This window comes from Jatropha curcas, chromosome 1, assembly GCF_041381405.1.
Source record: "Jatropha curcas cultivar XTBG-Jc1 chromosome 1, XTBG_Jcur_1.0, whole genome shotgun sequence".
NCBI classification, from domain to species: domain Eukaryota; kingdom Viridiplantae; phylum Streptophyta; class Magnoliopsida; order Malpighiales; family Euphorbiaceae; genus Jatropha; species Jatropha curcas.
This window is the reverse complement of record NC_143151.1, coordinates 7,989,940-8,062,028: the sequence shown is the minus strand read 5'-3', so window position 1 is coordinate 8,062,028 and position 72,089 is coordinate 7,989,940. Positions and strand designations below refer to the sequence as shown.

General features: G+C 34.5%; 1 protein-coding gene and 1 pseudogene across 1 annotated transcript; one reads left to right on the top strand and one right to left on the bottom strand.

The window, feature by feature from the left end:
• Window positions 1-44,406: 44,406 nt before the first annotated feature.
• On the bottom strand, window positions 44,407-50,259 carry LOC149498931 (uncharacterized; annotated as a pseudogene).
• A 14,656-nt stretch (window positions 50,260-64,915) lies between these two features.
• Window positions 64,916-71,564, top strand: LOC105629793 (fatty acyl-CoA reductase 3). The gene is made up of 10 exons (XM_089724562.1): window positions 64,916-65,136; window positions 65,222-65,325; window positions 65,536-65,741; window positions 65,826-65,926; window positions 66,259-66,451; window positions 68,990-69,151; window positions 69,279-69,360; window positions 70,607-70,876; window positions 71,025-71,152; window positions 71,243-71,564. Exons 1-10 carry the CDS (start codon window positions 65,058-65,060, stop codon window positions 71,394-71,396), a joined length of 1,479 nt encoding a protein of 492 aa, XP_089580688.1. The 5' UTR covers window positions 64,916-65,057; the 3' UTR covers window positions 71,397-71,564.
• Window positions 71,565-72,089: the final 525 nt, after the last annotated feature.

Below are 72,089 nucleotides of genomic sequence, written 5' to 3'. Positions count from 1 at the left end.
ATGTATAAGATTATTTGCTTGAATGACATATTTTCCAAAAATTGCATTAAAATTGTTTTACATCTCAAATAAGAGTTAATCTTATTATTAATCATTATGAATTAATGGACAACGAAGACGGTTTAACCGAGCAAAATGGGTGCCTAATACCTTCCCATTTTGTACCTAACTCCCGGACCCTATCTTTAGTTTAAAATAGGATTAGCCGATTTCAGAGAATCGACTAATTGGAGTATTTTTCCCTGGTCACTCTAAAAATAAAACTCTTATCAAGTAAGAGAACCTTTTTCTAAGGATTAAATGGGTTTAATAAAGAAAACCATTTTTACTAAATAAAATTAATCAAGCCCGTTCGATTTGGTTCTTTCCAAAAATCTAAAACTTTTTGGGAAAAATCGCGTATCCTCAGCCTAGTGACTCTGTTGGGGATTGAACCAAGAATCTTTGGTTTTCAGTTTTGGATTCGAATAAGTGAGTTGACTCTAAAGTTGTCCAATTATTCATAATCTAGTTCTTGATGAATCATACGGATGTTGTTTTGGTGATGAGGCAGAGGATTAGTGTTTATGTTCAGTAGGGGTCGAACTGGAAGTATTTGGCCGCTTTCTACTAGGTCCTGGATTTTGTGTCTTAAAGTTTTGCACTCATCAGTCTTGTGTCTAGGCCCCTAGTGGAAAGAGCAAATGGAATTCAGGTTAAAGTTCTTTAGGATAGGGTTATGACGCGGAGCCCTATGGAAATAAATTCCATGAACTCTATGACAAGATTTGGAAGAGATCAAAGATCTAAATAAACTCCCCCTCTATGGCACCCAAAGCTTAAAGAAGCAAGAACACCAATAATAGAGTAAAAAATAAGATAAACACCACAAAAATTGATAAGTTTACCTTGATTCTTGATGCAATTAGAAGAATGCAATCTCACACCCTCTAAAGCAAGAACACGCATAAGCATGAAAGAAGAAACTCTCTTTGATTAATTGATTGAATAATGTGTCCAATAATTATAAAATAACAAGCTATTTATACTAATCTAAGAGGTCCAGATCCTTAAAGGATTTAGAGTTAGCTAAGGATTAGGATTTAGCAAATCTAAACCAACTAAGGATATGACTAACAAAATCATAACAACTTAAGGATTTGGATATCTAATCCAAATCTACTAAAGATTAGCTAAATCTAAACAAATCTAGGATAAGGATTAACTAATCCAAACAAACTAAGGATAAGGAATAATTAATCCAAACCAACTAAGGATAAGGAGTAATTAATCCAAACCAACTAAGGATAAGGAATAATTAATCCAAACCAACTAAGGATAAGGACTAACTAATCCAAACAAACTAAGGATAAGGAATAATTAATCCAAACCAACTAAGGATAAGGAATAATTAATCCAAACCAACTAAGGATAAAAATTAAAAGGGTGGCCCAATTTATTGGTGGCCCAACCCATTAACAACATTACAACTCAAAACTAACAAAAATGGGCTAACTTATTACGCCAAAGTTAGGCTCTAGTATGGCCAGGGCATGCCATATGCTGGAATTTTAGATTCCAAGAAACTTAGGTGTTCTCCATGCTTCCTTTAGATCTATGGTTGAGTGGTAGCGATTCCGTATCATTTCCCCTTTCCTCGAAAAGATTCATCCTCGAATCTTAATTAGAAGTTGAGGTATCCATGCTTTCTTGATCTCCATGGTTGCTCCATATTTCTTTGCATGACTTCTTGTAATTAATCCACTAGGTTGCACTAATGGATTTTTCATATTGTTCTCCTTGCTCCCTTGAGTTCCATGAATGAGTGATGGCAGATTCGTATTTGGTTAGGCAGCGGTCTTAGTTCTAAAGGCTGTATCAACTTATCATCCATAGCTTTTAGAAAGATAAAGGAAGAGGGGCCCCCAGATATGTGAAGTTGCATCTGTTTGCTGGAGCAACTGGTCTTGGAGGTAGAGAAGCAGCAAGTTGTCTTTGGCCGATAAGGTTAGCCACCTCACCGCCTTTCTGGGTGACAGGAAACTGCATGATAGTTGACTTAGGGCTTCTTATATCAGGAGGAAGAAGCTTGACCTTCTTTAATCTGGCCTGACTGGATCAAGTCCTCAATCTTTGTGGTAGTAGCAATGAGGGCTCAGAAATTCAGGAGGTACTGTGTCCTCAAGTGGTTCTGGTAGCGGGGAGTAGATTCTTAATGATGATGGCAATCTGTTCTTGCTCAGAGGGTCGGTTAAGCATCTGAGCTACCTTGCCTCTCCACCTCGTAAGGAACGAGGAGAAGCATTCTCTGGCTCACTACTTGGTAGTCTCCAGATTCCTCCTAGTAATGTCAACCTCCACATTGTAATGGTACTGTTGGTTGAAGGCATTACAGATCTCATCCTAGGTTCTCTTCTTGGCATTGTCTAAGGCGACAAACCAGTGGAGAGCAGCTCCAGTGAGAGACTGCTGGAACAACTGAGCAAGAGCTCATTGTTTACATTGATAGGAGTGAGGGCACCCACATAGATCTTTAGATGAGTCTTAGGGCATATGGTGTCGTCAAATTTGTCCATGGCAAGCATCTTAAACTTAGCTGGCAGCCTTGCCTCTAGAAAGAGTGGGAGAGAGTCAACATCGATAAGATCCTTATATTTCTTAATGCTTTTAAGGAACTTTTCTAAGGACTCCATCATTTTTTTTTCCTCAGGAGAGGCAGAGTCATCCCCCAATCTAGCTTGGGGTAGCAGTAGCATTGGAAGTGGTCCCTATCTCAAGAGCTGACCCTCGGCAGTCTAATCATTATTGGGTTGGGCAGTAAGTTGTTCATTTGATCCTCCAGTCTGATTCGGAGGAGCATTGCCATTCTGGCTAGTAGTTATCAAAGTCCTTACTTCCCCCAAACTGGTTTCTGGATAAGTGGTGATAGTATCTGGAGGAAGTAATTTTGTTCAGTGAGCATGTGACGAAAGCAAGTTTCTTCGTCCCAGAGCATTTCTTCCATCATAGCCTTGAGATCAGTAGGTGAAGCCATCGTTGTAGTTCTTCTTTGGAAGAAGCAAACAAAAGGAGGTATCAGTATAGACCATCAAGGTTTCATAACTCAATTCTGTGTTTTGAGGTTTTTTTGTGTTATAGGTGCTTAGATCGGTGTTTTGAGGCTTTTTAGGAAATTGAGGTGCTTAGGTATTTGAGGCTTACGTAAGGGGAAAGCAATGCAAGAATCAAGATTTGAGGGCATGATTTAGGTATTGTTCCCAGTTTGGGACTGACGGGGTGCTCAGGTCGGTGTCTGAGATTTTTAAGGGTGTTTGAGCTGCTCAGGTCATTGTTTGAGGCTAACGGAGAGCAATGTTTGAGTCAATATTTGAGGGCATGATTTTGAGTGCTTAGATCTGATTTAAGGCTTTGGGCAATTTGAGTAGTGTTCAGGTCAATGTTTGACGCTTTAAGGATGCTTAAGGCGCTCAGATCAGTTCTTGAAGCCTTTGGTAATTTGAGTAGTGCTCAAGTCAGTGTTTGAGGCTTTTGGTAATAGGAAGAAGTAATGCATGAGCCAAGATTTGAGGGCATGACTCGGGCATTGCCCCCAGTTTAGGGATTGTGAGTGCTTATGTCTGGTTTAAGGCTTTTTGGTAAATAAGGGTGCTTAGGTCGGTGTTTGAGGCTTTTGGTAATTTGAGTAATGCTTAGGTCAATGTTTGAGGCTTTTGGATAGGAAAAAGCAATGCACGAGCCAAAATTTGAGGGCATGACTCGAGCATTTCTTCGATTTAGAGATTGTGAGCGCTTAGGTCTGATTAAAGGCTTTTTGGTAAATAAAGGTGGACAAGTCGGTGTTTGAGGCTTTTGGGATAAGAAGAAGCAATGCACGAGCCAAGATTTGAGGGTATGACTTGGGCATTGCCCCCAGTTTAGGGATTATGTGCTTAGGTCTGGTTTAAGGCTTTTTGGTAAATAAAGGTGCTCAGCTCGGTGTTTGAGGCTTTAGGATTGGGTGAAATTTTAGTCGGGCATATTTCCTTAGGTCCTTACTGGTGTTTGGTATTCAGACCACTGGTAGTTTTTAGATTGACCACTGTTTCGTGTTTAGGTTGACCACTGGTTTGCTGTTTAGGTTGAAAGATTGCTCTTGGTCCATAAAATGCTCGAATGTATGGATGTTACGCCAAAATGGTTTCACGATGTTTTGGGTGCATATAATCCTAGGGATCGGATCTAGGGTCATTACATGCTTTCAGTGGATTGGTTTAAGAGTCCCATCCACTAGAGTTTGAAGATACCTCGTCATTTGACCATGTCGTATCAAATGGAACGATTGGTATGCCAACCCCTTTACCCTACCGTAAGGAACGGAGGTTTCTCGACCTGGGGCAGCTCTAAGGAAGATTGCCCCTAAGTGATAATAGCAACTCAGTTTGCTTAATTCTAATGACGAAAAGGATCCCAAATGATGTATCTGAATGTATGTAAAGGTGATTTCTTAATTAGACCCAAACTAGAGATTTGAAGCCTACTCGGTAGTCCTCTTACTATATTTTTTAGTTTGTAACAGCACTTTTCGCAAGTGTACGAAATCGCAACAAGTAATATAGAGTAAGAGAGTATCGTATCCACAGGGATTGTTTATCAATTACCAAAATTATGTTAACCTATTATTATTTAGACGATGGTAAGAGAGAATTGCTATAAGGTAAATAAACTTTAAAGTAAAAACAGAAGATATCAAACCAAAATTCAGGTGAAAAGAAACCAGGGAATTAAGCTACTAGGGAATTTGATTTCACTTAATTCTATCCAGCTTATTCTATTAGTTCATTAATCAACTTTAATTGTTAAAGTAGGAGAAACAACCCTAAAGTTACTAACAAGCTCTCCTGATTTATTGTTAGCTATTCTAATCCAGTTTAATTACCTATCATTTAATAGTGAAATTAAACATAAATCAGATCATTAGGTTTTATGGTTGTTTTGTGAGTTCACAACTTAATACTTTATTAACTTATGAAAACCCCCCTTGAGTCAAACCATATAGCTTCCGCATCAAGTTATTATTCTCAAGTAAATTATTATCTTTTTCATATCAATAACCCTTCTCCCGAATGTGATTATTGAAATAACTCAATCCAGGGAAATTTTCTGCCTGGAAGCATTAAGCACAATAATAATTTATAACGAGAACAAAGAAAAACAAATCTAATATTATAAACTGGAATCGAATTAAATTACATCAAATCCCTAGTAAGAGTTTAGCTGGACATAGTAATTAAATTAAACTCAATCATACTTGAATCATTCATCATATTTAAAGACAATAATAAAAGAAAGAAATAAGATGAAGAGTTTAGAATAAAAACTGTATCACAACTATGTGGATGGCTTCCTTGATTCTTGGCACAATTATTTGATGCTTGAAGTCTTTTAGAGAGAGAGAATTATGTAAAGAATTGCACAAAAACGAGATCCCTAGCAATGAGAAGTTTCCCTCTTTATATAGAGCTCCTGGAGGTGAGTCTGATTCCTTTTAGGAAATAGAATCCTTATTTAGTGCAAAATCCTTTATAGGAGATCATGACTGTTTAGGCTTTTGATTTCCTATTGATTAGGACTCCTTTTTCTCCCAAAATAGGTCTAGGTCTTGTTTAGTCTTATCTAGTTCACGCTGGTTCCGCCTGCGCAGTACGGGCTGCTTCATGGCACGGGCTGCGTGTGCTTTAGTCTAGAAGTCTGGCTAGTGAGGCACGGGTGTGCTAGGCAGCACGGGCTAATGATTCCCTGAGGCACGGGTGTGCTACCAAGCACAGGCAGGGCGTGCTTTCTTCTGGAAGTCTGCCTAGAATTGCCATGGGCGTGCTAGGCTTGACACGCCCTGGTCCCATTGTGGCACGGCCGTGCCTTTTGACACCACCCTGGCCGTGCTCTCTTCTGTCTCTCCTTTGGTTTCCTTAGCTTCTAGCACGGTTGTGCCTTCTAGCATGGCTGTGCCTTCTAGCATGGCCTGGGCGTGCTAGAAGCTAAGTGTCTTGCATTGTAAAGCTCTTTTCTGCGCCAAATTCCTACAATTTTCTCTTAGATCAAGCGGTTTAAGAATCAAGGAAGCTTTGAACACAATTATTCTAGAAGTGAATTAAAATCAAATTAAAGTAATAAAAACTTACTGAAATTCTAATAAGAACTATATTAAAAATACTATGAAATTAACACCTATTAAAATTTCCCAAACTTAAACCATTGCTTGTCCTCAAGCAACAAAACTAAAAGAAAATAATTTGACAACACTAGCTTACCATGGTTGGAGATGATCTCAATAAACTTTTAAGATATCATGATTAGTAAACAAGTGAATAAACTCAATCGTTTTCCATGCTATTCATACTTAAGCTTGACTTTTACTCTTGATAAAGCACGTTCATTGAGTAAAATATAAGTTTTAAAGAGATTGTCAACACTAATACTTTATTCAATTTATGATAAATAGGACATGAATCATCTAAAGCATTTTCAACCTTTTAAAAATAAGACAATTGATAGTGCAACAGTGGCATTCCCATATGCAGAATTAGTCATCCTTTCTCCACGATTTAAATGCATATGATTAAAAGATCAAAAGGTCTTTATTTGGGTTGTAATGGGGCTTTCTTGGTGCAAATTTTGCTTAATCAAAGAAAGGGATAAAAGGTAGTCAAAGAGTACAAAAGAATGTATAATATTCAAGATTCTATTTTAATTAAACTTTTACTAGTTCTAGGGAGTGTCTGTTTTGAAACTTTCTTACTAGCTAGAGGCATCTTGGGCAAGGTCTTTTCTTAATATTTTGGCACTTTTCTTCCTTGCTTTTTTTTTCATTCTCCTTGAATTCTTTTGATTGCTTTTCATGTGCCTCTTTCTTGATTCTTTCTTCTTTTCTTCATTTGCTAGTATTAATTGATAAATTCGCCCTCTTTTGTTGCTATATTCTTATTAAAAGTCGAATCTTTCAATCATACAATCCTTTGTACTTAAGGTAGGAAATTTGAATTTCGCTTTGAGGGCTCGGTTTATTTAGGGTGAAGAAGAAAATTTTACGGTTTAAGGCTTCAAAGTTGGTTTCGAGGGTCATATTTTTACTTAGGTGGTCTAGGCTAAATATAGGTTTCAACAAAAATTGCCTAAATCATCTCTTTCAAAATGTAAACATTTTAAATTTTTCGCCTCGAAAGGAGTTTTAATTTTTGTTCTAGGAATGCCAAGGTTTAAATAACTTTAGAGTAAAATATACCTATACATCATAACTTTCATAAAAATCAGTGTTTTAAAAATCTAGAAACAAATAGTTTAGATCAATGAACATGATTGAGTCAAAATTTCAAATTCAGAGCTTAAATATGCTAGAATTGAGAATCAACTATTTTTAACACCTTATTGCTAGACATGAGAACCTTCAAGCGTACTTGTAATCATTCCAAACATGTTAAGCAAAAACAAAATTTTTAGCTAAAATTCCCTTCCCCCAATTCAATCAATCACATTGTCCCCAATGTGTATAAATTCCCCAAACTTATGCATTACTAGAAGGAAAGCAGTAAGAGAGAAGAAGAAACCTTACCAACATTGTATTGAACAATACAATAGAATGGTTGTGGAATGTGTCTTAGCTAAAGAGCAACTAAACATTAAGAACAAAAACTACTAAGAAGTAAAAAAAAAAAAAAAAAAAAAAATTCAAATAACAAACAAATTAAATGAAAGTAACCAAGACAATGTATTAGAACAAAAATAAACATAAACAAACACAAAAGATAAGTGAGAAATCCGTCAATTCTCCGGTGGTGGGGGTGGCTGCAAGAAGCTGGAGAATGGTCTGGAGTTGGCCTTGCATGGTATCCATCCTAGAATCAAGACTGCCATTCATGATTTCGATGGACTGGAAACGGTCTGCAATCATCGTTTCCATCCCGTTAAGGCGCGTGTCAAAAAGGGTCCATTCGAGACATCATCCTTGCAAGGACTTCATCATTTGACATGTTGGATGTGGCTTGGAATGATGGACCAGCGCCGAATGTACCTACACCAAAAGAAGAGGTAAAGGTGGAGGGTTATCCTCCTCCATGTTAGCACCACCTGCTGCCTCTGCTCTTGCATCATCAGGATTGACCTCTGGAGCACCCACTATTCGATATGCATCCCCGACTTTTTCGATCAATTTCATGTGGATCATAACATCCAATCTAGTCGGGTGCCCTTTCCACCTCCAACACTCTCATGTACTGATCGAGGTGGTTGCCAAACCTGTAAATATCTAGCGATGCGGGTCACAAAACACCCCACCATTATAGCGCCTTTGTCGGCTCTAGCCACCTTTGTAAATTTTTGGCATAACCAATACCCAACATTGAGTAAAATTCCTCTTTCAATGGCCCATAAGAAGTATACTCATTTAAACTCAGAACGCCATCACTTTCACTCCTTCCAAAGATAGTATTAGATAAGAATTTATGTACATATCTTAGGGCAGGATTTTTCAGTTTAGAGGCTTTCGAATATCTAGGATTATAACTTACTTCAGCAGTAAAATCGTTCCACACATTCTTGCATTAAAATCGCTAGGTATTTGTATCTGAGCATTTTCGGTTGGAAATCCAAAAATATGGCTAACTTCATTCACAGACAGCTCAAAATCCTGGCTAGAAAGCCTAAATCTAATCTTGCTCGGGGGAGATGTAGGTAAAAACCGAATAAAGAGGAATAGGAACTCAAAAATTCCAGAGTAAGCGGTGCATAGACTAGATCCTTCATAGTAAGAAATTCCCCCCATCCTATTCTCTTAAGTGGTTCTAATACAATATCTCTGAGACCCACTTGTGCTAAAGCAACTTCATCAATAAATCTATTCGGTAAAATAGGCCGAAGAGATAGTTTTGTGTACCTTTCTTGTTGCTCGGATGAGGCAAACTCGAATGGAAGTCCAGGAGGTGAAGGAGGTTGAGGAGCCGTGGAGGATCGCGTAGTTGAACGCTTTCGAGCAGCAACAGAGGATGCAGGTCTGCTGCGTTTGTAATCTAGGAGGTGACGCGGAACCCAATGAAAATAAATTTCATGAACTCAATGACAAGTTTTGGAATAGATCAAAGATCTAGAATAAACTCCCCTCTATGGCACCCAAATGCTTAAAGAAGCAAGAACACCAATAATAGAGTAAAAGAATAAGATAAACGCCACAAAGAATTGATAAGTTTACCTTGATTCTTGATGCAATTAGAAGAATGCAATCTCACACTCTCTAAAAACATGAACACGCCTAAGCATGAAGAAGTAGTCTTTAATTCATTAATTGATTGATTCTTGAAAATTACAAAATAACAAGCTATTTATACTAATCTAAGAGGTCCAGATCCTTAGAGGATTTAGAGTTAGCTAAGGAGTAGGATTTAGCAAATCTAAACCAACTAAGGAGTTGACTAACAAAATCATAACAACTTAAGGATTTGGATATCTATTCCAAATCTACTAAAGATTGACTAAATCTAAACAAAATAAGGCTAATTAATCAAGGGTGGCCGAAATATTGGAGGCCCAACCCATTACAAAGCAAAAAAAAACACAAAATAAGCTAACTAGCTTCCTTCGCGAGAGCGAGCTTCACATACACGAGCGCGACCACACCTCGCGAGCGCGATTCTACCGTGCGCGAGCGCGAGAAGCGCAAAGGAGAGGCAGTGAGTTAGGCAGCGCAAATCGCGAGCGCGATTCCAACATGCGCGAGCGCGAGCGACACTTCGCGAGCGCGAACCTTCACTGCGCGAGCGCGAGAAGCGCAAAGGAGAGGCAGAGAGTTAGGCAGCGCAAGTCGCGAGCGCGATTCCAACATGTGCGAGCGTGAGCGACACTTCGCGAGCGCGAACCTTCACTGCGCGAGCGCGAGAAGCGCAAAGGAGAGGCAGAGAGTTAGGCAGCGCAAGTTGCGAGCGCGATTCCAACATGCGCGAGCGCGAGCGACACTTCGCGAGCGCGAACCTTCACTGCGCGAGCGCGAGAAGCGCAAAGGAGAGGCAGTGAGTTAGGCAGCGCAAATCGCGAGCGCGAGCGACACTCGCGAGCGCGAACCTTCACTGCGCGAGCGCGAGAAGCGCAAAGGAGATGCAGTGAGCTTGCATGGCCTGGGGTGTGCCACCTTGCATGGGCGTGCTATCCAAACATGGTTCCCACTCAACTTGTGCTTCTATTAATGTGAGAAACTTAGGTGTTCCTTCAAGTTCTTCATAGCACTTGTTGAAAGCAAGGTCATGGAGCTCTTGTGTGATTTGTTCTTGAATATATAAGGACATGGTTGCTCCATACTTCTTTGCACGGCTCCTTGTAATTGGTCCATTAGGAAGTGCTAATGGATTGCCATTGTTGTGGTCCTTGTTTCCTTGAGCTCCATAGGTGGTTGGTGGTAGTGGATCCGTATCATCCCCCCCTTCTTTAAAAAGATTTGTCCTCAAATCTGCATCCATGTCAAAGGGAGACAAATCACTAATATTAAAAGTTGCAGAAACATTATACTCACCTGGTAAGTCTATTTTGTAGGCATTGTCATTGATGCGTTCTAAGACTTGGAATGGCCCATCTCCACGTGCATCTAGCTTATTCTTCCTTTGGTTGGGAAATCTTTCCTTGCGAAAGTGTACCCAAACCCAATCACCTGGCATAAGTACTAACTTCTTCCTGCCCTTGTTGGCTTGATTAGCATATTGCTTGTTCCTCTTTTCTATGTTGGCTCTAGCCTTCTCATGTAAAGACTTCACCAATTCTGCCTTTTTCTCACCATCTAGATTAGAAAGTTCATTCAAAGGTAAAGGAATAAGATCTAATACAGTTAGTGGGCTAGCTAAAACCTGAGGTAGAATGTATGCTACGATTATATGCAAACTCAATGAATGGCAAACAATCTTCCCAAGTTTTCAAGTTCTTACCCACAATAGCACGAAGCAATGTTCCTAAAGTTCTATTCACAACTTCAGTTTGTCCATCTGTTTGTGGATGACAAGTTGTAGAATAAAGTAATTTAGTTCCAAGTTTACCCCACAAAACCCTCCAAAAGTGTGAAAGAAACTTTGCATCCCTATCAGAAACTATTGTTCTTGGTACCCCATGCAATCTTACCACTTCTTTAAAGAATAATTCAGCAACATTATTGGCATCATCAGTTTTATGACAAGGAATAAAATGAGCCATCTTGCTAAATCTATCAACAACAACAAATATGCTATCTCTACCACGTTTAGTCCTAGGTAATCCAAGTACAAAGTCCATAGATATATCAATCCAAGGAGAACTAGGAACAGGTAAAGGCATGTATAATCCATGAGGCATAGACTTAGATTTGGCCTGTTTACAAGTAATACAAGAGTTACAAACCCTCTCTACATCTTTAATCATATGAGGCCAATAGAAGTGTTCATTCAACATATCATAAGTCTTATGTACCCCAAAGTGTCCCATCAATCCCCCACTATGAGATTCAATCACAAGCAATTCACGCATAGAACATTTAGGCACACAAAGTTTGTTGTTCTTAAACAAATATCCATCATGTCTATAGAACTTATCAAATGCTCCATGCTCACATGCTACATATATGTTGCCAAAATCAGAATCATTCACATACAAGTCTTTAACATACTCAAATCCAAGCAATTTAGAACTAAGAGCAGTAATTAGAGTACATCTTCTTGATAATGCATCAGCAACAACATTGTCTTTTCCATGCTTGTATTTAATCACATATGGAAATTGTTCAATAAATTCAACCCACTTACCATGTCTTTTATTGAGCTTACCTTGACCCTTCAAGTGTTTTAGGGCCTCATGGTCAGTATGGATGACAAACTCTTTAGGTAATAAGTAGTGTTGCCAAACATGTAAGTTCTTACCAAGGCATAAAGCTCTTTGTCATAGGTTGAATAGTTGAGTTGTGCTCCATTCAACTTCTCACTAAAGTAGGCAATTGGCTTCTTTTCTTGCATTAGGACAGCCCCAATTCCCACTCCAGAAGCATCACACTCAATCTCAAAAGTATTATCAAAATTAGGCAAAGAAAGTATAGGTGTAGAAGTTAACTTCCCTTTTAGTGTTTCGAATGCCCTTTGTTGTTCTTCTCCCCACTTAAATCCAACTTCCTTTTTGATAATTTCTGTTAGTGGTGCTGCAATTGAAGAGAAATCTTTAACAAACCTTCTATAGAAGCTTGCCAACCCATGAAAACTCCTAACTTCAGAAACCGATTTGGGAGTTGGCCATTCTTTGATAGCTTTCACTTTCTCCTCATCTACTTCAATACCCTGTGCACTCACAATAAAACCAAGAAATACAAGTCTATCTATACAAAATGTGCATTTGTTAAGTTTAGCATACAACTTTTCTGTCCTCAAAGTTTGTAACACTATCCTAACATGCTCAATATGATCATTAAGAGACTTGCTATAGATGAGTATATCATCAAAGTATACAACCACAAACTTTCCTAAGAAGGCACGCAATACATGGTTCATAAGCCTCATAAAAGTACTAGGTGCATTAGATAGTCCAAAAGGCATAACTAACCATTCATACAAACCATACTTAGTTTTAAAAGCAGTTTTCCATTCATCACCTGGTTGCATTCTAATTTGATGGTAACCACTCATTAAATCAATTTTAGTAAAGTAAGTTGCCCCATGCAATTCATCTAACATATCATCAAGTCTAGGGATAGGGTGTCTATACTTTACTGTGATTTTGTTGACTGCTCTACAATCAACACACATGCGCCATGTTCCATCCTTTTTAGGTACTAGAAGCACGGGAACGGCACACGGGCTCATACTTTCTCTCACCAAACCTTTCTCCATAAGTTCATCCACTTGCCTTTGCAACTCCTTTGTTTCCATTGGATTGCTTCTATAGGCAGGCCTATTTGGAATGGTGGATCCAGGAATGAAGTCAATTTGATGTTCTATTCCTCTTAAAGGTGGTAAACCACTTGGTAATTCACTAGGAAAGACATCATCAAATTCCTGCAACATAGAAACAAACATAGAAGGCAAATTGTCAAGGTTAGTGTTAGATTCAGTAAACAAAACTTCCTTGTACCTAAGAAGCAATATGGGCTTCTCTAAGGCAATGGCACACTTAACCTCTCTAGTTCTTGCATAAAAAGTCTGTTTCTTTTTCTCCTCTCTTTGTTTTTCACTCACAATTGGGCCATTAATTTGTTTTGTTATTTTTGTGGCCTCTTTTCCCTCATCCTTACTTTTTTCTCTCTTTTGTTCTCTCAATCTCAGATTCTCACTCTCTTTTTTTCTCAAGGCCGAAACCTCTCTCTCTCTCTCAATTATCTTTCTTTGGTCTTCATAAACCTCTTGAGGTGATAAAGGTACAAGAACCACCTTTTTCCCTTTATGAATCAAAGAATATCGATTGTGGAATCCATCATGAAGTGCTCTTCTATCATATTGCCATGGTCTTCCCAACAATAGATGTCCAGCTTGCATAGGTACTATATCACACAAAATCTCATCTTCATACCATCCAATAGAAAATGGCACAAGTACCTGTTTAGTTACTTTCACCTCCCCACAATCATTTAACCATTGCAACCTATAAGGCTTAGGATGCTTGAGACAAGTTAAGTTCAGTTTGTTTACCATGTTTACACTAGCAACATTAGTGCAACTACCCCCATCAACAATAAGAGTACACACTTTTCCACTAATCAAACATCTAGTGTGAAATATATTCTCACGTTGCTCAAGGCTTTCTTCTTTTACATGCATGTTCAAAGCACGTCTAGCAACCAAAGCTTCTCCATGTTCAGGAAGTATTAAATTTTCTGAATCATCATTATCATCATCTAAATTAGGCATATCATCATAATCACTACATTCAGATTCAAAACTAATATTCCCATCATCTTTAGCAATCATAACTCTTTTATTAGGACATTGAGATGCATAATGCCCTTTCCCCAAACATTTAAAGCATTTAATTTCTCTAGAAGGGGTTGTAGAGTTAGAAGTACCTTTGTTGCTTTTAAATGGAGTTTGGACAGTTTCTTTACCCTTTGAAGTTGAATCTGTCCTTTGAGAATTTGAACCTCTAAATTCCTTCTTCTCACCTTCTTTAGACCATTTAGATCCCCATGTGTTGTTGGAATACTTGTTGGTGTTGGATCTCCCCTTTTTCTGTCTTTCAAGTTTCATGGCCATATCTACCATCTCCTCTAAGCTTTCATACCTATACATCTCTAAAGCATCAGCAATATCTTTATTGAGACCCCCTAGGAAACGTGACATGGTGATTTGCTCCTCCTCTTCAATCTTGGCTCTTGCCATGCAAATCTCCATCTCCTTGTAGTATTCTTCAACACTCCTTCCTCCTTGCACCATTCTAGCTAATTTGTTATGTAAATCCCTAAAGTAATGAGTAGGGACAAATTTTTGGTGCATTAGCTCTTTCATGATCTCCCATGGTGGTACGGGTCGTAATCCTTTCCTTCTTCTTTTCAACAGCAATTGTTCCCACCAAAACATGGCATAACCTTTGAATTCAACAGCAGCAAGATGGGATTTCTTTTCTTGAGAATAGCTATGGCATTCAAAGATTTGTTCTACCTTTCTCTCCCATTCAAGGAATTCTTCAGCATTATTGTTGCCTTTGAATTCTGGAATCCTCATCTTAATTGATCCCAAGTCCCCATCAAGTTTATTAGGATTGGTCTCTTCACTCTCTTCATCATCATGGTCCTGAAATCTAGCTTGTGGACGAGTTTTAGTTGTATTAGAGCTTTGTGAAGCCTTTATCTCTTGCAATTCCTCCCTCATGTCTTGGACAAGATTATTGAAGGTTCTAAACTGTCCTTGAATTGCTTCCATGAAGAGTTTTAATTGAGGATCTTTAATTGGAATTCCATCATTACCATCTCCAGATTTGCCTGTGCTCATGGTTAGTATTCAAAAGAAAACACAAGAAGATTTGAGTTAATGGTAATTCACTCCCTCACGTGTTTACACTCTTGAATCACTCCTTGCAATTCTTCCAATTGAACTTCAGAATCTTAGTTCAACCAACCAACTCAAAGATCACGTTTAGAGTCAAGGAATAAAACTTAACAATGAAAAGCAAGCACAAAATCTAGAAAGAAGACAAAAAAAAATGATATGGACAGTAGCACAAGAACATAAACAATGCACTACTTTAATGATCAATTAGAGTGTAGTGAACAAGCAAACACACCCTAACAATGTAATAGAAGCAATAGAAAGTTCACACAAAAACAAGAAACTAGAATTTAAAAGACAATTTTAGGATATAATGTATGAATTTAGCTTACTACAAAGCAAACCAAATATGGACCTAATTAATTCTACCCAAAACAAAGCAAGCAAACAAAGAAAAATCAAAAGAACACAATTTTAAGATAGAGCTAGAACAGAGCACGGGCGTGTGTAATTAGGCCTAGTCCAACAAGTGGTAGGCAAGATCTAGCACGGGTGTGCTTGAGGTGTAGCACGGACGTGCTGCCTTGTTCCCTTTTTAATGCAACCCAATTTAAGTAGGATTCTTAGATTTGACAAGGATTGTAGTAGATTTTCTCAATCTCAAAGATATGGTCAACTAATCTTTGTTATCTTATCCACAAGTAGTTAAGATTGGATTTTACCACAAGATTATAGTGGATAAACTAAATCCCACAAAATATGGTCAAATCCCTTAGGATTAGGCACAATCCCACTAGATATGGTCAAATCTCTTAAGGATTAGGAATAATCCCACAAATTATGGCAAAAATCCCACAAAATAAGGTAAAATCCCTTTGAATTAGGATCAAATCTCTTGGTTGCAGGAACAAAATCAAGATCCACACAAGCAATTTTCTTTCTATACTCTTTTTTTTTTTTTTTTTTTTTTTTTAGCAACAAGATCTAAGATCTAAACTTCCAGAATTGAAACAAGCACGAAATTACTAAATTTAATTGAAACAAAACGAATTGAAACAATCAAACAAGAAAACAAACATAAGAGAATAAGATGAAGAAGAAAACAAACACAAGAACAATAAGAATAAGAAAACAAATAAACACAGACCCTAGAGCTAAGATAAATAAGAATTTACCTTAATCTTTGGCTCTGATACCAAACTGACGCGGAAGCCAATGAAAATAAATTTCATGAACTCAATGACAAGTTTTGGAAGAGATCAAAGATCTAGAATAAACTCCCCTCTATGGCACCCAATGCTTAAAGAAGCAAGAACACCAATAATAGAGTAAAAGAATAAGATAAACGCCACAAAGAATTGATAAGTTTACCTTGATTCTTGATGCAATTAGAAGAATGCAATCTCACACTCTCTAAAAACATGAACACGCCTAAGCATGAAGAAGTAGTCCTTAATTCATTGAATAATTGTTGATTCTTGAAAATTACAAAATAACAAGCTATTTATACTAATCTAAGAGGTCCAGATCCTTAGAGGATTTAGAGTTAGCTAAGGAGTAGGATTTAGCAAATCTAAACCAACTAAGGAGTTGACTAACAAAATCATAACAACTTAAGGATTTGGATATCTATTCCAAATCTACTAAAGATTGACTAAATCTAAACAAAATAAGGCTAATTAATCAAGGGTGGCCGAAATATTGGAGGCCTAACCCATTACAAAGCAAAAAAAAACACAAAATAAGCTAACTAGCTTCCTTCGCGAGCGCGAGCTTCACATACGCGAGCGCGACCACACCTCGCGAGCGCGATTCTACCGTGCGCGAGCGCGAGAAGCGCAAAGGAGAGGCAGTGAGTTAGGCAGCGCAAATCGCGAGCGCGATTCCAACATGCGCGAGCGCGAGCGACACTTCGCGAGCGCGAACCTTCACTGCGCGAGCGCGAGAAGCGCAAAGGAGAGGCAGAGAGTTAGGCAGCGCAAGTCGCGAGCGCGATTCCAACATGCGCGAGCGCGAGCGACACTTCGCGAGCGCGAACCTTCACTGCGCGAGCGCGAGAAGCGCAAAGGAGAGGCAGAGAGTTAGGCAGCGCAAGTCGCGAGCGCGATTCCAACATGCGCGAGCGCGATTCCAACATGCGCGAGCGCGAGCGACACTTCGCGAGCGCGAACCTTCACTGCGCGAGCGCGAGAAGCGCAAAGGAGAGGCAGTGAGTTAGACAGCGCAAATCGCGAGCGTGATTCCAATATGCGCGAGCGCGAGCGACACTCGCGAGTGCGAACCTTCACTGCGCGAGCGCGAGAAGCGCAAAGGAGATGCAGTGAGCTTGCATGGCCTGGGGTGTGCCACCTTGCATGGGCGTGCTATCCAAACATGGTTCCCACTCAACTTGTGCTTCTATTAATGTGAGAAACTTAGGTGTTCCTTCAAGTTCTTCATAGCACTTGTTGAAAGCAAGGTCATGGAGCTCTTGTGTGATTTGTTCTTGAATATATAAGGACATGGTTGCTCCATACTTCTTTGCACGGCTCCTTGTAATTGGTCCATTAGGAAGTGCTAATGGATTGCCATTGTTGTGGTCCTTGTTTCCTTGAGCTCCATAGGTGGTTGGTGGTAGTGGATCCGTATCACTTCCCAACCTCACTCTTTACACTCTTTTGTTCTCTCGAACTCGAAGCCTCACTCCCATTTTCCCTCAAATCTGAAGCCTCTCTCTCTCTCTTAAGCATTTTCTTCTGATCGGCATACGCTTCTTGAGGTGATAATGGAACAAAAGTCACCTTCTTCCCCTTATGAACCAAAGAGTATTGGTTGTAGAACCCATCATGCAGTGCCCTTCTATCATATTGCCATGGTCTTCCTAACAACAGATGGCCTGCCTACATTGGTACTACATCGCACAAAATCTCATCTTTGTACCATCCAATAGAGAATGGCACAAGCACCTGGCGTGTCACCTTCACCTCCCCACCATCATTCAACCATTGCAATCTATAAGGCTTAGGATGTTAAAGACATGCCAAATTCAACTTACTCACCATACTCACACTAACAACGTTAGTGCAACTACCTCCATCAATAATAAGCAGGCACACTTTCCCATGTATCAAGCATCTAGTGTGAAATATGTTCTCATGTTGTTCAAGGCTCTCCTCCTTAACATGCATATTTAAAACTCGCCTAACAAGTAGAGATTCTCCATGTTCAGCAAATAACAAGTTATGTTCATCCACATCCGATTTATCATTATCAACATCATGTAAATGAGGCATATCATCACAATCACTACACTCGGATTCAGAACTAACATTTCCATCTTCCCTAACAATCATAACCCTTTTATTAGGACATTGAGATGCAATATGCCCTTTTCCCAAACACTTAAAGCATTTAATCTCTCTAGAATGGGTTATAGAGTTAGAAGTACCTTTGTTACCCTTGAATGTAGAAACTGACTCCGTTCTTTGGAAATTAGGGCCTTTGAAGTCTTTGGACCATTTCGATCCCCCAGTATTGCTGGAATACTTGTTGGTGAACTTTCCCTTTTTTTGTCTTTCAAGTTTCATTGCCATATCTACCATTTCCTCTATTGTGTCATAGTGATACATCTCTAACGCATTGGCAATCTCACTGTTCAAACCTCCAAGGAATCTAGACATGGTAATTTCTTCAGCCTCCTCAATCTTGGCTCTAGTTATGTACATCTCCATCTCCTTATAGTAGACCTCTACACTTCTTCCCCCTTGCACCAATCTGGCTAATTTGTTGTGTAAATCCTTAAAGTAATGGGCTGGGACAAATTTCTGGTGCATCAACTCCTTCATGGTCTCCCATTGTGGCACAGATCGCATTCCCTTCTTTCTTCTCTTTAACAATAATTGTTCCCACCAGAACATAGCATACCCCTGTTGACGCGTGTCTTTATGCCCCCGCCTGATCCGATGAGGATACGAGGATACAAAATGAAAGGTTAATGCTATCTAGAAGTCTTTCAATCCAAGGATTTAAATTAAATCGATTTTAAGTGTCTGGTTGCGTCAGACTTGCGTTACGCAGCTATCAGTTGCGTGACAGCACCGTCAGCTGCATCACGCTGCTCCTATTTGTATGACGTCACCAATATGACGACATGCCACACGTGGCTGTGGTCCAGAAAGACAGTTGCGTCACGCAGCTATCGGGTCCGTCACGTGGCCGAGAGTTGCGTGACGCAGCTATCCTCTGTTGCCCTACTTCTATAAATTCATCTTTTTCTCAGTTGCGAAAAAAAAGAAAAAGGTTTTTAGGGCATCTAAAAAAACACATCTTCGGCTACGTTTTTCTCCAGAGACTCTTTTGAGTTCCTTTGAAGAAAAATAGCCATTAGATATCAATTAGGGTGGGAATAAAATCATAAAAAAAGAAAAAAAGCAAGAGAGAAAAGAGTGAGTGTTTAAATCCTTGTTAACAAAGCTTCTGGAGCGCCTTAACCATCATTTGTTAAGGCATTTAAGCCATTCACAATCCTCGATCTGAGGATTAGGTAATTTCTTTACACTTTTTGTATTTTTATTTATTTATTAGTTATTTTGTTATTGTTTTACTAGTTTAATCTTAGTTAAACTGCATTTTGTTCATCTGTGGTAATTTTCGATCCTTTTAAAGCATATTTAAATAAAAGAACGATCTAAACAAATCATTTAAAACAGAGCTCGGACCAGAGCAGCCGCGTCACGCAGCCAGTGGATCCGTAACGGATCTGGCAGATACATGACGGAGCTGTTCATGTCCAAAATGTTGATCAGTTGCGTCACGCAGCTACTGATCCATAACGGATCTGGCAGATGCGTGACGGACTGTCCATGTCCAAAATCTTATTTTCATGCTCAGTATTCTGTTTTCCAGATTATGAATAGTTAGGTCACGGAACTACTAGCTGCGTGACGCAACTGTTCTATTTTTAGTAGCTCCGTCACGTGACTAGTGGATCCGTCACGCGACTATTCTTCCAAAGAACGGCTGCGTGACGCGGTTGTTCTATGATTCCAGAAATAATTTTTATTTTTTTAAAAAATAATAAATTGTGTACAAAATAAAATTTAATTTTTTTTAATAAATCCGAAAATGACCAATTATGAACAGATTGCAATTTAATTAAGTTTAGAATATTAAAATGTAATTATGCATGATTTTGGTTTGTGGGTTTTTGGGTTTAAATTTTGAATCGGGTAGAATGTATTGTTAGGTTCGGTTTGTTGCCCGCCTTTAACCATAAGGCAAGAGCGGGTCTTTTATTTGTTTGACTTAATTGCTTTAGTTTGAATGATTTAAATGATTATGGATGTGATGATTGGATTTGATTGGGACGATTAATTAATTTTCCATATAAGAACTTGGTCTGATTCATTTGGGTTGGGTTTAAATAAATAAATAATTTGGCTTTTCTAATTAAAATAAATTAGAAATCGTAGGTTAAAAGAGGCTGATTTTTCCGGCTGTCGGCTTCCAACGGGCCAGTGTACCCAATTCCCTTACCCAGAATCGCATTGTTGCACTTGACCAGTCTTTTAAACAATTTGGCCTTAAATAAAATTGGGTTTAAAATGGAGTCACTTTTCATAAAATTGGAAACGGTCTCATTGCCGAAATAATGGGTGGCGACTCAAAAATGTTTTATAAGACCGATTTATCGACATCGTATCCAATAAAATGTTTTGTCACCACTACTCATAATAAGATCATTTTCAATCAAAAGAAAAAGTGACGTTTTCGGGTCGCTCGGGGGCGGTACGAAAACAGATTGGCGACTTCACTGGGGATGCACCCGCTAATCCCCGGTTATTTTTAATAACTAGTCGGTTGCAATTAGGAATTAACTCTAAAAAACCTACATTTTCTAAAATTGGAAATAAAATTGGTTAGAAAGCCGTTGGAAAATTCTGTAATCATCCTTGTTTTTTTATTTGCTTTCCTTTATTTTCTAAGTTCTTGCATCCATACTACATTCCTTTCTTCTCACCACTTTCTAAACCGAAATTATCCCGTGGTATTGTTGTTAACTTCGAAGGTGGATCCAGCCTAAACCTTGCGTTTTAGGCACATCCACCCGAGAATTAGCAATTTTACCAACCACAAGCCCAGTACCTTAAAAGGTGCGTCAAAAGGAGTAGGCCCACGTGAAAGCCCGAATCCTATTTATGGAACCCAGACCTTGTAAGCCCAATGGACGAAAGCCCATGCATGTAGTTGAAAGCCTTAGTCACTTCCCCATAAGGAAAACCTGAGTCTGCTTGCTGTTGTTCTGTCACATTCATTCTGAGAGTTTATTTTGCCAATCTCAAAACCCCCTGCTGGTTGTCGAGATTAGACCAAATCCTAGGAAACAGATGTCGGAATTTTTACGAACGAAATTTGTGTGCGGGAGAGATAAGGTTGGAAGGCATGCATTTCCCAACTCCCATTCCCTGCGTGTTATAAACTGTTCATATGCTGTGAAATTCATGCATCACGTGATATTTTCGTTTCAGCCATGCATTAATAAGAGCTAATTCTTGGTATGGACATATGATCTTGCTTTTGAGAGTGGACTTCTAATTCATCTTGAATAACATAATGCAATCGTTTATAGTGAATTGATACCCAAAAGAAAAGGGAGTTATAAGGGGGTTGAGATTCCTTTGAATTTTCACATTTCTCACATTATTTGAAAGTAAGCGTGAGATTGTAAAAAAAATTGTAATCAATCAAAATAAGATCTTGCTTAGGACCATCTGTTCCAAGGCAAAAAGTAAGGACACAGAAACAAAAATAATAATAAGAAGTATCCCACTTGGAAATTCTTTCATTCCAAGGCAAAAATTAGGGACTCGAGAGAAAATAACCGACTATAAAATCCAAAAGGAACGGTCGACGACAGATAATGCTGGAAATGTTTGAGGACAAAGTAAATTATTGCTATGTTATTCATGCCGAATTTTAGGTCCAGTCGTCAAAACGAGATCTTATTTCCATACTGGTTATTAGCACATTAGATTTGCATTCCTCATCTTATGTGCCTCTATTCTTCATGCATACATGCAGAACCCCTTTCACTCAGGTCCTTTTATCTATCAGCCAGAATTGATCCGTCCCGGGAAATCACTTCGGGAGTTTGGCACCGACATCCTGATCACGTCCAGAGTGTCTATATGTCTTACTTTCTCTTATAAAAAAAAGGGTCAAATTCTTTGCCTTGGTTCAATGTTCAGTCCCTACATGTTGATTTGCTTATATTTCACTTTTTGAAATGGAAGTCTTAAATAATATGCCATGATTAAGAGATTTCAATGATTAATGTTTAGGTTTGATTATGAACTTAGGTATTAGGGTTTGAAACATGACATGTGAAGTTTCTTTAGAAAAATTGTAAATCTCTAGTTAAAAGTCTAGACATAATTTTTGCTTAAGAGAAGCATAAATCCTAACTTGAATAAGAAGTAGGAAAAAAAGGGAAACTAAAGCCATAATACAAGTGTGTTTGGAGTCAATAAAGGATGAGGGTATTGCGAGAGAAAAATCAAGATTGAGGGAATAACGGAAATCCGTTCTAATGAAAAGCGGTACGGAGCATAAAATGCAACCACTTTTTGCTTATATTCCCACCGAAAAAAAAAATGCAATACAAGAGGTAGAGTGGAGCATAAAATGCAACCACTTTGTGTGATAGAAATAGGTTACCTAAAAATACCTTGAGATGAGAAACATTACATGTGTGCTAAACTTGTCCTAAGTACTTTCTATTTTGCATTCTAAGGAAGGAGAATTCCCTATCTCATGTTTTAAAGATTGGCTAGATTTTTAAACTTTAGATTTTGTTTGCTAAATTGAAGTTTTAGATGCCATGTTCACTTAGAATACTTGATTCAAAATCAAATCAATCTCTTATCTTTTGGTAGATTACTTTAGAAGTCCAAATCAACGAGTAAAAATAAACATGGTCAACATAAAAAAAAGATGAATGTTTTGCTTAGGGACAAGCAAAGAGCTAAGTGTGGGGGAATTGATAGCCTCGCAAAGCGGGCAAATTTGTTAAGTTATAATCGCATGATTTGTATGACTGCATATTTGTTTTGAAGATCTTTGGCTATTGGTCCCACCCGAGTGTTGGATTCTTTTGGACGGTGATCAGAAGGTCAAATGCTATTTTTTCGGCGGTTTCCTTGGAAGGATCGATAAAGAAGAACCACGAATAAAATCTCTAGCGCTTAAATAGGTTCATGCATACATGAGGGAATTGCATATTTTATTTCTTTTTGAATGTTGCAGGTGATAAAATGGTCACCCCATCTTTTTCAAAAATGTAAATCCTTTTTGTTTCTGTGGTTTTGCTTAGCTTTTGTTTTATTGTCTTTTATCAATTTTGGAACAATGTTGATGGGCATTTATACCTGTGTTAACAAGGTGGACCACTCTCGCAAGCGGGTGGGATGCCTCCTTTTTCATTTCTGTGGTTTTGTTTTCTTTATGCAGGAGTAAAGTGAAGTCTCAAATCAAAATCTAAATAATACTGTAAAAGAAATGTAAATAATATTGTAAAAGAAATGTAAAATAATACTGTATAAGAAATGTAAATAATATTATAATGTGCTCAAAGGAGCTACAAAATATCAAAATAAAAAAATGCAATCAAAAATGGAGAGAAGCCTAACGTCGCCTCTGACTGGGACCAGCTGCCGCCTGCCTGACAGAAGATGGTGGAGGTGTTGGAGCATCGTCAGACGAAGAATCATCATCATCCTCCTCTTCATCTGAGAAATCTAAAGGAATCCCCTCAACCTCCAGTCTAGTGCAGAGCCTGTCATTCTCCATTTGGAGACGAGAAACAGCAGCAGCCCGACGGGCCTAATGTCTCCGTAGCCTGCCAATCTCTAACTCCTGTGAAATAAAAAGGGGAGAAGGGTAAGAGAAGTACACAAAGTAAAAAAGCAAAGAGTGAAAGAATCGTACCATCTCATGGCGCTCCGAATACAATCTGGCAATATAGGTTCGGGCAAAGCAGAACCTCTGGTATAGCTCTTGATACCTCTAAGCAGGCACCTGCAAGTGAAGAAAGGCACTCAATGAAGAATCCTCCAGGTAAATATTTCTGACTTAGTAAATTCATTGTTATACTTACGTGTGTGGCATTCTCAGGATCCAGCTGTAGCTGTGGCGGAGCCTGCCTGAGGTCAACAGGAATAGCAAGGGTCGGTCCAAGCCCCAGAGAAGGATCCAAGGTAACCTCCATGCCCGGAGGGAAGGGGACATCACCTAGCACGACACCTGTAGGCCCGGTAGGAGCACCAACCTCTGCCTGCGCCTCATAGAAAGCAGGAGTCCGATGCCTCTTCCTATCCTGCAATAAGTCAGAGAAATCCAGTTAATTACTCGGCCAAAGTGTTGGGAAAATCAATGATGAGGGCAAAAGAGTTACCTGAGAGTACTCTCGGACATCTGGCAATCTGGTCTGCAGCCGGGTGGAGAGATAGGAGGCATAATCGCCAGGCACAAGGTAATCATCAGCTGGGAAGCCACCATACTCCATCAACCTGTCCTCCGGAGTCATCCCGTCCAAGGATTTAAATTAAATTGATTTTAAGTGTCTGGTTGCGTCAGAGTTGCGTCATGCTGCTATCAGTTGCGTAACGGCACCGTCAGCTGCGTCATGCAGCTTCGATTTGTATGACGTCACCAATATGACGACATGCCACATGTGGTTGTGGTCTAGAAAGACAGCTGCGTCACGCAGCTATCGGGTCCATCACGCGGATGAGAGTTGCGTGACGCAGCTATCCTCTGTTGCCCTACTTCTATAAATTCATCTTTTTCTCAGTTGCGAAAAAAAAAAAAAGAAAAAGGTTTTTATGGCATCTAAAAAAACACATCTTCGGCTACGTTTTTCTCCAGAGACTCTTTTGAGTTCCTTTGAAGAAAAATAGCCATTAAATATCAATTAGGGTGGGAATAAAATCATAAAAAAAGAAAAAAAGCAAGAGAGAAAAGAGTGAGTGTTTAAATCCTTGTTAACAAAGCTTTTGGAGCGCCTTAACCATCATTTGTTAAGGCATTTAAGCCATTCACAATCCTCAATTTGAGGATTAGGTAATTTCTTTACACTTTTTGTATTTTTATTTATTTATTATTTATTTTGTTATTGTTTTAGTAGTTTAATCTTAGTTAAACTGTATTTTGTTCATCTGTGGTCATTTTCGATCCTTTTAAAGCATATTTAAATAAAAGAACGATCTAAACAAATCATTTAAAAAGAAGCTCGGACCAGAGCAGCCGCGTCACGCAGCCAGTGGATCCGTAACGGATCTGGCAGATGCGTGACGGAGCTGTTCATGTCCAAAATGTTGATCAGTTGCGTCACGCAGCTACTGATCCATAACGGATCTGGCAGATGCGTGACGAACTGTTCATGTCCAAAATCTTATTCTCATGCCCAGTATTCTGTTTTTCAGATTATGAACAGTTAGGTCACGAAACTACTAGCTGCGTGACGCAGCTGTTCTATTTTTAGTAGTTCCGTCACGTGACTAGTGGATCCGTCACGCGACTATTCTTCCAAAGAACGGCTGCGTGACGCGGCTGTTCTATGATTCCAGAAATAATTTTTGTTTCTTTAAAAAATAATAAATTGTGTACAAAATAAAATTTAATTTTTTTTAATAAATCCGAAAATGACCAATTATGAACAGATTACAATTTAATTAAGTTTAGAATATTAAAATGTAATTATGCATGATTTTTGTTTGTGGGTTTTTGGGTTTAGATTTTGAATCGGGTAGAATGTATTGTTAGGTTCGGTTTGTTGCCCGCCTTTAACCATAAGGCAAGAGCGGGTCTTTTATTTATTTGACTTAGTTGCTTTGGTTTGAATGATTTAAATGATTATGGATGTGATGATTGGATTTAATTGGGATGATTAATTAATTTTCCATATAAGAACTCGGTTCGATTCATTTGAGTTGCGTTTAAATAAATAAATAATTTGGTTTTTCTAATTAAAACAAATTAGAAATCTTAGGTTAAAAGATGTCGGTTTTTCCGAGCGTCGGCTTCCAACAGGCCGGTGTACCCACTTCCCTTACCCAGAATCGCATTGTTGCGCTTGACCAGTCTTTTAAACAATTTGGCCTTAAATAAAATTGGGTTTAAAATGGAGTCACTTTTCATAAAATTGGAAACGGTCCCATTGCGGAAATAATGGGTGGCGACTCAAAAATGTTTTATAAGACCGATTTATCAGCATCGTATCCAATAAAATGTTTTGTCGCCACTGTTCATTATAAGATCATTTTCAATCAAAAGAAAATGTGACGTTTTCGGGTCGCTCGGGGGCGGTATGAAAACAAGCCCTTGAACTCTACAGCTGCAAGGTGAGACTTCTTCTCCTCTAAGTAATTATGGCACTTAAAGATCTGCTCAACCTTCCTTTCCGACTCAAGGTATTCTTCTGCGTTGTTATTCCTATGGAACTCTGGAACCTTCATTTTAAAGGGACCCAAGTCACCGTCAACTGTACTAACTCCGGGATTATCGACCTCATCATCTTCAGGAATTTGAAATATCATCGGTGGAGTATTACTTGGATGAGCTCTTGTAGTATTGGAGCTTTGAGCAGCTCTAATTTCCTGCAATTCCTCTCTCATATCTTGGAGGAAGCTGTTGTAGGATCGAAATTGCCCTTGAATCGACTCCATGAAGAGCTTCAATTTGGGGTCTTGAATTTAACCTCCATCTTTACTAGTATCTTCAGACTTTCCTGCACTCATGATTAGTGCTCGAAGAAATCACAAAGGAAATATGGTTAAAGTGAAGAACAACATTACCTCACGTGTTTACATTCCTTACCACTCTTTGCAAATCCTATAATTGTATTTCAGAATTCCAAGCCAACCAATCAATCTCAAAGCACATTTGGAACACAAGGAAAATAAACCTTAACAAAAGAAACGTAAGCACAATTCTAGAAAGAAAACTCAAACAAAATGAATGGTAGCACAAGAACAAAACAATATACTACTTGATTATGAGTTAGAATGTTGGACCAAGCAAATACCCTAACAATATAAATGAAGCAAAGGAAGCACACAAACAAGAAAAGAAACTAGAATCAAGGAAGACGAGTTCTGGATATAATAGATAAACTTAGTTCACCACAAAGCAAACCAAATAAGGACCTATGTAATACTACCCAAACAATGCAAGCAAACAAAGAAAACCCTTTTTCTTTTTAAAAAAAGGTCACTGTAGCACGGGCATGCTTGTATGGTTTTGGTCCGAAAATGAGAGTCAGAGCCTAGTACGAGCGTGCTAAATAGAGACACGGGCGTGCTTGACTTGTATCCTCACTTAACCCACAAATGTGACCCACTTTAGGTAGGGTAAGGCCTTAACAAGGGATAAGTGGATGGTTTATTGTCACAATTTAATTCTTTTTTTTTTTAAATGAGGTAACCCAAGGTCTTTCTCTTTTTCCTTTTTTTTTTTTTTTTTTGACTTGGGCAATCCGAAAGGTCTTCTTTTTTTTTTTTTTAATCAAGAACACAAAGCAACACAAGAAGAAAACTCAAGGGATAACAAAGCAAACACCCAGATTTTGGAATAACTCCAAAAGGGCAATCAAACACTAAGCAAACACAAAAGAGGAAAAGCAAGATGAAACCCAGATCCAAGAAGATCCAAAAAGAAAATTCCAGATCCAAGAAGATCTAAAGAGAAAAAAACTCAAATCGAAGGAGATCCAAAAAGAAAAACCCAGATCTTGAATTTAAACAAGTACTAAGACAAGCACCAAAGGAATCCAACAACAAGAAAACTCAAATCCCTAACTAAGATAATAGAACTTACCTCAAAACTTTGATTCGGCTCTGATACCAAATGATGTGGAACCCAAAAGGAAATGAATTCCTAGAACTCCTAATCGGATGGATCGGATTAAAGAATGAGATGAAGTTCATCTCTATGGCACCCCTCGTTTATAAGGAAACGGAAACACCAATAATCGAGTACAAGAACAAGATAAACGCCACAAAGAGTTGATAAATTTACCTTAATTCTTGATGCAATTAGAGGAAGCAATCTCTCACTTTCACTCTAAGCAAAGGCACTAAGCAAAGCTTGAGCAAATTCTAGATTTCAATTTTATCAAAGTTGTGTGTTTACAAAGAAGATGAAGTTATTTATACTAAAAACCTAAAACAAATGGGCTAACCTAATACAAAAGACCCATTAATAAAAGCCCTTACAAAGATAACAAAAGAACTAAGCTAAATAAAGCATAAAACATAGAAACACGCCCAAGTTAGTGTCTAGCATGGCCAGGGCGTGCTACAAGGCACGGGCGTGCTTTTCTAAGCTTCATGAGCCTCCAAGGGTCAGACTCTAGCACGGTCAGGGCATGCTATAAGGCACGGGCGTGCTACTTCAAATGCATGCAAGAGGCAGACTCTAGCACGGTTAGGGCGTGCTACTGTAGCACAGGAGTGCCAAACCTTCAACACATGCGTGCTACTCCAACTTCACAAGCCACCAACAATATAACAAGCCTAGGAATGCCTTCAAGTTCCTCACAACACTTGTTAAACGCCACATCATGAAGTTCTTGTGTTATTTGGACTTGAACATATAAGGATATGGCTGCCCCATATCGCTTGGCTCGGCTCCGTGTAACCGGTCCACTAGGAAGCACCAACGGATCTCCTTCGTTGTTCTCCATGCTTCCTTGAGCTCCAACGACGAGTGGTGAGGAATCCGTATCAATTTCTATCATTGACTGTGTCTTCAAAGACTCATGGCATTTAATACCTCATAATGAATAAGTCGTGCCCATAATATTAAAGGCTATAACTTCAAGATATATAAGATTTAATATAATGAAAATTATTATAATAAAACAAAATAGTTATATTAGACAATAAAATCACAACAAAGAATTTAAAAATAAATAATTGAATAATAGTATATCTTATTAGCAATTTAAATTAAATAAATTCAAAAGTCAATAAAACTTAAGATCTAAATATAACAAGAACAATATTATTGTTATAATTAATTAACAAATAAATTAATCAATTCATATAACAAAAAGGCAATAATTCTTGCACAACATCTTAAATATGGATATACGATGTTGCTAAACTAGACATCAATTAACATATTCACGTCAACTATCAAAAATCAAAAAATTTTTCTTCTTCTTTAACTTAGTTATAAACATTTATATTAATTATTTCAAGGTCAGAAAACCGCACCATAAAAATTGAAAAGTACAAGTAATATAGGAATTGCACAAGTGTTAAAACTCAAGTATGTTATCAAATAATAATAATATAATAAATATATAGCATATAACATATCATAACAATTTTAGATTATCCCAAACAATTCAAACCTTATTTCAATGGACGTCCACATGATGTTTTGTGATTCTTATTTGGGAAAATTATTATTTCATCCCTGAGGTTTTACATAATTATTTAAGTAGTCCTCGACTACATAATTATTTAAATAGTCCTCGACATTTATACATATATTTATAACATCCTTGAAGTTTTCCACCGTCATATTAATTGGTCCTTCCGTCAAAAAAAATACATTTTTTCCGTTAATTTTGAGAGGAAAAGATGAAATTATCCTTTGAAAAAATAATTATTTCGTCCCTGAGGTTTGCCATAATTATTGAGTAGTCCCCGACATTTATACAAATATTTATAACTTCCCTGAGGTTTACTTTCATCATATTAATTGGTCCTTCCATAAAAAAAAAAAAAATACACTTTTTCTGTTAATTTTGAGCGGAAAAAACGAAATTATCCTTTATAAATTTTCATTGACATTATTGTCAATCTCTTTCCTTTAAAATACCTTAAACTCAAATTTTCACCATCTTCCTCAACCCAACGCGGTCTTCATTGCCACCACTGTGTCTCTGTCAAGTATCATGTCCATAACCAGATCACCAACGAAACTAAAAGGAAAAATAATTATTTCGTCGCTGAGGTTTGCCATAATTATTTAAGTAGTCCCCGCCATTTATACAAATATTTATAACGTCCCTGAGGTTACTTCCGTCATATTACTTGGTCCTTCCGTCCAAAAAACACACTTTTTGCTGTTAATTTTTAATAGAATGACCAAACTAACCTAAATCCTCTAATCAAGGAGAGGAGATAAATGGATGAAGGGTGATGATGGCTTGATTGAGTTTGGATGTTAGGTTTTAGTTTTGGTGGTGATCTGGTTATGGAGATGATAGTTTTCATTGACACGGTGGTGGCAATGAAGACCGCGTTAGGTTGAGGAAGATGGTGAAAATGTGAGTTTCATCTATTTTAGAGGAAAGATATTAATAATAATGTCAATGAAAACTTATAAAGGATAATTTCGTCTTTTCCACTCAAAATTAACGGAAAAAGTGTATTTTTTTTATGGAATGACCAATTAATATGACAGAAGTAAACTTCAGGGATGTTATAAATATTTATATAAATGTAGGGGACTACTTAATAATTATGGCAAACCTCAGGGACGAAATAATTATTTTTCCAAAAGATAATTTCGTCTTTTCTTCTCAAAATTAACGGAAAAAGTGTATTTTTTTGACGGAATGACCAATTAATATGACGGTAGCAAACCTCAGGAACGTTATAAATATATATATAAATGTCGAGAATTACTTAAATAATTATATAAAACCTCAGGGACGAAATAATAATTTTCCCTTCTTATTATTCACAGATAAGTGGACACGGCATAAAAAATAAAGTTTATGGAACAAATTCAATCAAATATAAACTATATATCAACTAGGTTTTTTGGTTATATATTTCGTATATAAAATAATAGTTAAAATAATTATGTACGAAAATAAACATACCTTTGATAATTTTAGTCAAATAAAAATTATTTTTTCTTTGAGCAATTTAATTTTGATTGTTGTAAATCACAAATCCTCACTTTAAATAATAGCGTCCTCCCTTTAAATAATTGCGGTAGAACAATCCCTTTAAATAATCGCGGTAGAACAATCATGCTAATAATATGTTATAAAATAATAGAAAAATAGGGAGAGAATTAAGGAGATAATAGAGAGAGAATACGATAGCGTCTATATTATTGATGAGAAACTATATATATATAGTTACATAAGTGAAAACCTAATAGAGTGCTACACAAATCAGGAAGATGGAGTTCTGCAGTAATTAAGAATACACAAATCAGGAAGACAGAGTTCCGAAGTAATTAAGAATAATTATTAGATTATTTTAATAATCTATGTGGTTTATGTAATTAAAAAATTGGTTCTAATTAAGGTGGCTCAAGATAATGGTTATTGGGCTTAATGGGATGAGGACCAGTTATGGTTTTAATACCTTTTTTCTGCCTTATAAAAAGATCAAGGAAATCAACATCGTAGGTTAAGAGAGTGTGACGGCTACCTCAAACATATAGCGGTGATAGGTTGTTTGAGAGAACGTGAAAAGAAAACTCCCGTTACAGTTGATAATTCTCTGACCATTAAGAGAGACATTAAGAGAGAACTTACGGACAAAATGTCAAAGTGAAAAAACATAGATCTACTATTACGGTGAGAATCGAATTGCCGCAACGAGGTAATCAGTAACTATAGATCAAAGTACGCTTCCGTTAACAGTTTTTCTATTAAATAATTTCTGGACAAAACGATCTAGATAGCATTAAAGATTTTACACAATTTTCTATATTATATATGACATCCATTTACTTCATAACATAACTAAAATTAATAATAATTCAATCTTTATGATTTTGTTTTAACAAATTTTTATATTATGAAATATTAATGCTAATCATAGATGCTCATATGAAATTTAAAGACGCTTATTTTTAAAGTTTATTTTTTATTCATAATATAAAATTATGAATTTTTGCCCTCTCTAACAAAAAATCATCTTCCGTCACTGCATATGGACACGTTTTGGTCAAGATGATAAATATCCATTTGACATCAGATTTGAGAAAATTGGATATTGAGAAAAAAGGCGCAATTAATTGAAATGAATTAACACCTGATCTAACCATAAACAATCAATTTATAGGTGGAGGACAAATAGAGTTTAAATACTGTTAGTTGATATTTTGAAACCAAGTTTTTTATAAAGATACTTTGAAACCAAGTCGGAAAATTAATTTATTATTACTTCTGTTCCATAATACTTATCGTATTTGAAAAAATTATTTATTCTAAAATACTTATCACATTTATGGTTTGGAGAATTAATAAATATTTTTCTTATGTTCACCGTTTGAATATAGCTAATAATTATTACTTTAATTTAATAATTTTTTTAAAAAATTAATATTAAATTAAAAATAATATAATCAATTTACTTAATAATATATCTTAATTAAAATAAATTTAATAATTTTTTAAAAAAACGTAAAATTTTAAATGTAATAACAGAAATAATAAGTACAGCTAGTTTTTTACGGAGACTTTTTTGGGAAATCAATGCATTTATTGCAAACATAATTGATTGATGGGATATATAACTACTTTTTTAAGCGTAGGATTGAACTAATTTCTCTTTGTTGCAATTATAGCCTCCGTGAAGAAATCGTTATAAGGGAGCTAATGCGATCATTAGTCGGACCTACATAATGATGAATTAGTCAGATAGAGATGCCATGACTTACAAACCAATATCTCTTTCAAAATAATGTTGTTTCTTCTTTTATGCTCTTCTTCTTTTGTTCTGCTTACTCGAATCCTTAATCCCCCCGGAAAAGAAACAATAATCTGAAATAGAGATGGAATCTCTACTTTGAATTCATCTTTCTAAGCCCCAAATTTGTTCATTCTCTTTGCAACGACTTGCATTGTCACCAATTTTTCTTTTTATTGCATCCCCCATCCCCCCCCCCCCCCCCCCACCCAAAAAAAAAAAAAAAAAAAAAAACATCTATGTAAAAAATACTTTAAGGTTGGAAAGCTATTTAGCTATTGATTAGCCTAAACCCAAGTCCAAGTAAGCCCACATTATTCAACTTTGACTTCATGAGTTCTAATCTCTTAGTCTTTTATTTACCTTAATCCTTTCAATTTGTAATATCATATTAGAGAAGATCAAATTTGGTTCAGTTATTCATCGGCTCATTAGTGTGGAAGTTGTGTTTTAATTTAGACTTTTGTTTGGATGTCCAGTCCCAGCGAGGCCATTCAATTTTAGGGGAAGGATTTCAAATTTTAAATTTAACCGGATGTTCAGTCCACTTGCACTCGAGGGAGAGTATTAATAATTTCACATTGTTAAAATACTACATCCATTATTAAGTTTTAGTATTAACCTATCTAGCTAACATATGAAAGTGGAAAATTAACTAGTTAATTGGTCAGTACTAACCTTTTGGTACTGGTTAGTCAAAATCAAAATAAGCCCACATTATTAAATTTTTACTTCATACATTCTAATCTCTTATCTATTCATTCAACCTATCCTTACAATTTGTAATACAAACCCTAACAAAATTAAGAAATCATATACATAAAAGAAAATACCGTGAAAGCTAGTAGTTGCACTTCAGAGTTCTTGTGTAAATTCCAATAAATGGACTTATCTAATGGGGAAAAAACATAAAAGAAAGGTAGCAACGTGGGCTTACTTGGACTTGGGCTTAGACTAACCAATAGCTAACTAGCTTTCCCAAAAAAAAAAAAAGAAAAAACTTTTATGGTCCTAATCAAGTCTTCAATATAATAATTCTTATGTAAGAAATGTGAATTTTTTTCCTATTGCCATAATCCAAAAAAAAAAAAAAAAGTTTATCTATGTAATAAGCAGTTACGGAGCTAAAATTTTTTCATAAAGGGGCGAAAATATATTTATCGTTTCATATGATGAATAAAAAATAAACCTCATTAAAAAATACTTAAAAATAGAGTAATTACATAAATAAATATATTACATATATTAAAAAATTTTTTAATGAAAACAATATAAATAACAACAAAACAATATAAATTTTTTTAGTATACACAAGGACGACATTCAATAGGAAAGAAATAATTTTTTAAAATCCACATATTAAAAATTACAATGAAAATAACTATTAGTATTTAAAATTTTAAATATGTGATTGCAATTTTAAAATTCAATCAATTCAATTTCATATTATTTTCCAAAAACTATAATAGAATCATGAATTATATATTAAATCTATCTCTTTGAATAAATTAAATATCATATGTGTTTATTTAATAAATTTAGAGTTTTAAAGTTTTTTCAAGTTGTTCAATTTTGATTAAATAACCAATAATAAATAATTGCAATATAAATTTGTAATATTATTATATATTTTAATATTTACTTGAACTTTATGTATTCATAAAAAGGAATCAAATTCAAAAATAAAATTTAAAAAAAGAATGTAAAATTAAGTAATCTAAAATTAAGATTAATGTTATAAGTCATTCTACGGTAACAAAAAAATAATTTATGAAAATTATGGGACCTTCTGTGCTTTTTTATATATATTTAAAATAAATGTTATTTTTATATATAATAACTAATTAAGCTAAAACTATGTAAAAATTAAACTTTTTATATATAAGAACTAATTAAAACTATGTAAAAAACTAAAAATTTTGATCGATCAAGGGCCATAACACTAAGCCAACAAATTTATCATGGAGATTTGCATATTATAAAATTGGCACTAAGCCAGCGCCCCAATAATAAAATTCATGATTGTACATTCATATTCAATTTGGTTGATTTAGTTGGAATTCTTATATGATAAAATTTTTATACCAAATGATTTCTTGTGAACTATATTGAGATTTTGTTCATTCCACTAAGTTAACTGCACATGGGTTTGTTTGAAATGCTACTTAACATTTATTGTGGCTCATAAGGCAAGCATGCAAAAGTCTATAAAAAGTAAAAATGTAAAGTCTTCATTTATAATTACATACTCCGTCCAAAAATACGTGTGATTAAGAAAATAATTAATATTTTTTAAATTATAATAAAATATTTATTAATTTGACTAAATTAGTTTTAGAAAATCTATAGGTAAACAAAAAAACTATATTAAAACGATTTATATTTATGTACAGAGAAAATATCATCACAAATTTTTATTTTCTCTCTTCTCCACGTAATAACTAGCCACATGCTTGTGCTACACACAATTTTTAATAAATATTAATTTTTAATATTAAATTCTGACTTTTGTTTATTTTTTAATATTTATATAATTTATTTTATAAATAAATAATTTTATAATTTATAATATTCAAATTTAATTTGATAAATATAGTTATATATTTTATAATATTCATAAGCTCGTAATCGATTTATATCTATATAAATATATAATTTCTAGAGTCTAAATACTTAGGTGGCAATATGTTAGAATATGAAAGTGGTGATATGATATATTATTTTTTCTTATAATTAATATCTTTTATATTTAAATAAAATTAAATATTCTTTATTAAATAATGGAGTTACAATTAAACTAATAAGATTTTACTATAATTAATATATAATAAATATAAAATTTTTCTATTAAACAGTTTTTATTCTATCCAAAAAAACTAATGGAGTTATACCAGATTCATAGTTAGTAAAAATTAATTAAATAATATAATTAGATTAACAAATAGAATTAAAATATTAATTTCAATTCAATTTGTTAAATATTTTTACACTTCATTTAATTTATTTGAATATATGAGAATTTCAAAGAGAAAAAATAAATAATTAACTAAATATATCAATTGAATAATAATAATTTATTTAAAATAATTAATTGTTCTAATTAATATTTCAGTTCAATATTTGAGAATTTAAAAAAGAATTTAAAATTCTACCTTCCATCATTTAATCAAAAGTACATAAGCAAATTATTTAAATTTAAGCAATGCAAATATAAATCAAAATAATTTTCTTAAAAATTACATTTAATTTAATTAAAAAAATATAAAATTATACAATCCGCGCATCACGCGGGTACAAGACTAGTTCATATTAAATTTGAAGTTCATTGGCCTCATAAAATAATTGCTAATAAAATTATTTTTTTAAAATAATATTTTTATGAGCATTTTATTTATGGCTATTTAGTTATGTATTCACCTTAAATTATATATATCATAAAATATAAAAAATGATTATGCGCTTAATTGTCATTTTATATTTCAACATTAAATACTACCAAAATTTTATCAAACATTAATAGTAATCAACTAATCTCTATCAGCTGTCAGCAAGTAATTATCAATGATCGCTGTCAACTATGAGAGATCACTATGTTTATTATTCTAGGACATTTTTTTTCCCAGTTGAATTAGGTCAAGTTATGTGTTATAATTGATCACTAAGTTTATTATTGTTTATTATTATTGAATTAGGTCAAGTTATTGATGTGTTATAAATGTAGGACAACAACCTCATCAATTCAAGTTTGTTTGCGTGTTTGTATAAAAATTGAGAATGAATATTAGTAATTCCTAAAACAATTAAAATTAAATTACTCTGCTTCGTCCCTCGCATTAATTGTTTTTTAGTCAATTTGAAAGGATAAAAAACAATGAGAGATAGATTTGAGCAACGCTGTAAAAAAATGTTTAAATTTTCAAACATCAAACCAGATCATTAAATAAATACTAAACAATGGATTTATGCATAATTGTAATAGGTCGTTTTCACTTAGGACCCATTGGGTATTACTTGTGGAGCGAAAAAGGATTTGACTCACCAACCTATCACTTGACTACCGACCAGGGTTATCTTTTTAGAGTAATCATATATAATCTTCTGATTTTAAAAATAAATTAGATGAATTTACGTATTTCGCGTGGTTGTATATATTTGTACGTAGCATGTAGAGAAAATCTACTATCAAATTCTAAATATGCATATGCAAATCATAGTTGTTCGATAAGGCATAACCTTTGGATCCAAATAGCTTCTTTGTTAGATGTATGCCCAATCCAAGGGCCATACCATTGAAAAAATTCTCAGCCGGTTGTTTCAATTTTATTCTAAATTTAATTTAGGTACCTTTGAACTTGAATATTACGCATTTTAAATTCAAATTTTACTCGATTTAATGAATAAAAAATTACTTTTATGGGATCCATATCTCTCTCACGGTCAAGTTAACCCAAGAAATGGATTAACCCAAAACACATTGTTTCAAATTTCTTTCAACTCATCGCACCACTCTATTCCCTGTACTATTGATCACATTTTCAATTATTGTCTAGCAAAAATAAGACAATAATCGCATTCTCATTAATTGTAACCGTCAATTAATTTTACCATTTAACCAATTTTCTTGTGCAAAACGAAAAGAAGAAAATTCTCTATTTGAAATTCTCTTTAAGTAGTATTTAAAATAAATTAAAATTGTTGTGGAAATTGGGCTTTTCCAACAAATTAAAAACAATTTGTGAATTACTGTACTGAGTAACTACACCAGGTAAATTCTCAGATAAGTGGAGGAGTCACAAACGGTCTCACTTAAAATCCACTTGCCTTGGACTAAATTCGTGTCGTTTGACAGAATTTACCTAGACATGCAATTAATCAGACAATAACTACCAAAATATTTTTGCCCAACAATAGCTATTAAATAAATAAATACAAAGCAATAAATAAGAGAGAATTTCAAAATTTTAATGAGGTTCGGCCAATTTTGCCTACGTCCTCGGACACTACCAAATTTATATTTCACTAAAGAAATATAAAATTGAGAGAGGAGAGAAACTTGTTTAACCCATTAGGTATTGGAAGACAAGTTGGGATGATTAAAATGAAGAAAGTATGCTCCCTTTTATAGCCAAAAGGAGCCCCTCTCCCTTCCTAAAATCTCGATGTGGGATATTTGCCACATAACCAACAATCTCCACCTTAGCAAAAATCCCACCAATGCAAGCTTCTGCTCGATCTCTCACAAAGTTGCAATGTCTACAAATGCGCCTGGTCGTGCCAAGCTTCAATTTTTAACAATATTAATCAAGTCCAAACAGTTTTTGAACTTGACAGCTGTCATCACTTTTGTAACATATCAGCAGGATTCTCAGCAGTCTGAATCTTCTAGAGTTGAACCTGTCCTTCCTCCAGAATTTCTCTAACAAAATGAAATTGAACGTCGATATGCTTCGTCCTTGCATGATAAACTTGGTTCTTTGCCAAGTGAATAGCACTTTGGCTATCGCAATGTACAACGATGTTGTTTTGCCTAATTCCCAATTCATCAAGCAATCATTGCAGCCAAATTGCTTCCTTCACAGTCTTTGTAATTGCCATATACTCTGCCTCTGTTGTAGACAAAGCCACTGTTGACTGTAAAGTAGACTTCCAACTAACTGGTGCTTTTGCAAAAGTAAACACATAACATAACCAATAGTTGATCGACATTTATCCAAATCACCAGCATAATTAGAATCACACTATCCGACTATGCATTGACCGTTATTCTTATCCTGCTCAAAAATCAATGCAATATTCACGGTGTTCAGAAGGTACCGCAGAATCCATTTCACAGCTTGCCAATGATCCTTGCCAGGATCATGCATGTATCTGCTCACAACTCTAACTGCTTGTGCAATGTCTGGTCTTGTACACACCATAGCATACATCAAGCTACCTACAACAGTTGCATAGGGAACTTTTGACATGTATTCCCATTTTGCATCATTTTTTGGCGACTGAGCTGCACTGAGTTTGAAATGAGGAGCAAGAGGTGTACTAACAGTATCGTTTTTAGATATTGCTTCTAATTCAGACAAAGTCTTCCCAATTTCCTATCTCTGGTTATCTCCACGCTGAGAATCCTTTTTGCTTCGCCCAGATCTTTCATTTCAAATTCTTGATTCAATTGATTTTTCAAATTCTCAATTTCTTCTTTATTCTTTGAAGTTATCAGCATATCATCAACATACAAAAGTAGATAAATGAAAGAGCCATCTTGTAGCTTGCGCAAATACACACAATGATTGTGTTTACTTTTTGTGTACTTCTGCCCTTGCATAAACTTATCAAATCGCTTGTACCACTGCCTCGGAGATTGCTTCAATCCGTAAAGCGATTTTTCAAGTTTGCATACCGTATTTTCCTTTCTAGCAACTTTGAATCCTTCTGGCCGAGTCATGTAGATTTCCTCTTCTAGATCTCCATGTAAAAACTCAGTTTTTACATCCAATTGAACTAATTCCAAATCAAACTGTGCTACCAAGGCTAACAAAATCCGAATAGAGGAATGTTTTACAATTGGAGAAAACACTTCATTATAATCAATTCCCTCTGTCTGAGCGTAGCCTTTAGCGACCAACCTTGCCTTATAGTGAATACTGTCTCTGTCAGGAAATCCTTCTTTCTTTGCATATACCCATTTGCATCCGATCACCTTCTTTCCCATTGGTGGATCAACTAAGTTCCACGTCTGATTCTTATAAAGGGACTTCATTTCATCTTCCATAGCCTTTCTCCACTTTACTTCGTCTGAAGTTTTGATAGCTTCATTAAAAGTGGATGGAATGCTATCATCTGCAATTGAAGATGCATAGGCCACCATATCATCAAAACGAGCAGGCTTTCTTATAGATCTTCTTAGCCTATCAACTGTAATTGACTCAGTTGTTGTGGAGGTTCTTGGAGTTGAACCTCCTCTTTATCTGAACCTCCTTCCACCTCAGGAGTTTCTACGGGTTCAGTACCTGCCACTGGGATTTTTCTATCAAACTCCACATGTTGTGGAGTATCCTCCACCTATTGTGAAGTACCATCTAACTGCTCTAATGTCACCTTTTTTAACATGGTAGATTCATCAAAAGTGACATCTCTGCTAAAGATTATTTTCTTTGATTCTGTACACCATAGCCGATAGCCTTTAACACCTGTGCTTATCCCCATGAAAATGGCTTTCTTAGCTCTTGGATCCAGCTTCGATTCCTTAACATGATAGTATGCAGTGGAACCAAATACATGTAAGGAATCATAATCATTAGCAGGTTCTCCACACCATAACTCTAGAGGTGTTTTTCCACCAATAGCAGTTGATGGTAATCGATTAATGAGATGGCACGCATATGACAAAGCCTCAGCCTAAAATTTCTTGTCTAACCCAACATTAGACAACATACACCAAACTTTCTCTAGCAACGTTCGGTTCATGCATTCTGCCACCCCATTCTGTTGTGGTGTATTTCTAACTATGAAGTGCTGAACAATGCCTTTATCTGCGCAGATTTTATCAAAAGCATCATTTTTTTATTCTCCTCCATTGTCTGTTTGGAGACATTTGATGCATCTGCCAGTTTGAGTTTCCACCAATTTTTTCCATTTAGTGAAAATTCCTAGCACTTCACCTTTTGACTTCAAAGTATACACCCAAACCCTTCGAGAGAAATCATCAACAAAGGTCACACAATAATGTTTGCCACCCAAAGAAGCCGCTGTAGAGGGTCCCCATACATCAGAGTGAACACAGTCCAAAATACCCTTGGTATTATGGATTCTGGTGCCAAATTTCACTCTTAACTGTTTTCCTTTGGTGCAATGCTCACAGAAGTCCAACTTGCAGATTTTGACATCTTTTAATAATCCCTGATCTGACAATCTTTTCAAGGATTTTTCACCCGCATATCCCAAACGCCTATGCCACAATTTGGTTGTTTCCAACCCTTTGTCATCACTAGAAACAATTGCTGCTGTCGATCCAATAATTGTATTACCTTGATAGTAGTACAAATTATTCCTTCTCCGAACTCCTTTCATCACCACAAGCGCACTTGAGATGACTTTCATCATTCCATCTTTCGCAATTATAGTGAGTCCTTTTGATTCTAGGACTCCCACTGAAATGAGATTCTTTGTCAAACTCGGTACATATCGAACATTAGTCAGGATCTTGATTGACCCATCATGATTCTTCAAATAGATTGAACCAATCCCTTCTGTGAAGCAAGGAACATTATTTACAGTATAGACAACTTCATTTTCAAGTTCTTTAAAGTCAAAAAACCAATCCCGATAGGGACTCATATGATGACTGCATGTGGAGTCTAGCAGCCATACCTCACCACAGCTTGTCAAATTTGCTGATGAATTGTCTATAGATGCCATGATAGCTAATGAGAAATCTGAATCTGCATCATCATACCCAGCTATGTTTGAATCAATGACAGCTTTGCCTTTGGCTTTCAACTTTGGACAATCTTTCTTCTAGTGACCTTTCTCACGACAAAAGGCACACTCATCTTTTTCAACTCTGGCTTTTGAATGGGATCTACTTTTCTTTCCCCCTTTCTTTTGGCTTCGTGAATGGCCTCTAACACCAGAACTTCTACTTCAGCTGCCTTCTCCTTCTTTTCTATCTTTTTCAATTCATGGTTGTAAAGATCAGCACAAACTTCACTGAAAGTCGCATCTTTATTCCTGTGGATTAGAGTCGTTGTAAGAAAGTCAAATTCATCAGGAAGAGAAGCTAGCAATAACAATGCCAAATCTTTGTCTGCAAATGTCACATCCAAATTGAACAAATCTGCCACCAACTGATTAAACTTTCTGATGTGTTCATTCATAGTGGTACCAGGAACATAATTGAAGCGATAAAATTTCTTTTTCATGAAGAGTTTGTTCTGATTGTTTTTCTTCAAAATTTATCCTCCAATACCTTCCAGAATCTGTTTGCAGAAGTTTCTTTCGAGAAAGCATATTTTTACTCTCTAGAAAGACATGACCGAATTGTACCACATGCCAGACAATTGATGGTGCTCCATTCACTCTCCTCTATCTCGTTTGGTTTCTTTTCTTCAATAGCAACATCTAGACCTTGCTGAAAGAGAGAGTCTAGAAGTTCACTCTACCACATGCCGAAATGACCGGTGCCATCGAAAATCTCCACTGTAAATCTTGCATTTGATACAGCATTTCTTACTAAGGTTGATGTTGTAGTTGGTGTGGTATTTTTCTTTCCATTTGCCATTTCTGCTTTAAATATTTAATAGCTATAAAATCAATTTTCAAAATACGGAACACAACCAAGGAACCTTTTTTATGTGGTAGATCAGACTATGCTGCAACCACAGTGAATACTTAGTAACCTTGGCTCTGATACCACTTATTGTGGAAATTGGGCTTTTTCCACCAAATTAAAAACAATTTGTGAATTACTGTACCGAGTAACTACAACAGGTAAATTCCCAAATAAGTGGAGGAGTCACAAATGGTCTCACTTAAAATCCACTTGCCTTGGACTAAATTCGTGTCGTTTGACAGAATGTACCTAAACATGCAATTAATTAGACAATAACCACCAAAATATTTTTGCCCAACAATAGCTATTAAATAAATAAAGACAAAGCAATAAATAAAAGAGAATACCAGAATTTTGACGAGGTTCAGCCAATTTTGACTACTACCTCAGACACTACCAAATTTATATTTCACTGAAGAAATATACAAATTGAGAGAGAAGAGAAACTTGTCTAACCCACTAGGTATTGGAAGACAAGTTGGGATGATTAAAATGAAGAAACTAGGCTCCCTTTTATAGCAAAAAGGAGCCTCTCTGCCTTCCTAAAATCCCGATGTGGATATTTGCCACGTAACTAACAAAAATAAGACAATAATCGCATTCTCATTCACCCAAATTGTAACCGTCAATTAATTTTACCATTTAACCAATTTTCCTGTACAAAACGAAAAGAAGAAAATTCTCCATTTGAAATTCTCTGAAGCAGTATTTATTCTCTAAAGCAATATTTATTATTAATTTCTCTATTTGAAATGGTGTGTTTTGGGTTAACTTATTTATTGGGTTAACCTATTCGAAGTCCCCTTGCTGTATGTGATATAAGATTATCTAAAGCAAATAAAATAGAAGAAATATTTGTGAAAAGAAATAAGTCACAAAATTTTTAACCCCTAAAATTATGTCAAATGCAAGATCCAGTTAAGTTAAGATATCCAAAATGTTCTCCAAATGTCAATATTAAACTTATGAGAAGTAAAATAAACTTTTAAGCAAGAAAATAAGCTCAAGAGCTAAAAATTATAAATAAACAATTCTAAAACAAAACGAAAGTAAAGATAAAGACATAACCAACATTCACTTGTGTTCAAGTTATATCAACCAAAGTTATGAATAGAGTAGCATCGAGGTTAATGAACAAAATAGCGTAAATAGAAAACTTAATACATATTTACATCATTTTACACAATAAATGTATTACGTGTTTGCCTTTATATCTAAAATAAAAAGTTAAATCTCTTTGATCTTTGCTTTTCCTATATAGAATAAAATGAAAATAATGTTTGAAAACAATAATGTTACCATGTACCACATAGCTGAGTACAAATTAGAATTGGGGAGATCAAAGAGGAAACAATATCTCTCTTTTTCAAATTCACATGCTAAAAAAAAAAGGTGATTCGACAGGAAAAGATATATAAATAAATTTTATCAAAATAAAAGCACAATTTATAAGATTAGGATTACAAAAATATTATATATAGCCATAGTAATTGTAAAACGTAACTGACTTATGAGAAATTAAAACACTCTTAACATACTTAGCGATAAATCAAGAGTAGAGCTAGGAAAAATGAGTTGAGGAGCCAAAAGAAATTTTTTAAGAGGGTCAAATATAATTTTTCTATATTTTTAAGGATCAAATTTAATTTTCCATAAGAAATTTTTTTACTTGGGGTGGCCTGGGCACCTTAGGCCTCCATTGAGCTCCGCTCTATCCATGACATTATAAGTGACTCTTAGTTTGTATCAAAGTCAGTAATATATTTCTTTGATCTCTTTCCATCTTTGCCAACAGAAAAATGAACTATTTCTCCTACACCCTTTGACTTCACAAAAGATATAACCACATGTCCTTCAATATCATCACCAACACTTTGAACATCAACTTTTGCAAAATCCCTCTAATATAATATATATATTTTGTAAGATTGTTTGGAGAGAGAGAAAGAAAGATTAACAACTAGAATTAAAAATACAAGAAAAATTCGGTAAAATTTAATTAAGAAAGAGAGATTATTGGTTGTACGTTACAAATCTATAGAATCTTATATGTCACATAAAAGATATTTTGTCAAAACTTTTAACTCCGTGTTTAAACCTTTTATACCAAAACCAAAGTGAGTCTAACAAGTATAGGAAGTAACATAGTATCATCCGATTTATGGGGATAGGAAAAAAATCCTTTTAGTACTAAACTCAGATTAATTTTTGGTTGTCCAAACCAAAGAGCATAAATTTTCCACCTACTACAATAAACTTTTTCCAATTTATGCACAATTATCATTTAGATAAAGAGAAGCCATCTTTTCTCTTTAAAAGCTACAAATTTTCTCAGCTAAATTAAAAACAAATATTGAAATGTTAGAGAGTCTCCTTCTTCTAAGGAAGCTTCCTGTCAATGATAAAAAATAAAAATAATAATTCTCCTTTATATATAAAATTAAATAATAAAATATTAATTAGATTCATGGATCAAACTTTTAATTTTTGGTATCAAAGTATAGAGATATATCCTCGTTTTTTTTTTTTTTTCAGTCTTCAAATTTTTTTTTTTTTTTTTTATAATTTTATTGTGGAGAAGTATATAGAAGAAATATGAGTACAAATTGATACCATATGAAAAAAAAAAAGAAAAGAAAAAGGAGATATATGAGCTTAATTGGTCAATATTCTCAATTTTGTTGTATCAAATGTCAACGACCGAACAGAATGAACAAAGTTTGATCAACAGTCAAATCAGCATTTTGAAGTTCAAACTTCAAACCCATCTTTTGGCAGATACTTCTGTTTAGAAAACTCCCAAGATGATTGTAATTGGTAAACCTACCTTACAATGAATATTATTTTTTAGTTGTAAGATCTTTTGGATTTGAATGTCAAAAGGAATATTTTATGCAGGGATGGTATTGGTGGGTGCACTAAGATTTACAGTTGTGCACAAGATTTTCAATGAAGTGATATGAAAAATGAGATTACTTGATTTATTTCAATGAAGTATAATTTGAACTTGTTGGAATTCTACTTACCATAATGATTATAATTGGCTATTTGGGTAATTGTCCTTCGATACTTATATACCTTTCTTTTTCTTTTTTAACTCTAATCAATATCATATTCTAACATTTTTATATTAAATTTATTTGGACGCGATTTATAGATGTATTCATGGATCAAACTATTCAAAACAATCGATCCTAATATATTTTTTGAAAATATTAAAAAGAGAGAAGAAATTTCTCTTGGTGTTCTTCTAAACTTTGTTGGCCAAATCATCATTTTGTATTCATTTAGAATGTGGTTTGAATTTAATCTGCCATTTATGTCTTTCTTAGTACAAGAGGGAAGTCAGGAATTTAAATTAAAATAGATAACCTTAAGCACCAAAGTTAAAGGGGAAAAGTAGTTAAAATAACAAAATTCGTGAAAGACAAAGAGTTGCAAAATGTTTTCTTTTTATCGTTCTGTTTGAAAAAAAATTAGTAATTTTTTATATTTGTGTTATTTGTTTTTGATTCACTGGGATGCCTGTGGTGGGGGGAGGGACTTGGGACCGTGCCTCCAAATTCCAGAATTTTTTTTTTTTAAATTTTGATTTATAATTTAGTATATATATATTTTTTATTTTAGTCCTTTAACTTTTAAAAAATTTATTTCGGCCGACAAATTTTAGAGTTTGGGTCTGCACCTGCTCAAAAGTTCGAAATAACGCAATTCTTTTTATGAGAATTTTACGAGTACTCATATTATATGATTTATCAATTCTAATTTTGTTTGGATAAAATATTAAAGAAAAAATTTTGAATTTGAATTTATTTAATATATATTTACTGCTTGACTTAGAATGTAAATATTTAAAAAAAAAAAGAAAAAAAAAATCGAAAGTCTTGCTGGCGACCATCTCACCGAAAAATAAAAGGGATAGTTTACCTAATGCTATTACGATTAGACAATTAACATAAATGGTGCCTCTAATATAAAATATATTGTTCATACATATTAACCATAATAATATTACTGATGGACCCAAACTTGTCGTGTTAAGAACAAATAACCCGCAGCTATATACATACTTCACCCAATAACAGCAAAATGGATGCTCATGGCGGCTCTTTTACACTTCGCGATGATTTATTATTAGGAAAAATAATTATTTCGCCTCTGAGGTTAAGTAGTCTCCGATATTTATATAAATATTTATAACATTTTTGAGGTTTATTTTTGTCTTATTAATTGGTCTTTCCGTCCAGAAAACACATTTTTTCCATTAATTTTGAAAGGAAAAGACGAAATTATCCTTTATAAGTTTTCATTATTTCGTCTATGAGGTTTGCCATAATTATTTAAGTAGTCCCTGACATTTATATAAATATTTATAATATCCTTGAGATTCACTTTCATCATATTCTTTGATCACTCGGTTCAAAAAATATACATTTTTCTGTTAACTTTTAATAGAATGACCAAACTAACCCTAATTTTTAATAGAATTTTGATTGCATGTATTGAAATGAAAGCTTGTATTTACAAGGAATGTAAATAAACAGTGCCCAGGAAAAATAAAAATAATGCTTAGAAAATTAAATTGCTTAACTCGTTAGAGAGTTTAATTTGATTGTTGAATTTGTCGGAGAATTTTTAGTTGCCTCTTGTTAGGATTCCCTTGCTCCTTTTATAAGCTTCGCAGGTGGTTAGCAAAAAGATCTACTGACACACGTTTCCATTAGTTTCTTTAGTGTTCCACCTCCCTGTACGTGAACAACCGCATAAAGAGTGTTTGCTCAATTGCAGATCACGTCTTCTTTATCTCTTTCTTTTAATTAATTAATCAATTAACAATATTAATTGGGTCCCAATAAAATCCAAGCCAAATCCAAAATATAAAGCTTAAATTTAAAAACTTACAAAATGGGTTCAACAATTGTCCCCATATCAAGTTGGCCTCATAGATTATGCTTAATATGTTAGCCTCTTTTGAAAATCCAAACCATTTTATAATTTAAAATTTTAAAAATTAAAAATTAAAATACAATTTCACAATCACACTTTTTGCAGACTCCTAAATATTAATACTACCCAAAAAAAAAAAAAAAAAAAAAAAAACACTCCATTCATCTTATCTTCCAGCATTCTGTGCCGTCACCAACAAAGAATCCTAAGACTGAGAATTGCAGAATGAATATCGGCCAAGGTATTATAATCCACTGCTTCGCCACTTTCTTTCATTCGCCACCATCAAAACACAAATTGATTTTTTTTTTTTTTTATTTATATACTTGTGGAGTTCATCTTTTGTCGTTGGCCATTAATTAATTGCCATCATCCTTGTTACTTTCCACCTCTGAACATGTAAGTTCTATCTTTCTTTCTTTTTTTAATTATATATATATATATAAAATAATATACATTTTTTTAATAAGTATAATAGATAAGTGGATTTTTTTCTAGATGGCAGTGAATTTGTCAAATGAGAATTAATGATTTGGTTCCTATGTTTTGTCTCTGATGAATTTTTGAAGAATCATAGCCATGGAACCAATAAAAAATTATTCTATAGGCACCAAATTTTCAATATCAACTCCACCAGCAACATTTTTTTCTAGATTTTGGCACCAGTGAAAACAATTTCCTATCCTGACTAAGGGAAAAAACTAGTTCCTCTGAGATAGAATATAAATAATATACCTTTAATTTTCAGCTAATAGGTTCTACTGCTTCATTTGCTAACTCCTTGGGCGGTGCCCTTGCTAATGCACTAGCTCCTCAAGTAAGTTCCTCTGCTAAACTTTGCACCATTTCTTTCTATCATGTTCTCTCCATGGACATCTGCGACTGGTTCCACAGTCTCTCTATTAGCTATTTCCAGATATGTTTTTTCAAATTAAGGCGACTCCTATGACTCATACGTCGGCAGTCTCCTCTTTTTCACTAATTAAGATTCAGATATTCCATCTATCTGTTCTCCACAGGTATGTTCTCTATCGCACCTGCTTATCTTTGTTGGATCCACTTGCTTATGCTTTGCAAATGGCTCCTCTTCTAATTTTATTTGTTGTTATTATTGAGATTGAGGATCCATTACCTGAGATTTACTCCTTTTTTTCGAGTGATCTACATTCTTCTTCTCAGGTACATGCTTGGATAAAAAGCTATAAGGCACACTCCTTTACTATTTCATAGCACCAGTGGACCTGATACCAGTTCAAATATACGAACCTTGATTATCCCTTTTTCTTTTGGGATTTGTGTGAATATATTTAAAGCCGTGAATTGGCCTTTACACATTTATGGCATAAACGACCAGTAGGCCTATTTAATTTATTCATGATTGTCATGAGATCAGCTATATCACCTACCTATATTATTGTGTTACATGCTACATGTGACCTTTCTTAATGGGACCGTGGGATCAGCCCCACTACATTCATTGCTGATGATCCTTCATTTCTCACTTGGTGGGATAGTACTCCTTGAGGAAACGACTACTGACATTTCTCTTGTGCGACTCTCCTGTACTACTTGATAGCCAATCAACATTTCCTCTAGGACCTTGTAAGTAAAAATAGTTGTGATTTTTTGTTTCAGCTTAAGTTTTAACAGGCTGCTAACATATGTTAATCTTGGATCCTCAGGTGTGTTGAGGTTGATTTCCTCCAAGGGATCCTAGACTCCTGTAAGAATGTCATCCAACTTTGGTAATGCAGGGCTAAGCTCATACAACTGGACTTCTTCCCTGAAATTATCTACCAGCTCTTCTTCAAATATCACTTCAGCCCCATCAACTTCCTCCGACTCTTCCATAGCTAACCTGTCAAACAGTTGCTGCAAATAAGCTTTTGAGATGGCAGCTATAACTGCTACCATCTCCTTATTAGTATATGACTTAATAGTCATGGAGCTTTGAGACATTAGTCTCCCACCTCCGCCTTTTGTAAGGCACGATGGCTAATGATGGTGTTGGACCAACTCCAGAGGTCTTTACAGCTGATGAGCTATCAGAAGATGTGCTAGGATCCTTTGAAGCTTCACTAATTAAACACTCTAGTTGTTTTATAGGTCAAGCTCCCTCTGAAAACTTCTATTGTCAATATTGTTGTGACTCTTTAGGTGTCTTCAAGGACTTCGAATTAACCTGCAGCTTCTTTAATTGATCAATGATACTCCTCAGATCTACTTCAACAGCGTGATAGATGCCACAGGTGGGAAAGGATCCTCATTAATAAATATATGCTCTTTGTAAGGAAATCTCAACACTCCTCTGTTAATGCGATCCTGTAGAGCATTCTTGAAATTTCAACAGTTATTGGTATTATGGTTCCAGGAATCATAGTACTTACAGTATTGCTTTCCCTTCATCTCCTCTTCCGTTGGTAGCTTATGACCAGATGGAAGAGATATAAACTTTTCCTTCAGTAAGAAATCAAAAATCTTATCAGTCTTAGAAACATCAAATGTGAATTGAGTCTCTGAACTAGATTTCTTCTTCTGAGGAGCCGTCTTTATTAGAGCTCTAAGGTTTGGACACACAAAGCAACCTGCATTCACCAAGTGAGCCACAATTATTTCTGATGAAGCTCTTGATAGTAAGTTCCTAATGAGCTTCTTTTCATCTATGATTCTTCTTTCAGCAGCTCTTCATATTCTGTTACCTTAGTTGCCAGCTCATAGAAATCTCTAAACTCCATCCCTTGGAATTTCTTCCTCAATTTGAAGTCCAAGCCTCTCTAAGCCATATTGACAAACTCGTGTTTAGTGAGAATGCCTTACACCTATTCCTCAGCTTCTTAAATCTTGTAATAAATGAGTCAGCCATCTCTCCACTTCTTTGCGTCAGTTTGGATAACTCGGCCACACAAACCTCTATCTCAGATCTAAAGAACTGGTATGAAAGAGACTCTCCATCTCATACCATAAATTGATTGAGTTCCTCGGAAGTGTTGAATACTAGGTGAAAGCTGTACCTATCAAGGAAACAATCAAAACTTATAGTTAGCAAAATTCTCTAGATTCACAAGTCCCTATATTGGATGGTGAATCTGGCTATATGCTCCATGGTCAATTGTCCATCTTCTCTAGAGAATAGTGTGAAGTCTGGAATTCTGTACCCCTTGGGATAAGGGTTCTTTGTGTTGATGGTTTCTATATAAGGCTTCACAAACTCTAGGTGGCCAACCTGCCTGAGGCCAGGCCCATACAGCTCCTGCACAGCGTCCCTCAAAACATCCATGGTGACTTAGGGAATTTGAGGAACATGGTTCCTACCGCTTGAGGCACCATAGTGCACCAGTGTATGTATTCTGGGGAGCTGCATTGAAGGCAAACCCTTTAGTTCCTTGGCTTCCTCCTATGCCTGTCAACGACTGAGGAGCATGAGAAACCTCAGCCTCATAAACACCTGGGTGATTCATATGACTAGTGGTCCCAAAAACAACATTTACTATAGGCCTAGACAGGTGCCTTTGATCAGTGGTGCATTGGCTCCTCTTTTTGATGTGGTGGTTGATACCTCTCTTCAGTAAGAGCACGACCACTGTCAGTGGCCCCCAAGGGACTTTGAGGTGGTTGGCCCCCGAGTTCTTTGGCACACTTGGATGAAGATTCGTTCCCCTCCTTAGCAGAAGACTTGGCAGTAGGAGATTGATTGATGAGTTAGTTCACAACATCAATCTTCTTTCCTGTGACCTTAACTTCATGGTTTGTAGTAATTGGGACATCATCTGACTATTATTCCTCTATGCTTCCAGAATTGCCTTCACATTAGAAGAACTAAAGTTAATGACAACATCATCAGAAATAGAGGTGTTTTACCTGAGTGTTTATTGAGGTCGTCGGAGGTAAGTGCAATTTTTGGGGGATTTTGAGTAGGAGAGTTGATTTCTCCTTCCTCATAAGGAGATGTTCCTCATTCAGGGCTTCCAAAGCCTACTCTCGTAGGTCCTCCATTCGAATCTAGAAACCCGGCAATAGTTTCGTTTTCAATAACAGGACGAGTTTTTCGAGTCATGGTGTTCTCTCAAAAGTCAAGTGAAAAATGGAATGCACAAAAATAGTCCCACTAGCCGTGCCACTAAAGATTATTGGTTCTTTTTTTTAGAAAAGAGCAACAAATCTGCTGATTGACAACTTGGGTTGTGAATTAATTATGTGCATGCCAGGTGTGTGGAGTACACCTACTGAAAAATAAAGTGCGCTCGATCTAACTTCTAAGTTGTGGATTTGGTTCCACGGTATACACTTCACCAGTTGTGCGATTGAAAAAAATTTGAGCAGAGGAAATTATAAAGAGAGTTTGATTTCTTGAAATGTATATAGAATTTTGATTGCGTGTATTGAAATGAAAGCTTGTATTTACAAGGAATGTAAATAAATAGTGCTTAGGAAAAATAAAGACAATGCTTAGAAAATTAAATTGCTTGACTCATTGGAGAGTTTGATTTGATTTGTTGAATTCATTGGAGAATTTTTGATTGCCTCTTGTTAGGGTTCCCTTGCTCCTTCTATAAGCTTCACGGGTGATTACCAAAAGTATCCACGGACACACATTTCCATTAGTTTCTTTAGTGTCCCACCTTCCTGTACGTGAAAAACCACTTAAGGAGTGCTTGCTTAACTGCAGATTAGATCTTCTTTATCTCTTTCTTTTAATTAATTAATTAATTAATTAATAGAAATTAATTAATCAATTAATAACCAAAAATAATATTAATTAGGTCCCAATAAAATCCAAGCCAAACCCAAAATATAAAACCTAAATTTAAAAACTCACAAAATGGGTTCAACAAGGTTCAAGTAGCATAATAAGATATCATCTACAAGGATAAGGAATAATGTTATTTTTTGTGCTTGAATTTGTGATTTTTTTTTTTCAATTTTGGTGTTTGCACGGAAAATGCTATTAATTGAATGTCTGAACTTTTAATTTTTTTTCAATTTAGTGTCTCTTGATAGAGTACAATCGGAATATACATTAGGACTATGTGAGCCCACTTTTACCTAATTGAACGCTTATTTAGCCAAACATTTAATATTACATCATGATGCCAACATGGCAACTGTTTAGAAATTGTCATAGTAATCTCATTTAATTATCATAATAAATAAAATTAGTATATATATATATATATATATATATATATATATATATATATATATATATATATATATATATATATATATATATATATATATATATATATATATTTTATTGAAATTCAAGTTGTCCAGCTAGGTAAAAGTGGGTTTCACAAAGTCCGTACGCTCAATTAATAGTTTTTTCTATTCAAACACCAAAATAGAAAAAAAAAATCATAAGTTCAGATACAAAAAATAACATTATCCCCAGGGATAATGGGGACTGAGTATTAGGTTTTAATCCAATTTGAATTAAGAATAGATGATTGTTTCTTTCAAATCTAAATGAACTAAAGAAAAAGAAAAGATTTGAACTAGTAAAATGAAAATCAAGCTATCTAGATTAATGTATTCAAGTAAAAGAAAACATTAGTTTTGGGAATGATACCATTGAATATCTATATCTGATTTAAGTTTCCATTTTTAATCCATTAGGAGATGCATCTTGAAGGGAAGGAAAACGTGCCGAGATCATTAAAATACCTACTTTCGTGGTTTAGTGATGATCTCAACCCATTAGTCTTTGTGATTCTCCCTAATTCCTTAAGGTATTAGCTCATTTCTGAGTCTATTTTTCAGGTTTTCATATGGGTCAATCCAAAGAGAGGTTTCACCTTTTGATTCTTCACCCTCTCTTTCATATTCATACATACAAGCATGAAGCTCTACATACCAATAAGCATTAAGCGCACCACACATAAATCAAGAAAATATCAATTTGGATTAAAATAAGGAAAAATGATTACAAATATTATGTTCAAATGGGTCTTTACCCAACACTAGTTAAGGAACTACTTACTCAACATTCTCAAATTTCTTAATCTGGGATTCAGAAGAAAAGTAGGCTCTAGAGTCATCCTTTGTCAACAATAAAAATAGAGGCAGACTCTACTTTTTCTTGTTAACTATGGAGTGGATTCTTTGAGCAAACCCAATAGGAAAGAGAAGGAAGATTCTTTCTTTACTTCCAACCAGCTCTCCCTCTAGGGTTTCTTTTTCCTTTTCTTTTCTGAGTATTCCTAGCTTTCTTATTGTCATCTAATTTCATCATTTCCTTTTTATAGTCTAGGTGTTGATGGGAGGGAAATTCAGACAGTCCCTAATCGAATCTCTTGCTTTTAGTGCCACAAAAGGAAAAGCTCCGTCAGACCTAGCGTCGTGTCTTGCTTGCTGGCTTCGGACTTCAAAGAGCACATGGCTTGACATATGGCCCAGCTGCGAATAGAGTTCCATAGATGAAACCCAACTTTAAGAAATGCTTAGATCGCATATTGTTTCTTCAATTTATATGGTTATTTGCAAGGCTGTGCTGTTTGTCATGAGTCTTCTGGCTTATGAGGAGAGAAAACACGACCGTAGGAAAGGTCGTGCTTTTGGATAGGTGCTTTTGACTCTTGAGTAGATAAACATGTTTGAGAGACCAGCCGTTTGAATCGACTACAAATCTGTCCTTTTTTTATTGGCCTAAAATTACTGTAATGCCTTTGCTTTTGGGTTTCCCCAAGAAGAGATGAGACCTGCACTATAAGACAAAATGGATGCAAAATATTTACAATGCATGCAAAACTAAATTTAATTTATTCAAAGTGCCTTTAATTGAACTAATCTAAATGATAAAAAGGTGTAATTTATATACATGAAATGCATACATCAATATATAATTTTTTTTAAGAGCAAAAAAAATTTGCATTAGGAATTAAAAAGTGAATACAAACAAGGAGGTGTATTTTCCTAAATTTGGAAACTAACATATTGATAGGAAGCTCGTGCTAAAGAGTAAGCTCTTATATTAGCTTGTGTTCAAATCTATCGTATGGACACATCCAACATATGATTTAAAAACCAATGGACAATCATTAATAATCAAACCAAAAAGGGAAGAATCAAAGTTAGATGAAAGTAATGCAAACACTAGTTGTTGTGAATATGCGAAAATGCAACTAGGCCCACGAATATTAGATTCTAGCCAATCCAAGGTCGACCTTAAAGCCAATGCCTCTACAATCAAAACTTCATAGCAACCTTGGTATCTGCCTGATAAAGCCATTAAGAACCGTCCTAACCATAAGCCTAAATCCTGAGATGCTCAAATTGAAAAATATAGCCCCATCTATAAAAATATTCCATATAATAGGTGCAGCAGTTGGTTACCTAAAATAGGGAGGCTTTCCATGCAATGAATGGACATGATGGTTTAGTGACAATGATGATCTCTAATCTGTCAATGCATTAGTGATAGATTGACAAATAGAACTTGTACACAACATACATTGATTCCAAGTGAAATGATTCCTCGTATACCAAAATTTCCAAGCAACAAAAACCAGTTTGCAAATTAAAGCAACATCATTAGAATCCAAAACTTGCAAAACAAATTGCTTAAACGCTATATTTTGATTAGGAATAAAGCCATTAGCAACAAAACTTCTTTTATATTTGGGCGTTTCATTAAAATATGATCCAAATCCTCCTCCATCATAAAAATTACACATTATATCCACATCAACCCCTCTCTCAAATAACTTTGTTTTTGTTGGCAAAATATTTTTAAGAGCTCTCCATAAAAAAAACTTTTGGAGGGATTTTTAATCTCCAAATCCTACTCCAAATACCTTCTTCTCTCTCATTATCAATTCTACCCAAGACCCTTTGACAAAGATAATAACAAGATTTCACTGAAAACACACCTCTCTTATCATAATGCCAATGGTCTCGTCCTTTCTATGATGTAAACTTGATGGTATTGTCAATATAGCCCGTATATCAAGCATAGTAAATCTCTCAATAATTTTGACAACATTCCAAGTCCTCTTTCCATAACTCATAAATCACTAACCTTCAAATATAGATCAATAAAAACATCCCATCATCAGCTACAAAACTACCGTCTTTTGGAATCCAAGGATTAATTAAAACTGAAATTCTCTCACCATTTACAACAAGCCATCGAATACCCTGTTTTAAGACTTCTTTAGCTAAGAACACACTCTTCCAAATAAATCTGGGGTTCACCCTAAAGAAGTTGATAAAAAATCCTCATTGGAAAAATATTTAGCTTTGTAAATCCGATATAAAAGAGTAATAGTATTGGTTAACAACCTCCACCCTTGCTTAATATAGAAATATTAAAACACTGCATATCTTTTAAACCCAACCCTCCATCTCATTTGCTCTTACACATCGTATCCCACAATATCCAATGGATCTTATGATTTCCACCCCTTTTACTACCCCACCAATATGGATTCATAATTTTTTAAGAGTCACTACAAATAGACAAAGGCAAATGAAAGGCACTCATAGCATAGGTGGGCATAGCCTATGTAATAGATTTTAAAAGAACTTCCTTACCAGCTCTAGATACTAGTCTATTTTGCCACCCATTAACTTGTTTCCAAAGCTTATCCTTTGAGAAATAAAAGATTTGTTTCTTATTCCTACCTATAAAGGAAGGAAGCCCCAAATACGTGCCACCATCTAAAGGTGATAAAACGCCCAAAATTCCTGAAATGACCAGCTTTAGATCCTGTGAAACATTAGGACTAAACACGATGCTTGATTTTTGGAAATTAATTGATTGTCCCGAAGCAGATTCATATTCTATTAAGATATATTTAATCTTTCTACTTTTGTTCTTATTAGCCTTAATAAAGAATAATGAATCATCCGCAAATAACAAGTGAGAAACTCTTGGACATTTTATGCTTGCCCTACAACCATGAATCCATCCATGAATTTCTGCTTCTCTCAGCATTACTTACAGACCCTCAGAATATAAAATAAAAAGATAAGGAGAAAGGGGATCTCCTTGTCTAATACTAGGACCAGGATTAATATGACCTATAACTTCATCATTACATAAAATAGAGTACTGCACACTATAAGCACACATCATCATCTATCCAACCCATTTTTCTAAGGAAACTAACCTAAGAAGCATTTCTTTTAAAAACAACATTGTCATATGCCTTCAAAATGTCTATTTTTAAATTAGTAACTCCCTTACTACCCCTAAGACGTTTCATACCATGAATAGTCTCAAATGGTACAACAATATTATTAGTTATCAATCTACCGGTGCTATACTAGACACAACTTGGACTAAAAATTTTTTTAGTCTATTTGCTAAGACTTTAGAGACTATTTTATATAAAACATTACAAAGGGATATAGGGCGAAAATTAGACACATATTTAGCATTATTCTTTTTTTGAATTAAAACAATGAGAGTATCACATAAGGTATTTAGAAATTTATCCTCCTCCAACCAAGTGACACAACTAGAAAAAATAGCATAGCCAATCATATTCCAAAACCTCTGATAAAAAGCAGCATTCAGTCCATCCGGACCTGGAAATTTATCCGGATGCATTTGAAAAACATTTTTAAATTCACCAATATGAAATGATGCAATGAAACAAGTGTTGGTTATGTGGCAAATATCCCACATCGGGATTTTAGGAAGGGAGAGGGGCTCTTTTTGGCTATAAAAAGGAGCCTAGTTTCTTCATTTAAATCATCCCAACTTGTCTTCCAATACTTAGTGGGTTAGACAAGTTTCTCTCGTCTCTCAATTTGTATATTTCTTTAGTCAAATATTACGCAAAATTTCCCGAACCTCATTAAAATTTTGGTGTTCTCTCTTCTTTATTGCTTTTTCTTTATTTATTTAATAGCTATTGTTGGGCAAAAATATTTTGGTGGTTATGGTCTGACTAATTGCATGTCTAGGTAAATTCTGTCAAACGACACGAATTTAGTCCAAGGCAGACTGTTTGTGACTCCTCCACTTATCTGGGAATTTACCTAGTGTAGTTACTCAGTACAGTAATTCACAAATTATTTTAAATTTGGTGGAAAAAGCTCAATTTCCACAACAAGTGGTATCAGAGCCAAAGTCACTAAGTATTCACTGTGGTTGCAGCATAGTCTGATCTGCCACATAAAAAAGGTTCCTTGTTTGTGTTCCGCATTTTGAAAATTGATTTTATAGCTATTAAATATTTAAAGCAGAAATGGCAGACGGAAAGAAAAATACCACACCTGCTATAGCATCGACCTTAGTAAGAAATGTTGTATCAAATGCAAGATTTACAGTGGAGATTTTTTATGGCACCGGTCATTTCGGCATGTGGCAGAGCAAACTTCTAGACGCTCTCTTTCAGCAAGGTCTAGATGTTGCTATTGAAGACGAGAAACCAAACAAGATGGAGGAGAGTGAATGGAGGATCATCAATCGTCTGGCATGTGGTACAATTCGATCGTGTCCTTCTAGAGAGCAAAAATATGCTTTCTCGAAAGAAACTTCTGCAAACAGATTGTGGAAGGCATTGGAGGATAAATTTTTGAAGAAAAACGATAAGAACAAACTCTTTATGAAAAAGAAATTGTATCGCTTCAATTATGTTCCTGGTATCACTATGAATGAACACATCACAAAGTTTAATCAGTTGGTGGCTGATTTGTTCAATTTGGATGTGACATTTGCAGACGAAGATTTGGCAATGTTATTGCTGGCATCTCTTCCTGATGAATTTGACTTTCTTACAATGACTCTAATCCACGGGAATAAAGATGTGACTTTCATGAAGTTTGTGCTGATCTTTACAGCCATGAATTGAGAAAGATAGAAAAGAAGGAAAAGGCAACTGAAGTAGAAGCTCTAATGGTTAGAGGCCGTTCACGAAGCCAAAAGAAAGGGGGAAAGAAAAGTAGATCCTATTCAAAAGCCAGAGTTGAAAAAGATGAGTGTGCCTTTTGTCGTGAGAAAGGTCACTGGAAGAAAGATTGTCCAAAGCTGAAAGCCAAAGGCAAAGCTGTTATTGATTCAAACATAGCTGGGTATGATGATGCAGACTCAGACTTCTCATTAGCTATCATGGCATCTATAGACAATTCATCAGCAAATTCGACAAGTTCTGGTGAGGCATGGCTGCTAGACTCTGCATGCAGTCATCATATGAGTCCCCATCGAGACTGGTTTTTTGACTTTAAAGAACTTGAAAATGAAGTTGTCTATACTGCAAATAATGTTCCTTACTACACAGAAGAGATTGGTTCAATCCATTTGAAGAATCATAATGGGTCGATCAGGATCCAGACTGATGTTCGATATGTACCGAGTTTGACAAAGAATCTCATTTCAGTGGGAGTCCTAGAATCAAAAGGACTCATTATAATTGCGAAAGATGGAATGATGAAAGTCATCTCGGGTGCACTTGTGGTGATGAAAGGAGTTCGGAGAAGGAATAATTTGTACTACTATCAGGGTAATACAATTATTGGATCGACAGCAGCAGTTGTTTCTAGTGATGACAAAGAGTTGGAAACAACTAGATTGTGGCATAGGCGTTTGGGACATGCAGGTGAAAAATCCTTGAAAATATTGTCAGATCAGGGATTATTGAAAGATGTCAAAACCTACAAGTTGGACTTCTGTAAGCATTGCACCAAAGGAAAGCAGTTAAGAGTGAAATTTGGCATCGGAATCCATAATACCAAGGGTATTTTGGACTATGTTCACTCTGATGTATGGGGACCCTCTACAATGACTTATTTGGGTGGCAAACATTATTATGTGACCTTTGTCGATGATTTCTCTCGAAGGGTTTGGGTGCATACTTTGAAGTTAAAAGATGAAGTGCTAGGAGTTTTCCTTAAATGGAAAAAATTGGTGGAAACTCAGACGGGCAGACGCATCAAATGTCTCTGAACAGACAATGGAGGAGAATACAAAAATGATGCTTTTGATAAAATCTGCGCAGATGAAGGCATTGTTCGGCACTTCACAGTTAGAAATACACCACAGCAGAATGGGGTGTCAGAACGCATGAACCGAACGTTGCTGGAGAAAGTTCGGTGTATGTTGTCTAATGTTGGGTTAGACAAGAAATTTTAAGCTGAGGCTTTGTCATATGCGTGCCATCTCATTAATCGATTACCATCAACTGCTATTGGTGGCAAAACACCTATAGAGTTATGGTGTGGAGAACCTGCTAATGATTATGATTCCTTACGTGTATTTAGTTCCACTGCATACTATCATGTTCAGGAATCGAAGCTGGATCCAAGAGCTAAGAAAGCCATTTTCATGGGGATAAGCACAGGTGTTAAAGGCTATCGACTATGGTGTACAAAATAAAAAATAATAATCTTTAGCAGAGATGTCGCTTTTGATGAATCTACCATGTTAAAAAAGGTGACAGTAGAGCAGTCAGATGGTACTCCACAATAGGTGGAGTTTGATAGAAAAATCCTAGTGACAGGTACTGAACCCGTAGAAACTCCTAAGGTAGAAGGAGGTTCAGATAAAGAGGAGGTTCAACTCCAAGAACCTCCACAGCAACTTGAGTCAATTGCACTTGATAGGCGAAGAAGATCTATAAGAAAGCCTGCTCGTTTTGGCGATATGGTGGCCTATGCATCTTTAATTGCAGATGATAGCATTCCATCCACTTTTAATGAAGCTATCAAAAGTTCAAACGAATTAAAGTGGAGAAAAGCTATGGAAGATGAAATGAAGTCCTTTTATAAGAATCAGACGTGGAACTTAGTTGATCCACCAAAGGGAAAGAAGGCAATCGGATGCAAATGGGTATATGCAAAGAAAGAAGGATTTCCTGACAGAGACATTGTTCACTATCAGGTAAGGTTGGTAGCTAAAGGCTACGCTCAAACGGAGGGAATTGATTATAATGAAGTGTTTTCTCCAGTTGTAAAACATTCCTCCATTCGGATTTTGTTAGCCTTGGTAGCCCAGTTTGATTTGGAACTAGTTCAATTGGATGTAAAAACTGCGTTTTTACATGGAGATCTGGAAGAGGAAATCTACATGACTCAGCCAGAAGGATTCAAAGTTGCTGGAAAGGAAAATATGGTATGCAAACTAGAAAAATCACTTTATGGATTGAAGCAATCTCCAAGGCAGTGGTACAAGCGATTTGATAAGTTTGTGCAAGGGCAAAAGTACACAAGAAGCAAATACGATCATTGTATGTATTTGTGCGAGCTACAAGATGGCTCTTTCATTTATCTACTTTTGTATGTTAATGATATGTTGATAGCTTCAAAGAATAAAGAAAAAATTGAGAATTTGAAGAATCAGTTGAATCAAGAATTTGAAATGAAAGATCTAGGCGAAGCAAAAACGGATTCTCGGCGTCGAGATAACCAGAGATAGGAAATTGGGGATACTTTGTCTGAATCAGAAGCAATATCTGAGAAAGATACTAAAGCGTTTTTGTATGGATGACAAAATCAAGCCTATTAGTACACCTCTTGCTCCTCATTTCAAACTCAATACAGCTTAGTTGCCAAAAAATGATGCAGAATGAGAATACATGTCAAAAGTTCCCTATACAAATGTTGTAGGCAGCTTGATATATGCTATGGTGTGTACAAGACCAGGCATTTCACAGGCAGTTGGAGTTATGAGCAAATACATGCATGATCCTGGCAAGGATCATTGGCAAGTTGAGAAATGGATTCTGCGGTACCTTCTGAACACCGTGGATGTTAGATTGATTTTTGAGCAGAATAAGAATAGTGGTCAACGCATAATCGGATACTGTGATTATGATTTTGCCAGTGATTTGGATAAACATCGATCAACTACTGGTTATGTGTTTACTCTTGCAAAAGCACCAGTTAGTTGGAAGTCTACTTTACAGTCAATAGTGGCTTTGTCTACAATAGAGGCAGAGTATATGGCAGTTACAGAGACTTGAAGAAAGCAATTTGGCTTCAAGGATTGCTTGATGAATTGGGAATTAGGCAAAATAACATTGTTGTACATTGCGATAGCCAAAGTGCTATTCACTTGGCAAAGAACCAAGTTTATCATTCAAGAACGAAGCATATCGACGTTCGATTTCATTTTGTTAGAGAAATTCTAAAGGAAGGACAGGTTCAACTCCAAAAGATTCAGACTGCTGAGAATCCTGTTGATATGTTGACAAAAGTGGTGACAGCTGTCAAGTTCAAATACTGTTTGGACTTGATTAATATTGTTAAAAATTAAAGTTTGGCATGACCAAGCGCATTTGTAGACATTGCAAATTTGTGAGAGATCGAGCAGAAGCTTGCATTGGTGGGATTTTCCCCAAGGTGGAGATTGTTGGTTATGTGGCAAATATCCCACATTGAGATTTTAGGAAGGGAGAGGGGTTCATTTTAGCTATAAAAAGGAGCCTAGTTTCTTCATTTTAATCATCCCAACTTGTCTTTCAATACCTAGTGAGTTGGAAAAGTTTCTTTCCTCTCTCAATTTGTATATTTCTTCAGTGAAATGTAAATTTGGTAGTGTCTGAGGACGTAGGCAAAATTGCCCAAACCTCGTTAAAATTCTGGTGTTCTCTCTTATTTATTGCTTTAACTTTATTTATTTAATAGCTATTGTTGGGCAAAAATATTTTGGTGGTTGTTGTCTGATTAATTGCATGTCTAGGTAAATTCTGTCAAACGACACAAATTTAGTGCAAGGCAAGTGGATTTTAAGTGAGATCGTTTATAACTCCTCCACTTATCTGGGAATTTACCTGGTGTAGTTAATCAGTACAGTAATTCACAAATTGTTTTAAATTTGGTAGAAAAAGCCCAATTTCCACAACAACAAGTATTATCAACATTTGAAATCTGTTAATCAAGCAAACCAGTTATGCGAGAAGCATTAACGGAAGTTCCAAAACACAGATTATGAAAGTAGTCTAACACCAATGTCTAAATTCCAGCTCTATCATAAATCCAATCATTAGCTGCATTTTTTTAAACTTGAAATGTTGTTACATCTTCTGCGATTTTTAATAGAGGCATGGAAATATTTTGAGTTTTGATCCCCATACCTCAACCAAAAATACTTGGCTTGTTGTCTACGTCGAATTTCCTCTTGCTCCAACAAGGATTCCATTCCTCACGCAATTGATAAATTTCTACATCAGTCATAGTGTTTCTAGCATCTTCCAAAAGTCGCTTGATATACTGTTTACGCTGCCGAAATTCCAAATTTCGAGTTTTATCCTATAAAATAAGCTCATGCACTACCGATGTCTTACGATCCATCAATCCTATATTATCTGAAATTGTCTTACAATCCATCAATTCCATATTATCTGAAATTGTCCAACCCCTATCAACTACAATGGAAACATTAGGTTCCCTTAACCAATGGTTGTCAAATCGAAAAATACATCGTTGTTGTAAATTATTAACCAGGACGGGTTCCAAAAGAATAATCTGGAAACAGACATTGCCATCTATCATTAGCCAGCCCTCGATCAAGTCGTTCCTAAATCTGAACCATATTCTGAAACTGTTGCTCCCATGTAAAAATAGAACCTTCTGAAGTAATGTCAATTAATCCACGATCTGTCAGAACTTCTTGAAAACCATGAATAAGAATTAATACTTTGATTGAATTGGACGAGAAAAGAATGACTTGTATGATAAAAAGATCACTTTTATATTTTAATATTAATATTAAAATAAAGTCATAAGGCACATAAAATATCACATATTCCAAGTTATAAGAAGACTGAAAATATTTTTCAGTCTAATTTTAATATTTTTTTTAACTAATTTTCAATACTGCAAGTAATTTAGAAAATATTTTTCAAAAATAAATTATTTTCCGAAAATAAATAGAGTCTAAATTATTTTTCTATTTATTTAAGTGTAGAACTGAAATAAACTATAAATTGTTTTTTTTAGGGATCAAATTCTCAATTTTACAGAAATCATCCATAAAATTTAAATGTTTTTACCGGTTGACTCTCTCTTCATATCGTAGATCATATTATTACTATCACATGATTATATTTAAACACTGACACACACGTTCCGCAGGCAGTTGTTGCTATAAATGTTTTGAAAGGTTAGGTTAGGTTGGAATACGGACATATTATAGCTATAAATGTTCCATTTTTGTGTATAGCGTTGCTTCATGTTCTGCTGCGTAGGCCACCATCCCGCACCAAAAATTCATTTCCTCAAACCAAATTTTTTATCTTCATTTCATCATTTATTTCTTGAAAGCCTAAAATATCTAGACAAATGTATATGTTAGAGAGTGAAATACATTGAATAATGATAAAAAAAAATAAAAGACTTCTGATTAAATGAGTGGTGTATTAAGTACACGTCCATTGGTTTTCTCTAACCATATTTCTTACTCACTCAATAATAAACTCAAGAGTTTCGTCTACATTGAACCCTCTTTTTCTTTTTTCCTTTTTCTTTATTTAATTAAATCTTAGTTTTAGTTTGGAGATATTGCTGTCAATCAGCGGTGGCCTCTATTTTTTCACTTTTTCTTTTGCTTTAATATTTTATTTGATTTTAATAAAATTGCATTTGTTTTCCTCTAACATATTTGTTTTTTCTTTATTTTTATTTTTATTTTTTTTTTGGTTATTGTTGCTTTACCTGTATATTTGGAGCTTTTTTTGCAATCTTTCTTGAGGATTTTTGTTCTTTTCTTTTTTGTGAAGGTTTAGTACTACCTAAAAGCGTGATATTTGATTTTATTTTGTTGGAGAATTTAGATCTTAATTTGCGAATTTGTATTTTCAATCAATGGAGCCTATAGTGTGGTCTGTTCATCCATTAATACTATTGCGCATAGTGGCAGGAATTCATTTGTGTACATCATATAAAAAAAGTTTTTTAAAAAAAGCAATCTAAGTATAGAAGAACCAAATAAATTATTTTACGTTCAATCAATTAAAAGATGAGTTGTTACTATAAAGATTTATATATGTTGTCAAGGTCATTTTCAAGCAGAAAAATCTAATATTTTCTCTTTTATTTTTTGTTTTGTTATTCAAATAAAAGAATATATATAACCTACGGGTTGTGGCTCAGTTAGCAACGTAAGGTTGGGCATGTAAGAAGAGCTTTCGGGTTCGATCTCACTAAACACACCTACAAGGAGGGTCGAAGAATTTTAGCTATGATTAAATCTTGAGCTAGATTAGATAGTTTATATACCGGTGGTTCACACACATAAAAAAGAATATAAATAATAATTTTTTAATTTATTAAAAGATAAGAGAATTTTCCATTAATTATGATAATAAGTTTTATGTTTTTAATCTAATTGAATATGGTAACACTTTACATTATTATTATTTACTAATAAATTATATCATAAAAAAAGAACTCTTATATGGAAATAGACTGAATTTTTTTTTTTTTGGTATAATCAAGAGATTTAATTCCAGTAAAATATGCTTATGAAGAATCAAATTTATGGTCTCACACCTACGAAAAAAAAAAAACCGACTAAATTTTGATATTCACATTCTGAGTCTTACCATAAACTTTGACGGCAAAATACAAATCATGAAAAGTTGGACTTTATATCAAATTTTAAATTTAAAACAATATATACAGATAGTACAATTGCCAAATTTCTAAATTCACCAATTGAATTCTATATGAAAGCAAAAATCCTTTTTAATAAATAAAAAAAAGAATTTGTTCCTTTTGTTGTTAAATTTGACTCTAAAAGTCAAATTTGAAATCTCTCTGTTTTTTTTATTTATTTAAATTTCAGTAACATTGAGATAAAGTTGTAAATTTTGAAGATTTAGCATGCGGATTATTTAATTACTATATATATTTTGTAGTTTATAATTTATAAATTGTAAATCATATTTAGTACATATTAAAAATTGAGTAAATTATCTTTCTATCAATTCTCTAAATAGTAAATTTTTGGACAGATATATAGATATGGATATAAAGATAAATAAAATTCAATAAATGACATAAACTACCAAAGAATGCAGATATGTAAAACGTGTACTCCACTTCACTATATATGATTGTCCCCTCTCTACCTTATATGAAATGGGACTTGGATTTTGGCCAAAGCAAAAGTGTCCTCTTTTCTAATTTAAATATACGAACCCACCTATTCAATAACTCATCTCTCTCTCTCTCTCTCTCTCTCTCTCTCTCTCTCTCTCTCTCTCTCTGAAAATGGAGTTTGGAAGCATTCTTCAATTTCTTGAAAACAAGAATATTTTGATCACTGGTGCAACTGGGTTTCTAGCAAAGAGTACTAATCATCATTTTCTTTCTTTACTTTTTATTTTTTCTTTTTGAGTATAAAATTAATTTATGGGTTATTTTCTATTGTGCAGTAATGGTGGAGAAAATATTAAGAGTGCAACCAAATGTGCAGAAGTTGTACCTTCTTTTGAGAGCCGCAGATGCTAAGTCTGCTTCTCAACGCTTTCACAATGAGGTAAACAGTTCAAGGAATTTAAAAAGAAAATTTTTGTTTCTTTTCTTAAAAGACAAAGATACGATGATAGGTTTAAAAAACTTGTCTCTGTTTTAAGCGCATTTTTTTTTTCTTGGTTTTTCCTTTTCTTGAAATATATGGGTTTTTGGTGTCATCATCTTTTTTTCTTCTTCTCTTTTTATTTTTATTTTTTTTTTTTTTTAATTTCAGATTATAGGGAAGGACTTGTTCAGAGTACTAAAAGAAAAATGCGGAGCAAATCTAAATTCTTTTATAAATGAAAAAATTGTCCTTCTCACTGGTGACATTTCTTATGATGAGGATTTGGGAGTGAAAGAATCCAGTTTGAGAGAGGAGATGTGGAAAGAATTGGATGTTATTGTTAATTTAGCAGCAACAACCAATTTTGATGAAAGGTATGATTAAAAAAAAAATAGTACTTAGCATAGTTATTTTTAGAAAATAAACTAAGTTGATTTTCAATTAATTATTTTATTCAGATATGATGTGGCACTTGAAGTCAACACAATTGGAGCTAAGCATGTTATGTGTTTTGCCAACAAGTGTGTTAAGCTCAAGGTTCTTATCCATGTCTCCACTGGTAAGATTATATATATATATATATATATATATATATATTTTTTTTTTTTTTTCTGATATAATAATAATAGTAAGAATAATGTGGAAATATAATGCATCTATTTAACCAAATCCGTTCGGCGAAAATATTAGAAATAAGTTTGGTTACGTTATATTATATTCCATTATTGCTCAGAAAACGTAATTTATTTTTATTTTTTTGCTTTTAAATAGAAGTTAATATTATTATTGATATACATAAAAAAACAATATATATAGAACTAATAAGTTAAATAAGATTAACTTAATCTTAGAATGAAAAGAATAAAGAGGGTGGTGGTCCATATTTTTCAGCTTATGTTTCTGGAGAGAAGTCAGGACTGATACTAGAAAATCCATTTGGAAATGGAGAGACACTTAATGGAGTTTCTGGATTAGACATTGATGAAGAGAAGAAACTGGTCGATCTCAAATTAGATGAACTTCAATCACAAGGGGCCACTCCTCAAGCTATCAAGGAAGCCATGAAAGATATGGGCATCCAAAGGTTTGGTCCTATATATTTATATATATACTTCACTGCACATACCTACGTTTTCTAGCCAATGCATTCACCTTTATACTTCACTGCACATACCTACGTAAAAAAACCTTAAGCATCAGAAATTTTTACTTTAACCCTTTAACTTATAAAATTATACCTATTAATAAATTTTGGTTAAATAACATTAGAGTTATTTTTAAATTTATAAGCATGTAAGATTGCAAGTTTAAAGTCTAACTGAAGCTAATTAGTAATAACAATCTTAATTTGAGATTGCCAGTTGAGCCATCGAGATCGAAAAAACAATGTTTTATTTAGTTAATTACGATGAAATTTAATGCAATCAAACATATTTTTAGTGTAATTTATAATAGCCTAATGTTTTATAATAGCACTGATATACATTTATGATGAGAGAAAAATTATATTAACCTATTCTTAAATATGATTATAAATGAGATAAAAATTTTTATTAATTAAGTTTTATCAAATTTTGAAAATATAATTATATAAATTTTGAAACTACTGTAATTCTGTTGAATTAAAATGTATTTTTAAATATACCAGAAAATATTTATTATTATTTTTCACTAGGTGACTTTACACAATAATATTTCAGTGCAAAAACAAAACTACTACACAGAGTTTGGGTAGGGACAAGAACTGTAGAGATGTGAAACTTTTAATATAAGCAATACATAAAGGATTAACTATTTGAATTTTCTGGATTTGGACACATCACAATTAAATCAAAATAATTTTAGGTGTCATGAGACAAGTACTTAGAAGCATAAAAATTCATAGGAGGAAGATAACCTACCAATCTACTGATAGAACAGATGTTGATGGTTTTTGTTTTGGCCTTATTAATACCTTCGCAGTGTCAAATCAAAATATTAAATTTGTATTCAAGATTTATTCAGCAAAATTAGTTGTTAATTGATTTGATAATATTTATAGTTACTTTAATAACTTTTCATAAAACGTTAAAAGCTAAATATTATATGGGTTAACCTTTTATAAAATGCTACTTTAATATTTAAAAGCTAGTTTAAACGCTATATTACCAACAATGTAAAAGGTCTATTCAGCAAAATTAATTATTTTAGTAGCGTTTAACTGTTAGTTGTTTGAGTCATTTTTCATAAAACGCTAAAAGTTAAACATCACATGAGTTAACTTTTTATAAAACATTACATTAATCTCTAAAAGCTAGTTCAAACACTATGTTACAGAATACTATAAGAAATAACGTATAGTGATTTGACTGGTCCAAATGCTAAAAACTATTTAAAAAATTGTTGTTGAAACAAGTCAAAAAATAGCACCTGTCGAAATATCATCATCATCATCATCATTTTGAATTTCACCAAGAGATTTGTCATATTTCGAACTGGAGTGATATTTACAATTTGAGTGCATTATACGTATAGACAAATCTTATTGTTATATAGGGCTCAGTTTTCAGTACAAAATTTTAGATAAAAACTAGTGAATATAGCAAGTCACACGTTGTTTCTACATATGCTTAGCAAGTAATTTACATTATAGACTGTCGGCAAATATAAAATTTAATGAAGAAAACAAAGTAACGCTTAATAAGATATTTATCAGATTGATAAACTACTTCAACTGTGTAAAAGTGATAACATAATTTTGATTTGAGAAGTACATTTTGTTGGAAAGACAAAAAATCTTTAAACTCTACGGTTCTAAGGGATTAACACCTTATTGTTATAGGAAAAAAAAAAAACTTTTTGATTTTTATGATTTGATTCTTAGAATTAATACCCAATATCTAAGATTTTGTGTAAATGTATAATTCGTGTATATTAAAATTAAAATCATAATAATGCGATTTACACTTTTTTGAACAAAATATTTATAAATGAAAAAGATAAATAAAAAAAATTTACACTAAACAACAAATAGAATTTCAAATTCTCTTAGATCGGAGAGAATATAGATGTTGGGGCTCATAATTTATTTTCTTTCATATTTTCTTTTTTCCCATATTTTTTTCATTTCTAAATAAGTGGAGAAAAGAAAATTTATTTTTTTCATTGAATCTACCAGAATTAACAACCAGAACGGAAGTACCAGGACATCCAAAATTTATTTTTTTAAATGAATGCATTTATCATCTTGACAGGGAATAGTAAAAAGTATGATTAAAGCATTCACATTTTGAGAGTGACACCAACCCACTGACCACGGCTCAGAAAAAGTATTAAAAAAGGTAGTTGAACAACTATTAAATGTAGTTCAACAGATGACAAATGTAATGGGTAAGAATAATCCGAACAGTGTTTTAAACGTAAATATAATTTGGTTTAGCAGTTGAAACACTTAATTTTATCCCGTGAATGAAAAATTGAGTTAAGAAGTTGATATTTTAGGAAAGATTTTTTAGTGTAATCAATTTTCCACGTAAAAATAATTAATCTTTGTCTAACCATTCAAACGGAAATGAGAGGATAACCATAAAAGTACATAAAAAAGCATCTTTTTATTAGTGTACTAATTAACATTTATCGTTAGGGCGAAGGTGTATGGATGGCCAAATACTTACGTATTTACAAAGGCAATGGGAGAGATGCTTGTAGGACACTTAAAGGGCAATTTGTCGGTTGTCATCGTAAGACCTACCATTGTAACCAGCACTTACAAAGAACCCTTCCCTGGTTGGGTTGAAGGTGTCAGGCATGTCACTATAATTCTCCTTATGGTTATATAATTAGTTCTTGTATTTAAGTTTCTGTTTGATTCTTGAGAGATTAGCAGAAGGAAAATAACAGAATAATGTGTTTATCTCTGTCTGTTATTGTAGAACAATTGACAGTTTGGCTGTTGGGTATGCGAAAGGAAGACTTACATGCTTTCTTGGTGATATTAATGGAATTGTTGATGTGGTGAGTTAAATTTTAATTTATTTTTTTCCTACAAAAATCCAATTTTCCTCACGATTTATTGATATTAGATAATTTTTTAATACATTGGAAATTTTCAACCAGATTTTTAGGGGTATCATAGTTTGAACTTTAAACCTCTTATAATATGAGATAAATATTCCTTATCGAATTACTAGTCCAATGATTTCCCATATTGCACCGAATTTCTCTTTGATTGTTGTATCCGCATTTCAGAAACGTTTTCTATAGTGAAGTATTTGAAAATGTCTTGTTCAATTTCCATAATTAAATTGTATTAATTTAAAAATATGTCTTCGCTTTCAGAAACTTGTTACTTTAATTCAAAATAATCTCAAAAAATGTATTTAATTGGTTTGGTACAGTGATAGATCAAAACATCAAGTGTAGGTAAGTCCTTCTCAAACACGAAATAAAAAGTTATATAGCCTCTTTTCTCTCGGTATTACTTTTCCCATCTTCAAAAATTTTCTCTTTCTTCTCTACTCTTTATTTTCTCTAATTTCCTACCCTTTGCTCAGTATCCAAACAAATATCATCGTTAAGGTCTCTATAACTGAAGTTCTAACAAGATCAGAAAAAAACCTTGCAGCATAACCCCTTATATTTTAAGATATTGAAATAGAGAGAGAGTAAAAGCAAGAGATTGATAATTCAAAGAGAGAATCTGTATATTTTTCTTCTTTTCTTCTGTTATTATTATTATTATTATTTTTTACATAAACATATAGTATATGAAGAGCGGAGGTGGCTAGATCATATAAACATAAAAGGAAACCCTAGCTGTCTATGCAGGGAAGGAAATAAAAAAAAGATGCACCTTTTTCTGCTCCTTGTGCTTGTGCAAAGGCACGCACCAAAACCAAAAGCTTCTGCCTCATGAATATCGCCAGCCTTTCAATGTTTAAGGTTCCAACCTTCATAGGGCGCACCTTTAATAATTATGATTAGACTTGGCTTATTGTCGGATATCTTTGATAGTTTGTAATAATTTATGTTTTATATTAATAAATATAATTCAATATTTTTTATAATTATGCGTTTCCCATGTTTTTAATTTCCCACATTTTTTAAGATTCTATTTTTCGTGTCCATCTGTGTATTTTAACATTTCCGCATTTTAGTGTTTCCACGTTGTTTCGGTGCAACATAGATTATATTTTTAGACCTAGTAATTTGCTAATTTGTTTGATGGTAAAGTTTTGGAGATTAAGTATAAATTTTGCAGATACCAGGAGATATGGTGGTGAACGCAATAATTGTAGCAATGGTGGCTCATGCTAATGAACCAAGTGATAATGCAATTTATCAAGTGGGTTCTTCAGTTAGACATCCTGTTAGATACAGTAACCTTCAGGATTACGGATTGAGCTACTTTACCAGAAAACCATGGATTGGTAAAGATGGGAAACCTGTCAAAGTTGGTAAAGTTAAAGTCTTAGAAACCATGAATAGCTTTCACAGATACATGGCTCTCCGTTACTTGTTATTGCTAAAGGTTTGTTATTTCTTTGAAAAAAACATGCTATATATAATATTGAAGTTGATTAATCTGTCTTTTTCTTTTTTTGGTATAACCGAAGTGGTTTAATCCACTCGGACTGTATAGCATAAAAGTTTCTTTTCTAATCTCTCTTTTAATACAGGGACTGGAATTTGCAAACACAGCATTTTGTAATCATTTTGAGGGCATGTACAGTGACCTCAGTAGGAAGATCAACTATGTTATGAAACTGGTGGAACTATATAGGCCATACTTGTTCTTCAAGGGAGTGTATGTATCGTGTGATTAATTTTTACAAAATGATTTATATATAATTTACCAAATATTTCATTGTTAATTTACTTTATCACATAATTGCAGATTTGATGATATGAACACAGAAAAATTGCGAATGGCGGCGAAAGAGAATGGTGTGGAGAATGATTTGTTCTATTTCGATCCAAAATCTATTGATTGGGAAAATTACTTCACAAATATTCATATTCCTGGCATCGTAAAATATGTGTTTAAATGATAATTAACCGTTAGAAGGGGGAAATAAAAGATCATATATAGTTTTCTTTCATTATTAATTATTTCCAAGAAAATTGTAATTCTATTCAGACTGTGTTCTTTTTTAAGGGTAATTAGTATTATTTATGTATGATTTGCTCATGTCAGAATTAATTATATATTTTAAGAAGTGTCTTTCCAGTGTTCTTAAAACTCAACAATTTCCTTTTTCTAGAACGTATGCTTTTTTTTTTTTTTTTCTTTTTGGATTGATATTTCAAGTTCAGAAATGTAGTGTGTTGGGCAATAATGAGAACTACTTGACCTTCCGTGTCTGATTATGCATGAGACAGAATTCTGGTGAAGAATCATCCAGAAATTAAATTGTGATATGACATATACTAACAAACCAGAACCATATTTAACAGACCATTAATAACCGTTAGATTCATACTTACAATTATTTGCAAATGATTCCCTAACAGTAAGGGTAATTGCTGTTTATACCAGTTATTGGGCATCAGCTCTGATACTATTCGTTGGGTCCTTTCAACCAATTAAGAGAAAATTAACGTAGCGGAAAATAGAAATGGGACACACAAAAATTTACGTGGTTCACCCTCAACTGTTTAGGGTTACGTCTACGGGACAATTGCCTGGGATCAAGTGTCCCAAGTTTGACTCTTCATAGCGTACCATTTCTGTTAGAGATTGT

Bases quoted from the DNA above. Each gene is read 5' to 3' on its own strand.
- LOC105629793 (XM_089724562.1), top strand. From the start codon at position 65,058: ATGGAGTTTGGAAGCATTCTTCAATTTCTTGAAAACAAGAATATTTTG. The intron at 65,742-65,825 runs GTATGATTAAAA...TATTTTATTCAG, and splicing joins ACAACCAATTTTGATGAAAG to ATATGATGTGGCACTTGAAG. The intron at 70,877-71,024 runs GTTTGTTATTTC...CTTTTAATACAG, and splicing joins GTTACTTGTTATTGCTAAAG to GGACTGGAATTTGCAAACAC.